Source organism: Pan troglodytes, chromosome 7, assembly GCF_028858775.2.
Source record: "Pan troglodytes isolate AG18354 chromosome 7, NHGRI_mPanTro3-v2.0_pri, whole genome shotgun sequence".
NCBI lineage: Eukaryota > Metazoa > Chordata > Mammalia > Primates > Hominidae > Pan > Pan troglodytes.
The window spans coordinates 149,554,779-149,626,867 of NC_072405.2; positions in this window are offsets into that span (position 1 = coordinate 149,554,779).

Genomic DNA, 72,089 nt, shown 5'->3' on the forward strand with positions numbered 1-72,089 from the left:
ATGGGTCTCGATCTCCTGACCTTGTGATCTGCCCGCTTTGGCCTCCCAAAGTGCTGGGATTACAGGCGCGAGCCACCATGCCTGGCTGAGCACCCATTTCTTAACAGTAGATATTGGATTTTACTCACTCTCTAGCCCCTGGTAGGGCAAACTCATTACAGCAAGCCCAAGAGCACAATGTTCAGGTGCTATTTTAACAGTTGTGTGTGTACCTTCTAGACTTTTCTCTGTGCTCATATAATCATGCTAATCTATAATCAATATATTGTGATACACATTGTTTGATGTACAAGTTGGCTGCTTTCTATCAAGAGAAATAAGCAAGTTGCAATGTAATAAGTAATTACATTCTTCTGAGTTTTTGTCCTGCCACAAAGAATGCTACAAAGACATCATCGTGCATATATTTTTACATGCTGGCAATTTTATTTCCGTAGTATATATTCCCCGAAGTGGATCATTGGTCAAAAGTTAGACGCATTTTTAATTTTCATAGAACAGATTACTTTCTGCAATGACTAGAGTAATTTATAATCCCATCAGCAATATATGAAAAGTCCTTTTATTCTAATCCCTTGCCAGCCATGAATTTTATAAATCCTATTAATTTTCATCAATTGGATGGTAAGAAGTCATATCTCATAGTTAATTATGTTCCTGTGTCCCTGACTCTGAGTGAGGTTGGGCATGTAGCTGACTCCTGCTGCTGAGGCAGCAGCTGGTAAGGTCACCGTGGTAGTGCAGGAGGGAGAAGCCAGTGCCTGTAAGTCAGGAACTTCACGCCCCCACATGCACACCGCGGCTTCCCTTACCATGTCTGTGGCAGATGGCTCCAGTCAATTGTGGCTTCCTCTTCTTTTGTCACTAAAGAAAGCCTCAGAATCCTTCCTTAGCAATATTACACAGGAGAAATGGGAACTCTTGTGCACTGCTAGTGGGAATGCAAAATGGTGCAGTAGCTATGGAAAAACGGTACAGCAGCTCTTCAAAAATAGGAAAAATAGAATTATCAGATGATCCAGCAATCCACACGGAAGCATGAGGGTGGAGGCAACCGAAACACCCAGCCATGAGTAAACAAAAGGCATCATGTCGTGGTCCATCCGTACAATGGAGTGTTATTCTGCCTTAAGAAGGAAGCAAATCCTGTCACACACCACAACATGGAGAACCTTGAGGACATGATGCTGAGTGAAGTAAATCAGCTACAGAAGGTCAGGTGCTGCATAAGTCCCCTCATATGAGGTATCGAAAGTCATGAAATTCGCCGGGCACATTGGCCCACGTCTGTAATCCCAGCACTTTGGGAGGTAGAGGCGGGTGGATCACCTGAGGTCCGGAGTTCGAGACCAGCCTGGCCAACATGGTGAAACCTCGTCTCTACTAAAAATACAAAAATTAGCCAGGTGTGGTGGCGTGTGCCTGTAGTCTCAGCTACTTGGGAGGCTCAGGCAGGAGAACTGCTTGAATCCGGGAGGTGGGGGTTGCAGTGAGCTGAGATCACCCACTGCACTCCAGCCCGAGCGACAGAGTGAGAGTCTGTCTCAAAAAATAAAAATAAAAATAAAATAAAAATAGTCATGAAATTCGTAGAGACGGAAAACAGGATGGTGCTGACCAGGGGCTAGAAGGAGGGGAGCAGAGGGAGTGGTTTAATAGATACAGAATTTCACTTTCACAAGATGAAAATGTTTTGGAGATCTGTCCCACAACAACATGAATATATTTAACACGATTGAACTAAACACTTAAAAATGGTTAGGATGGTAATTTTGTTATGTGCTTTTTGTGATAAAAAAAAATTACATAAAGCTAAAAGGATATATAAACAACTTCATGCCAACCATATCTTTAAAATTAGGCAAAGTAGACAAGTCTTGAAGAAAAATTTTCCATAATTCACCCAAGGAGAAATAGAAATTTTAATTGTGCTATCTGTATTAAGGAAAATCTAATTTATGGTAAAAATCTTCCCTTAAAGAAGGTTCCGAGCTCTGATTATTTTATAAGCAAGTAAAATGAAGCTTTCAAGGAACAACCAATAGACGACAATGTAAATAGGTCAATTATATGTCATATTCAAAGATTATCATTCTTTGCCTAGATATAAAGCTGGGAAAGGGGAAGGTGTGTGAGAGAGTTCATATAGACAAGGTGGCCAGGGCACGGTGGCTCACACCTGTAATCCCAACACTCGAAAGGGGAGGCCCACTGGAGGCCGAGGTGGGTGGATCACTTGAGGTCAGGAGTTCAAGACCACCCTGGCCAACATAGTGAAACCCCATCTCTACTAAAAAATACAAAAATCAGCAGGGCATGGTGGCACACACCTGTAGTCCCAGCTACTCAGGAGGCTGAGGCAGGAGAATCATTTGAACCTAGGAGGGGGAGGCTACAGTGAGCCAAGATCGCACCACTGCACTCCAGCCTGGGCAACAGAGCAAGACTCCATCTCAAAAAAAGAACAACAAATCCTAAGTAGAGGAAGGAGAGTGTTAGGGTAAATAGCTAATGCATGTGGAGCTTAATACCTAGGTGATGAGTGGATAGGTGCAGCAAACCACCATGGCACACATTTACCTATGGAATAAACCTGCATGTCCTGCACATGTATCCTTAAAATAAACCCTAAGTAGAAAAAAAAAGTGAGCAAAAAATATACATGGGCACTTCATAAAACAGGGTATACAAATACAGTCTTGATAGTCATCAGGGAGATGCAGTTGAAGACCACCCACTGTCTTAGTCTGAGATCCAAGATCTGAGAAACCCAATAACACCAAAGCTTGGGAAAGATACGGAGTCACGAAGACTCGTATGCAGCTGGTGGTAACACATTAGTAAACTGCTGCTATGCATCTAGATGTTTGTGGATGTTTGAATATTGAACCCTAGTCCCCAGTGTGATGGTATTAGGAGATGGGGTGTTTGAGAGGTCATTAGTTCATGAGGGTGGGGCCCTTGTGAATCGGATTACTGCCCTCATAAAGAGGCCCCAGAGAGCTGCCTCACCCCTTCCACTGTGTGAGGATGCCACTAGAAGTTGCCATCTATGGCTTTGAAAGGGAGGCCTCACCAGACACTGAATCTGCTGGAGCCTCGATCTTGGACTTTTCAGGCCCCAGAACTTCAAGAAAAGAATTTCTGTGGTTTAGAAGCCACCTAGTTTATGGCATTTTGTTATAGCAGCCCAGATGGACTAAGACCACAGTCTCCAAGGATAAGTTGGCATTATCTTATAAAGGTGACCATGTATCTACAGGGTGATCCAGACATGGTGGCCAAGAGCCATGTCCAGCTCACACACAGGATAAGGCAAGCTCAAGACTGGGCTGATTCAATGGAGGTCAAGTAACAATGGCAGCTTCTAGAGTTAGAGAATGTTATGAGTTGAAACGTGTCCCCCAAAATTTCACACATCGAAGCCCTAATTCCCAGTCCCTTCGAATGTGACCTTATTTGGAACTAGAACCTTGCAGATGTACTTAGTGAACATGAGGTCGTTAGGGTAAGCCCTAATCTCATATAAGTGGTATGCCTATAAAAAGGAAATTTGGACACAGAAAGAATACCATGTGAAGGTTGAAGCGATGCTGCCATAAGCCATGGAATGCCAGAGAGTATCACCAAACCACCAGAAGCTAGAAGAGAGTATCACCAAACCACCAGAAGCTAGGAGAGAGGTGTGGGGCAGACTCTCCCTCACCTCCATCAGAAGGAGCCAAACCCGCTGGCACATTGATGTCAGACTCTGGACTGCCAGCACTAAGAGAAAATAAATTTCTGTTGTTTAAGCCACCTGTGTATGGCACTTTGTTAGGACAGCCCCCACGATGCTAATACAACATATGGTTTGTTACCTATACAGGCGGTGGAAAGGAAAGTACAGCAAGATGCCAGCTCCCCATGGTTCTTGTTCCACACCCTAAGAAGGACGGTGCTGAAACAGAGGCACTGTGTGGCTGCCGTGTGAGCTGGGGGCACCCCGGTGCCGAGGAGCCAATGCTGGACTGCAGCTCTGCAGCTCAGAGGGAGTGGGACAGGAATTCCCAGATCCTGTCAGAACCCAGGAGGCCACGAGAAACTGTCTCGCCACCAGGGAGAGGGGAGGCAAGCGGGAGATGGCCGAAGGGCCACTCCTTCCCGGCTTCCAAGCCTCTGGTTTTCTGGCAGGATCTGAGGCTAAGCCTCAGGCTGGCTGCAGTTTAAGCTTCTGTCTGCCTGGCCTACGGGATACAGGCAAGGTGGCCTGGAAGCCATGGTGGAGTCATTCACCTACAAGCATGGTTTTCAAACCATTTTTGGTTATGTCTGTAGCAAGAAATGCATTTGAAATTGTGGCTGTAACACACATACACATACAAATACAGATGATAGAAACACGGTGAAAGTCTTTATCCTTACTTTGTACTGTGCTGTCTTTTTAAAAATTATTCTTTACTGTTTCATTAAAAAAAAAGCTGGTTGATACTTGATACTTCACTAAATTGACTGCACAAACCACAAATCAAAACAACTGACAATTTGTAAAGCACTGATAATCTCTTGTAGGTGAGCTGAGAAACACACACCTGAATTTCATAGTGGCATTTGTTTGTTGAATACACTCTTACAGAGCGCTATGTGACAAGCACTGTTTGAAGCATTGTAAAAATATGTGTACAACCACAAGTGATCACAGCCCTAAAAAGAATGAGTTCATGTACTTTTCAGGGACATGGATGAAGCTGGAAACTATCATCCTCAGAAAACTAACACAGGAACAGGAAACCAAACACCGCGTGTTCTCACTCGTAAGTGGGAGTTGAATGATGAGAACACATGGACACAGGGAGGGGAGCATCACTGGGTGGGGGGCAAGGGGAGGGACAGCATTAGGAAAAATACCTAATGCATGCGGGACTTAAAACCTAGATGATGGGTTGATGGGTACAGCAAACCACCATGGCACGTTTATACCTATGTAACAAACCTGCATGTTCTTCACATGTATCCAGAACTTGAAGTATAATAAATAAATTTAGGCCAGGTGTGGTGGCTCACGCCTGTAATCCCAGCCCTTTGGGAGGCCGAGGCGGGCAGATCACGAGGTCAGGAGATTGAGACCATCCTGGCTAACACGGTGAAGCCCGATCTTTACTAAAACTACAAAAAATTAGCCGGGGGTGGTGGCGGGCGCCTGTAGTCCCAGCTACTCAGGAGGCTGAGGCAGGAGAATGGTGTAAACCCAGAAGGTGGAGCTAGTAGTGAGCCAACATCACGCCACTGCACTCCAGCCTGGGCGACAGAGTGAGACTCTGTCTCAAAAAAAAAAAAAAAAAAATTAAAAACCACACACACAAGCGATCCTCACAGGAAAGCTATGAGTTAGACACTGTTGTTACTCCCAGGTGACAGATGAAGAAACAAAGGAGTAGGGGGAAGTGTCTGTGAGGTCACACAGCAGGCAGGAAGAGGCACGGTGTGCTTCAAGCCCGGTACACTTTTTTTTTAACTTTTAAGTTCAGGGGTACATGTGCAGGTTTGTTATATAGGTAAACTCACATCACAGAGGTTTGTTGTACAGAATATTTCATCACTCAAGTATTAAGCCTAGTACCCATTAGTTATGTTTCCTGATCCTCTCCCTCCTCCCACCCTCCAGTAGGCCCCAGTGTGTGTTGTTCCCCTCTACGTGTCCAAGTGTTCTCATCATTTAGTCCCTACTTATAAGTGAGAACATGCAGTATTTGGCTTTCTGTTCCTGTGTTATTTTGCTAAGGAGAATGGCTTCCAGTTCCATCCATATTCCTTCACAGGACATGCTCTCATTCTTTTTTATGGCCGCATAGTATTCCTTGGTGTACCAAGGAATACTATGTGTACCAAATTTTCTTTATCCAGTCTAGCACTGATAAGCATTTAGGTTGAAACGATTATCAGAGTAAACAGACAACCTACAGAATGGGAGAAAAATTTTGGAAACTATGCCTCTGACAAAAGTTTAATATCCAGCATCTATAAGAAGCTTAAACAAATTTACAAGAAAAAAGCAACCCCATTATAAAGTGGGCAAAGGACAGGAACAGACACTTTTCAAAAGAAGACATTTATGCAGCCAACAAGCATATGAAAAACTCACCACTGATCATTACGGAAATGCAACTCAAAACCACAATGAGATACCATCTCATGCCAGTCAGAATGGCTGTTATTAAAAAGCCAAAAAATACAGATGCTGGAAAGATTGCAGAGAAAAAGCCCAGTTCTCTTAACCTTCCTGCTAGGGAGCATTTTTCACAGCAGGAAACACACAAACAGACCAGGAAACAATCCATTAGATTTAGATACTTAAAAGTGTACACTTCGCAGCAGAGTACACAAAGCAGTAGAGATTGTGCTATAGCTACACATGACTGGCATGTGAGCATTTTAAAATGCTGAGGAAGTCGCAGTGTAGAACACCATAGAACGCTATATTTCACACAAAAATGATTTGTAAAGCTTAAAAACAAACAATTAACAATGTTACTTAGGGATTCATGTGTTTGGTAAATCTCTTAAAAACAGTATGTTGACATGCAAAATGCAAGGCATGGGGACTTAAGAGTTCTATTCGCAGGTGGATACAACAGTATTGGCAATGTTGTCACTCTTTTTTTGGAGGGTGATAAGTTCTGGCTGTTTGTTTGTTATAGAGTCATGCGTTGCTTGATGACAGGAATACGTTCTAAGAAATGCTTCATTAGGCAATTTCATGATTGTGCAAACATAGAATATACTCACACAAACCTAGGTGGTCTATCTTACTACACACCTAGATGATATAGCCTATTGCTCCTAGGCTACAAACATGTATAGCATACAACTCTGCTGAATACTGCAAGCAATTCTAATACAATGGTTGGTATTTGTATAACTAACCATAGAAAAAATACAGTAAAAATACAGTATTATAATCTTATAGGACCACTGTCATTGACTGAAATATTGTTATGCAGGGAACGTGGCTGTACTCTATAAGTTGCGTGTGTGTGTACATATATATATACATACCTTCTATATCTCTTGTACAATATTTTTAAATTATGGCAAAAACATAAAATTTACTATTTTAATCACATCTAAGTGTACAGTTCAGTGACAGCACATTCATATTGTTGCGCAAGCATCACCACCATCTAGAATTTTTCATCTTCCAAAACCGAAACTCAATACCCACTAAACAATGACTCCTAGTCCTCCCTTCTCCCAGCACCTGGAGAACACCATTCTACTTTCTATCTTTGTGAATTTGACTACTCTAGGTATCTCATGTAAACGGAGTCATATAGCATTTGTTCTCTTTTGACCAGCTTACTTCACTCAGCATAATGTCCTCAAGTTTCATCCATGTTTTGCCTATGTCAGAATTAATTTTTAAGGCTGAACGATTTCCCATTGTGGGTACATACTACATTTTGTTAATTCATCCAACAGTGGACACTTGGGTTGCTTCCACCTCTTGGCTGTTGTGTACAATGCTGCTAGGAACATGGGTGTACAAATATCTCTTTGAGTCCCTGCTTCAACTTCTTTGGTTATATACCCAAACGTGGGATTCCTTGATCATATGTAATTCTATTTTTAATTTTTTCAGGAACCACAATAGTGTTTTCCATAGAAGTTGCACCATTTTACAATTCTACCAACCTTGTGCAATGATTCCAGTATTTCTACCTCCATGCCAACACTTGTTATTTTCTGTTTGTTTTTTTTTTAATAGTAGCCACTCAAATGAGTGTGAGGTGATCTCTCACTGTGGTTTTGATATGCATTCCTTGAATGGTTAGCGATGTTAAATATCATTTCATATGTTTGCTGGCCCTTTGAACAGAGACTCCTTGACTTACAATGAGGTTACATCCTGATAAACCCACCAAAAGTTGAAAACATCTTAAGCAGAAAATGCATTTAATACACCTAACCTACTGAACATCATAGCCTGGCCTGCCTTAAATGTGCTCAGAACACTTACATGAGCCAACAGTTGGGTGAAATCATCCAACACAATGCCTATTTTATAATAAAGTGTTGAATATTTTATGTAACTTATTGAGTACTATACTGAAAGTGAAAAGCAGAATGGTTGTAGGGGTACTGGAAGGACACTTTCTACTGAATGCATAGAGCTTTTGCAATATTGTAAAGTCAAAAAGTAGTGCGTTGAACCATGCTTCTATATTTTCTTCTAAGAGTTGCAGATCATGAGGTCAGGAGATCGAAACCATCCTGGCTAACTCAGTGAAACCCCGTCTCTACTAAAAATACAAAAATTAGCCGGGTGTGGTGGCAGGCGCCTGTAGCCCCAGCTACTGGGGAGACTGAGGCAGGAGAATGGCGTGAACCCGGGAGGCGGAGCTTGCAGTGAGCTGGGATCGCGCCACTGCACTCCAGCCTGGGCGACAGCGCAAGACTCCGTCTCAAAAAAAAAAAAAAAAAAAAAAAAAAAAGTTGTATAGTTTTATCAGAAATGTAAAGGCTTATTTCTGGACTTCTGATGCTATTTTATGGATCTATGTATCTATCCTTATGATAGTATCACATTGTCATGGATTAATAAATTGATGGATAAAATAAGTGATCACAATGGAAATTAAACACACTTCGTCCTGAAAAATAATAAAAATATATATAAAAACTGGCCAGTGAGAAACAATTTCCAAAATGGCAGTGAGAGGAGGTTTTTTCTCTGGGCCATCTCCTGAAGAAATAATCATATTGTATTTATTTTGAGGCTGTTAGGCATAAACAAGTGTGTGATTGTTTGATGTTACTGTTTATCATCATTATCACACAATGGCCATTTTATCCCTGACAATTATTTTTGTCTTAAAATATATTTGCGTGCTATTACTTTGTTTACCAGACATATTCTTGATTATTTTTTGCCTATCATATGCTTTTTATTCTTTTATTTTTAGTACTTCTGCATCTTTAGTTTTTTAGGTGGGTCTTTTGTAACAGCATAAAGCTGGCCATAATCTCATTATAATCCAATCTGACAACCTGTGTCTTGTTTTGTGAAATTAATGCATTTTTCATTTATTGTCATGATTTATATGTATGCATTAATTGTTATAATTTTTATTAGTGTTTTTAAAATTTTTTTCATGCTTTTATGTATGCCTCCTTTTACCTCATTTACTGGCCTTTCCCTTATTTTCGGATTCCCTGTAATGCAGGCTTTGCATCAAAGATTTAGGGGTAAGTAGTTTTGGGAGGAGTTATTCCAAAAAGTCGTGAGGGAGCTAGGAAGGGAGAGAAGCCAACAAAGAGCACGTTAATTATGGGCTGTCGCTAAAGCAGTGGGCTTATTTCCAGTGGATGCTTTCCGAGATGTGTAAAAGACATCTCAGAATTGACCCGCCCCGGGATGAGGAAGGCCAGATATTTGTCTACCAATTTCCTTGCTCGTTGACCGAGGGTGGTTTCTGGGGCATTGGCTCTGCGATACCTGAGGCAGAGAGAAGCACAGAGGCATCAGCCTCTGGGGAAATCGGCAGCTGAACTCCAGAGTAGGCTGAAAAGTTGTGAGTGGGCTCTGGAAGCTTCTGCTAAATCTTTTGGGGTTTTTCTTCCTCTAATTTTATTTGTTTGTTTATTTGTTTTACTTCTTCCAGTTTGACACTTGTTCACGCTTTTTCTATTTACAGGTTGTCCTCGATGTTTTACTATTAAAATTATAAATTCTAAAATTAATCAAAAACGTATCGTTTTTTTTTTTTTTTTTAAGACGGTTTCACTCTGTCACCCAGGCTGGAGTGCAGTGGCACAATCTGGGATCACTGCAACTCCCGCTTCCCAGGTTCGAGTAATTCTCCTGCCTCAGCCTCCCGAGTAGCACGTGGCACGACTCCTGGCTAAATTTTGTATTTTTTTTTTTTTTTTTGAGACGGAGTTTCACTCTTGTTGCATATTTTTAGTAGAGACAGGGTTTCACCGTGTTGGCCAGGCTGGTCTTGAACTCTTGACCTCAGGTCATCCACTGGCCTCGGCCTCCCAAAGTACTGGGATTACAGGTGTGAACCACCATGCCCAGCCCAAAAACGTATCTTCATTTCCTAAATAATATGAGTACATTATAGCAGTTTGATTCTTGTAAACTCCTACTGGCTTACATGCAATTATGTTGGTATTTTATTGCGCCTTCTCTGACTACATATATTTTACTTTTTATTAAAAATAGTGTTTTTTGAGAGTTATCGATATACTTACCCATCTGTTTATTATTTCTTCTTGCATCTTAAACCTTCCTTTGGGGATCACTTTTTCTTCTTTCTAAAGTATACTCTTTGGTAATTTCTGTAGTAAATTTAGTTAGAGATAAACTCAGATTGTCTTTATCCAAAAATGTATATATATTTTATGCTTGTTCTTGAGAGACAGTTTGTTAGTACTCATTCTAAGAGGACAGATTTTTTTCCCTCTCAGCATATTTTAACACTCCTTTGCTTCTCTGATTTTAATTTTAATTTCTTCGTAAATGATATGCCTTGTCTGTATAGGTGTTTGAAACCTCATCTTTGTCATTCTATAGCTTTAATGCAATATGCTTAGTATGAATTTCCTTTTATTTATGATGCTTGGTATAAATTATGTCTTCTGTCTATGTGGATTAGTCTCTTTCAAATGTAGAAGTTTTTCAGTCATTTTATCTTCAGATCACTTTCTGTTACTCTCACTCATGGAAGCTGATTAGCTATGTGTTAGAATTTCTAATTCCACCTTTCATATTCCATAAACTCACCTTGTGTTTTCTTCCTCTTTTCTTGTGTCTGCATTTGAAGCCGTAATCCAAATCACTCAGTCTTTTTCAGCTCATGAGACCTGATTAGAGGTTAATCTGTTAACCTCTAATCTGTTGTTTCATTTCAAAAAGTGTCCTTTCACTTCTAATAATTTAGCTTTCATTATCTTTGTAGTTATTTTTAAAATCAACTTTATTTGCAAAACTGGTATGTAATGCAATAAGTTTTGAAAAATGTCTAAAGTTGTGTAATCACCACAGTCAAGCTATAGAGCATTTCCATCACCCCAAAAATTTCCTGTTTGCCATTTGCCATCAAGCTCTCCTTCCCCCAGCACTAATCAGCTTTCTGTCATGAGTCGGCCTTATCCAGAATCTAGTGTAAATGAAATCATACAATATATGGGCTCTGTGTCTGGATTTGTGCACTTAGTGTAATGCTTTTGAGATTTATCTGTGTTGCTGCATCTAGCAATACTCCATTTCTTTTTATTATTAAGAAGTATTTCATTATATAGATCTATTACAAGTTGTTTATCCATTCCCCAGTTGATGGGCATTTGGGCTATTTTCAATCTTTGACTATTATGAATAAAGTCTTTGTGTGGACATGTTTTCATTTCTTTTGGATAAATACCTAAAAGTGGGATTGCTGGTTCACATGGTATGCATACCTAGAGAGGTATTTACCTATGAAAGAAACAGCTTATTCTGTTTCTCCTTGACTTATCCAAACTGGACTTCTTGTGATTGTACTTCTGTTAATAGCCATAAGCATTTGGCTCTCTCTCTAGCATAAACCTGCCCTTACTTATCTCCATTCTCTTAATATTGTTTTAGCACTATTGTTAGTAAACAATAGTGATTGTTTTATTTATACTGATTACATTATTTATACTAGCAATGCTTCTCACCGCAGAACTAAGCGGTATGCTGGAATGATACTTCCTTACCTAGCTTTTTTTTTTTTTTCCTGAGCTTTCTTTTCTACTTTTTTTCCTGAATTTCTTCCTTCTACTTAACCTCCCTTTTTATGATTCCCCAAAGCCACATCTTTTTGGTTATTTTCCTCAGTCTCCTAAATCAGACTCTCAGGAAAACTCACTCCTGGGTCTCATTCCTTCCAGGGCTGCTGCACAGTTTACCTGGTGGTTTCTCTGACAGTTCCCCTGGATTTGGCCCACTGTTTCCTAAATGTGTTGCCATCTTCTTCATTGTTTTTCCTAGTATCTCTGGATGATAGTCCTTCAGCAACTTCCTATGAAAAGAAAACAAACTATCTGGATACCTACTTTCAATTAACAGATTTGGCTTAAGCTCCAGTCTCCTCACTGGACTTCACCACATCTGTCACCTAATAGCTCAATCCTCTCTGCTTCTCTGAAAGGCTAAATTGCATCCCTTATTAACCAATCTTTCCTTCTATGGCTTTTCTTAGGTTGCTATATTAGCTACCACTCAACTGTCTGACTTCCATCTTCCAGAAATGTCTTGATAAGCCTGCCCAATTTATTTGCCTTCATGGGTTTATAGCATTTTATACCTTTTTCAATGCAAAGTTGCTTAATGTCCAAGCTCATCTCTACAGTTTCCCTTCTTCAACATTCTACATTAGTGGCTATAATGATTTATTTATATTGTATATTTGTATTGCAGGAAATGTAGCCTAATATGACCTCCCAAATGATTTGAAGTGTCTGCCCTGCCCCCAGAGGACTTTGTCATGGCAATTACCAAGTGTCTTTCAAGCTTTTTATTACTTCAATTTTTCTAATCACTTCTTTGTGCTACCACCAGGCTATGCAGAAGAAGTGATGATGGGTAAGCTTTATTCTTATATTTCAAACTTAATGCCTGGCTCATAACAGGCATAAGATAATATTTTTTGAACTAAAGAAAAGCTAAGGCCAGGCACGGTGGCTCACGCCTGTAATCCCAGCACTTTGGGAGGCCGAGGCAGGCAGATCACTTGAGGCCAGGAGTTCGGGACCAGGCTGGCCAATATGGTGAAACCCCAGCTGTACTAAAAAAAAAAAAAAAAAGAAAAAGAAAAATTAGCTGGGCATGGTGGCACATGCCTGTAACCCCAACTATTCAGGAGGCTGAGTTAGGAGAATCGCTTGAACTTGGGAGGCAGAGTTGCAGTGAGCTGAGATCACTGGTAACAGAGCGACACACCATCTCAAGAAAAGCTAAGTATGTCTCCATAATAAATACATACCATTAAGCTTATTAATGTTTTTCTCCTTCCTCATCTGAGTATGATCTTCACTCTTAGATTAGCATTTTCTCTAGAAGGAGCACAAAGCTAAAAAGGGCTAATGATCAGCTTCCACATGGGAGAAAGGGTTATAGTGCCTGACAACAACATCAAAAACCAGACTGTTTTCTTGAGAAAGTAAAGTTCAAAATGTTTATATGGCCTCTTACCATTTTAATAACTAAACATGAAGTGCTTAGCTCTTAAAATTTCTTCTAAATGTTTGAAACATTTTTGTCTCTTTCTGACCATTAAGGCTTGCTCAGAAGAAGAAAGAATATGAGATAAAATTGGTGGAAGATGAGCCTTTCTCCTCTCCAGCCTGGGATAGGATACAAAGATGGGAAGGAGGATGGTTTCTCTGTACTTATTTTTATTTATTTCCTTATATTTTACAAAACTGAAATCATATTGTAGTCATTTTACATCATGATTTTTATCACCTTCCATGATGTCATGAGCATTTTCTGATGTCACTAAGTAATCCTAGCAGACATGATTTTTTTTAGTAGCTGTTGGGCACCTTATTACATGGATACACCATCATTTAGGTAACAGGTATTCAGCTTTCTCATGTCTAAATGGGGAGATGGATGGCTGAGATAATAGAAAAACATGTCTCTCTCGGGGCCTGACCACAGAAACTGTGCAAAACATATGCACAATTTTCTTCCACGTTTATTCTCTTTCCTCTAACATATTTGGATGCACTCCAAAGTTTGAGTATTCTTTCAGAATCTATGTGTCCTGAAGACTGGGGATCCCTGTCTTTAATTGTTGAGAGAATATGAAAACTCCTGTGTCTGAAAAACACCCTCAAATCCTTGTCTGCTGGGTGGAGTTGAAGAGTGACTGTGAACCCAACCATTGTTCTGTCCTCTCTTCATTTCTCCCAGATTAATGAATTTCCTTACAGTTTCGATTACATTTAATGGATTCCCTAGGAACTGGGACAGAAGGTCGGAGCCAATTGACTTCAGCTCCAGACCAAGAACAGCTCCTGACCTGAAGGCAGGCAGAGTCATTTGTGAGGTCTCCAAGGGGTGAAAATAAATTAGGGTGGGTTATGGCTATCTGCATTCATTTCCAGATAGCTCAATAGGTAAATAGCCACTGCATATTGGCTTTGTGGCTTGTAAGTAGAGCAGAAATTTCATAAAGTCAAGGTATGTATGTATGTATAAACATATTTTAGCTACAAAAATTTATGTCAAAAGGAGTAAGGAAGCACACATTTCTTTCATTGTTATCTGAATATAAAATACCACAGTTTTTGTTTGGAGAACAATATCAATTAGACAATAAAATGTGCAATCTTTGACCAAAAAAATCAATTTTGAGGCGGTGTGCTTATTATTTAGAGACATCTGTGTGTATTCATCTAAATAAACATTTAGTGATATGCACAGGTGAATTTATTTTTTCTGCAAATATTTATTTGTATATGCCTCTTTAACATATACCTATATCTCTCTGTTTCAATTATACATTTGTTTCCTTTCACCCCACCCAGCTATGATGTTGTTAAATAATAATTTGCAAAATAATAAAAAATTCTGACTTTCATATAAATATAAATAAACACTATCAAAGATTTAATCAAATAATCAGTTAATGAGGAAACCAGTAAGATGTTAAAACTTTTCAAGAGATGATCTGAAGAGACACATATAACCAGGAATTGGGAATGCTGACATGAATTCCATACTAGATACAACACTAGTCACTACCCACAGTGCTGTTTTTGAAATAGATTCTTCCATTGGGACAGGGTGGGGGGTTAATTGCCCTCACCACCAGACAAAATTCATTTGCATCTCTATGAAAAAATTATATTTTTTACTCTCAAGATTTTCAAATTAACTTACAGCATAGCGATATATCCCCCTTAAAGGCCCTGGAGAGATCAGAGCCCTGTAAAATTAGATAGCCCCACTTTGATAATGCTTGATAATGCCCAGCATTCTAGTGAAAGAACACCTAGTATTTTGTTTCCATTTCCAAGTCTTTCATGGCAAAACAAACTATGAGATGGTCTTTCATAATTTTTCTTGGCAGTATAATTAGAAGCACAGTGATTATGGAGAAAGAAGATTTGAATTCCAGACATGGATTCCCCATTTTATCTACATGAATCTCAGACAAATTACTTCTTTTGGGGGTGTCATACAGAGGTTCACAGGAGAAATGACCTGAGGCTTTAATCTTGGAGGATGAGTAGGAATTTGTTCAAGATGACATGTGGACTGTCCCGCCAGGAGAACGTGCTAAAAGGCACATTTGAGGGGGTCAAGGAATGAAGGACCTCATCCTGGTGTTCCTGACCTTAGAGGAAATAACTTTACATGTGCTCCTCTGTTTCTCACATATGGTAAGTTCTGACCAACATACCCCAAAGAGAACCTGTGAGAATCACATGAGTTCATGTTTGGGAAACTTTTTTTTTTTTTTTTTTGAGACTGAATCTTGCTCTGTTGCCCAGGCTGGAGGGCAGTGACACAATCTCAGCCCATTGCAAGCTCCACCTCCCGGGTTCACACCATTCTCCTGCCTCAGCCTCCCAAGTAGCTGGGACTACAGATGCCCGTCACCACGCCTGGCTAAGTTTTTTGTACTTTTAGTACAGACAGGGTTTCACCGTGTTAGCCAGGATGGTCTCGATCTCCTGACCTCATGATCCGCCTGCCTCAACCTCCCAAAGTGCTGGGGTTACAGGCGTGAGCCACCGCGCCTGGCCCAGGAAAGTATTTTTAGGTCTCCAAAGGAGTGTGCATTTAAGGACTGCTGTACTGTGTGCTTGACACATACTATGTCATTTAATCTTCTCAATCCTATAAGATAGATACCATTATGATCCTGTTCTCTGAACCTTATAGAAATGGGAGTTTCTTGGCCAAGGTAACATAGCTACCAAGCATTAGAGTCTAGGACGAATTCCAGACAGCCTCTTAATATTGCAGCTGAAATTAAAAAGCAGGATATTGACTAATGTATCACTGATGACCTGGAGGGAGGTCTGGTGTAATTCAAGGTTCTATCCTTGGTTCTTTTCCCTTCAAGAGTTTTCATCCATTGAATCATTCATTCACCCATCAACATATTGATTTATTTAATTGCCCTATATTATTTCTGCACTTTTTGTTTTTTTTTTGAGATGGAGTCTCCCTCTGTCGCCCAGACTGGAGTGCAGTGGTATGATCTTGGCTCACTGCAGCCTCTGTCTCCTGGGTTCAAACAATTTCCTGCCTCAGCTTCCTGAGTAGCTGGGACTACAAGCACCAACCATCATGCCCAGCTAATTTTTGTATTTTTAGTGACGATGGGGTTTTGCCATGTTAGCCAGGCTGGTCTCGAACTCCTGACCTCAGGTGATCCACCCGCCTCGGCCTCCCATGGTGCTGAGATTACAGGCGTGAGCCACCACACCCAGCCTGTTTCTGCACTATTTAATAGATGCCCTGCTTAACATAGATTAAACTTCAAAAATCCTATATAGAGTCTATTAGCTTGATTTATCAATAAGGAAATTGAGGCATGAAGATTTCAAGTAACGTTGTGAAGCTCAGAGGGCCAGTATATTTTGAGCTGTGTCTAGAATGCAGGAATCCTATTTACCTTCTGGACCATGATTTATCTGAGTCTATATGCAAACCCAAGCATGACTCATTGGTTACGTGTCTCATCCATTGCATCTTCTTCATACCCACTGCCACTGAGTTACTGGCTTCTCCCCTGAGTTTCCATGGAAGGCATCTGTCTGGACTCACTGCTCTGTTCTCATTGCTCTGCAGTAATGTTTGTTTCCAGGAAACTCAGATTCTCACATAAGCTCCTCCCATTCTCCTGGCCCATGCTTGTTTCTTTAGCCTCGACTTGCTCCACTTTTCTCCTTTCTTTCTGGTCTTGTTCTCTAGCCTCATGGAAGCACTTTCCTAAATATGTACTTGCTCTTTTTTGGAGCCAGAGAATCTTGGCATCAAGAACCATACTTAATGTATGTTAGTTGGTCTCTTTGGGTTCTACTTTTAACATCCCTGAGCTCAGTTTATTCTTCTTTAAGAAGAGGATAGCAAGAGCACCAAAATCCTGGGATTCTTGTGAGGATTAATTACAGTTGGTAAGAAACCTAGATTGTTGTGTGGCTCATGATAAGTACCCCATTCACATTCAGTTGGGTTGATGTTGGTGTTAACATCATGTGCTGCTTTCCCTGCTTGGTGTAGCCTCCCATCCATCTTCCCCACCCAACACACAGGCTGGCCTTTGTTCATCTTGAACACTCAGCTTGTTTCTCTAGGAAGCCTTCTCCGGGTTCCCAGACTGGGCAGCCTCACCCAGGCTCTCATAGCACCTAACGATTCCTGTAGCTGAACACTGATCATCCTGCATTGCAGCTGCTCACTTATTGCTATTCTCCTCCTTTAATCTGTAAGCAACTGGGAGCTATGTCTGTTGGTCTACATGCCCCTGGAATGCAGCTTTTTGCCTGGCACATAATAGGGGATAAATCTGTGTTTTCGGTGAATGAATGAATGAATGAATGAACAATCAAACGTGATGATCACATCTCTCACACCTTCAAGGGATGGCAGAGGTATGGATTTATTTATGCCACTGGGTCATTCTTCCACAGTGTCATTAAAAGCTTGTTTATCTTGGGGATTGTCAATCAGATTCCATCTCTGTTTTGAATGAAGAAGAAGACAAGCAAATCATTAGAATAATGACTGAGGAAATTCAATATATGGCATTTAAAGGGCACTATCAGGAATCTGAGGCCTCAAGTCAATGCCTCTTGCAAGTGACATTAGCAAGTTTGGAGTGTCATACATAGCACCATGGAAACAAATGACCCCATGAAAGTGATTTCATTTAATCTACTCATTCTATAATAGAGGGGACTGAGGCCAAGGGGAGAGGAGATGTGGTGAAAGAAGTTTTAAGAACAACTGCCCTGGAGATTGGATTATTAGCTTTCGCCTAAATGAGAGTATTCTATAATAATCACAGGAATGTGTGCTCCAACCACATGAAGCTCCTAAACACAGCAATGCCTGCCCTCTTTGAAGCTGTGAGCAGTCTAAGATTTCTGTCTTAATCTCCTACCAGTGAAGTTCTCTTACCATTAACCAGGATACATTCTCACCTTGGTCATTATGCAGGAAAGGGTTAACTTGGCAGACCTGGGCTCTTCAAACCCTGCACATTCCCAGGGTATTCAGGACTAGCCCTTGGTCCAGGAAGTCCTTGGAGTATCCTGTCTGACCAGTCTCTTTATATGCTTGAGGCTTTGGGTCATGCCAAGTAGGTCAGGCTAATGATGGGTATTTATTGTGAATGCCATTTGTGTATGCTTGAGGCTTTGGGGCACACTGTTATCAGTCTAACACTGGGGATGGAGGGTGAAGGTCTGAATAGCTGAGGTCAGTCTTAAAGTCACTGCATGCCCGTGTGACTGACTCATAATAAAAACTCTGGACAGCAGGGCTCAGGTGAGGGTCCCTGGTTGACGTCAATCTGCACAGGCTGTCACGCATCATTCCTCAGAGAATTAATCACCACCTGCGAAACTCCACTGGGAGAAGACACCTGAAAGCTTGAGTCTGGTCTCTCCTGAACTCTTCCCTATGTGCCTTTGCTGAGTTTAGTCTGTATCCTTTTGCTGTAATAATCTGTAACCATGAATATGCAGGTTTTCTGAGTTCTGTGAGTCCTTATAGTGAATCATCAAAACTGAAGGTGTCTTGGACACCCAGACACAGCCCTCTGCTCCATGTTATATGCCAGCAGAGGTGCTCTGTCAAGACAGAAAGCACATGGTCTAGACCAGCATACTGATTATATCAGCTAACTTCAACTGTATAATAATCCCAAATGAATGGCCTAAAATAATAACTATTTAGCTCATGATTCTGTATCTTTCCATTTGAGTTGGGCTTTGTCAGGCTGTCTTTCTGCTCCCTGGGCTCCTTCTATTGTCAGAGTGGCTCTGCATTGAGGGTTGGCTGGAATCCAGAAATGGCAAGGGGAGAAACTGGACTATATGCTTCTCTCCCTCCAGCAGGCCAACTCTGGCTTGTCACAGAGCAGGCAGTGGGATTCCAAGGTCAGCAGGGAAGCAAGCTCCACTATGCAGCCCTTTTCAAGCCTCTGCTGGTATTGTGTTTGCTAATATCTCACTGGTCAAACCAAGTTACACGGCTAATTCAGGTTCAAGGAATGGAGAAATACATGGTGCAACATCACATTGTGAGGGTGTGGATACAGAAAAGGGAAGAATTTACAGTCATTTTTACCATCTACCAAACCCTGAAGACAAGGGTAACAGCAGGTTATGAATGGGGTGACTGAAAGCCAGCTGATTTCATCACACTTCTTTTGACAGTCCCTGCCTGGGGCACACTGTCACCAGCAGCTGGATCAGTAAAAAGACAAAAAAAAAACCCCACTACTCACCACAGATTTGCAAGCCAGTTTACTGTTATGGTCTAAAAAATAAATTGAGACAATTATATCAATACTGCTAAACCCCATCAGAAATGCCTCACACTTACTGCTTTGCAAAATTTCTTCCAAATCTGTCATATTCTTGATAGTTAGGAGCTATTATCCCTATCTGATAGATGAGAAAATTAAGGCATGGAGAGATAGTGTAGTTGCCCACCCAGATTCATACTCTTTGTCTAATTCCAACCCCACTCTTCTATCACTGTGCTGTGTTGTCTTTTATTCATTATCACAGGCCCACTTTGAGATGTGTGTTTCTGCTCCCTTTATACAGATAGAGGCAGAGGCTTACAGCAGTTCGCAGTGTAATGGCTGTACCACCCTGAGGGTCACTTCCTCTGTATAACACTCACCAGACACGTATTATTTCATCCTGAGTGATAGTCCATAGCAAAAGCATAGAGAATGCAGCAGTCACACACCCAGAGCCTGCTTTTAAGGAGTTCCAAGCCATTTAAAACATACCTTCACAGTTTTTTGGCATTTCATTTGTTCAGGTTTAAGTAGCATACAAAGATGCATAGATCTGAGCGAGAAAATTTCTTTTCGAGTAGGTGATTCAGAATATGTGCAAACAAAAGGGATAATCTCTCAGTTTGGAGGGAGTAACAGAAAAAGAAAGAGACAAATACAACCAGCTGGTTTGAGGGCGTAATTGCAATGCTTATAACACTGGCCTCTCCCCCACAATTATGCTGGGCTCTGGGGCCATGGAAACAGACATTCAAATACCAGTTTCTGCCTCAAAGAGTCACCAAAACAGTGCACAGAGGATAATAACAGTGTGAGAAGCTGCGATGTGGGGAGCCAGGAGGGTCCTTCCGACTCTCAGAGGCAGGTGTATTGTTATTGCATGACCGGATATTGAGGGAGTTGGACCATTGCCCCTGACTTTCCACCTGTCTCGGTATCAGAAGGATGCAGCCATGCTCTTTGTCACGTGACCTGACCGTCTCACTGACTAGAGGGGGAAGAGTGCTGCCCCCTGCCATGAAATTGGCTGTTGGAATGTGGGGCATGGCAGTCAATCCATTTCAGCACCAGGCATTAAGATGCACTGCAAGGTTCCATTTGCTTCTCTCATGCCCCTGCTTCTATCCTAAAATGCAGACTCAGTGGGCAGCTCCTGGCCTAAGGGCGACAGAGACCCTGGAGCCAAGCTAAGCCTCACCACAGCATGCAGGGGAGCACGCCTGCAGACAGGTAGACCTGTGAGTGAAAAATAGAAATAGTTGCTTCTGGAGGCCACTGAGATTTTGAGGTAGTTTATTAGGTAGAATAGAATAGAATAAAATAAAATAAAATAAAATAAAAAGCTAATAAGAGTGCAGACTCTGCTGGCCAGACCAGAAGACCCCCACTCTGTTCCTTTATGTCAAGACCTGTGTCTCCTTAGACCTGGTTCCTCCAGAGGGCAAGTTTGCTTCTAGGTTTGGGTCCTGGTTCACCCCATTCTGGTGCCAGTAGCTGATCAGTTCTAGGCTTATGGTAGGCCTTGGGGGGCCCAGGTAGTTCCACTCTCACGTTTAATTTGGTGCTGGGGTGAGAGTGGTCTAAAATGTACCTGTCATGTCATCTATTATGTATTGACACTTTACACAATCCATATCATCACCCTTATAACCACCCGGAAGGGTAGGTATTATTAGCAAGTTGCATGATAAAAGCAGACTGTTGTAGGGTGGCGAATTCTTCTCCATGCCCTGTTTTGAACCAAATGAAAATAAAACAGAAATAGATAGCAGATGAAGAGCCACAGCATGGCCTTACAACTGCCAAGGCTGACACTAGAGAAGGTGACTTCTTTCTGTGGGCACCTGGGGGACTTCAGAGTACTGATCCCCAGAAAAAGAAAGAGCTACTCAACCAGCCCAGGCCACTGGAGCTGACAACATCCCCTAACCCTGGCCAGCATGGGGCTGCCGCTGTCTGACAAGGTGGAGGAGCTGCCGGGTGTTTGTAGAGGGTCCATGCTGAGAGGAGCCTGGGTATGTGCCTGAGAGTGGACCTCAGGCTGCTTAGGCAAGGAGACAGAACATAAAGTAGTATAAGGGAAAGTATCAATATCGGTGCCCACCCCTGGGATGCAGGATTTAATACCATAGCAAACTCCCTGGGAGACGCTGCTAAAATGCTGCAGGGATGCCTCTTAAAAAGCAGAGAGAAAGTGATGCCCACACTGAGCAAAATAGAGAAGCCAGCACTGCCTTGGAGATGGAGGGGGAGGGGGAGTTCATGACTAAGGGAGTTGGGAGGAGCCATCAAGAGGCTCTGCTGCATGGAAGGGCTTGCATGGGCCTCAGGTCGGCAAAGCAATCAGGTCCAAACTGCAGGAGTGGCACTCTACAGTCAGGGTGCACCTCCCACGGTGCTCTCTTTGGGCTGCGGCTGATGGGCAGAGATGCTCTCATGGTAGGATCCTGAAATAACAGTCTAGGTGGTAGCCCACAGCTAACAGAAGCATGGTAGGTGCTGGACCCTAGGTCAGGGAGGCAAAGGAGCATGGAACTCTACCCAGCACTAGGGCCAGGACTAGACCAAGGCAAGAGAGGATCTCAGGGTGCAAAATGTAAGGAGGCTCTCACCTCAGGGCCTGACTCTGTCCCCACAGCCCTGGGAGGGAGTTCCTCCTTATGGTTTGTACCCTGGGCCCCTTTTTCTTGCCTTACCCTAGTCTCAGCCCTGGTGGTCAGCAGGGAACGATGGATATGGAAGATAGAGCACAGCATCCTGGGATCAAGATTGGAGCCTTGGGTCCACATGACGGTCTTTCCCCCTTTGTCTGAATGTATAATTGGAATGAACTCATGTGGTACGTGGCACGCACTGCCACTGGGTTCTTGGCCTGTGGGGTAAGAGCTGTCATAGCAGCAGGGGCCAGGTGGAAGCTGCTGAAATGGGTCCCCACCCTGAGCCAAGAAAGCAAACAAAACAAACAACCCAGGGGTTGGCAGAGGTCAGGGCCCCCTTAAAGGATACAGGGAACAGTCCCCATCATATCCCCACTTCATGCACCAGTATTGTTCCAGGAAAAGGTCCAGGAGGGTGAGAGTAAACCATGACATACTCACCTTACTTGCAACTGCTGTGCAGGACACAGAATCTCTATTAGAGTAGATTTACACAGATAAGATGTCACCATTAGACAAATGGTTCCCATTTCATCCCTATGAGAAAGAAGAACCCAAAAGCCTTCAGTTGGAACAGACATTTCCAGGTATGCATTTCCAGTCTTCCCCAGGCCTTGACACCTCCCACTGTCCTAAGATAGTCCAGGGAACATGGTCCACCCAGATATTCTGCAGATCATCATGTTGCTCCACTCCAAGATGAATTGCACTCCATGTGAATTGCATGAGCCGAGCAGGAAGTGGCAAGTACACTAAAGGCCTTGGCAGACACATGTGCTCCAGCAGCAAGGAGATAAACCTCATGAAGATTCAAGGGCCTTACATCAGTGAAGTTGCCTTGGACATGACAGGATTCCCCTCCAAAGTAAAATGCTGGCACCTCCTATTACTAAGAAGGAAGTACAACACCTGAGCGGCTCCCTGTGCCAGCAGCACATTTCACATCTGGGACTAACTGCTTCAATCTATATACCAGGTGACACAGCAGCCAGCCAGCCTGGAGTGGGGTCAGAGCAGGAAGGGGCTCGCCAGCAGATATGGGCTGAAGTGCAGGTGCCATGGGCTACATGAACTGGCAGACCCCGTTGTGATAGAGGCAACTGCAGTGGGGAGAGACACTATGTAGAGTGTGTGGAAAGTCCCTAGAGAAATTACAATAAAGGCCCTTGGGTCCGCAATGGAGTGTCATGCCATCTCTAGTGGAGAACCACATATCTTTCAAAACATAGTCCCTGGCATGAAATTGGGCTTTGGTAGAGACGCCTTATCTATGGGACATGAAGTAATGATACTCCCAGAACAGACCATCATGAAACTCATCAAGTTGTAAAGTTGGGTGGGAGATACTCCATGAGGGAATGGGCATGAGCAGCACTGAAGGCATTAGCCCATAACCCAAGCAGACAGCCCAGCCACCCCCTTGCCCCAACTATCCCCCACTAATGCCTGTTCCTCAGCTCACACATGCAACAACACCCTAGTTCCTTCTGACCAGCTGACAGAGTTGGAAATGGCCAAGCGTGGTTTATGAATGGGTTGGCTTAATATGTGGGTACACATCAATAATGGGGTGATCTGTAAATTGAAAATAGTAATGCCATTTAACTCCTGAGGTGGTTGTGAAGATCTATTATTATAATGTGTGTCAAGTACTGACACATTCATAAATGTGAGATACTGTTATTGATGTTGATGTTGTTAGCATCACCATCATGACAAGGGAAAGCTGGTGGTAAGCAGACGGTGCTACCCACACTCACCTTTCTTGACCCTCTCCCATATCTCAGCTCTGATCTCTGTTTCCTGACCCGCTCCCTCCTGGTTGCCACCTGGAGCGCAGGTGATTTACTGAGCTTGAGCAGCACACTTAGAATATCAGCTCTTGGTAGACACAGCCCTCTCACCTGGTGTCAGCTCCTCCAAATTCTGCCTGAAGCCAACTGAAAGAGTAATTAAGCAGCCATTTGGATACTAATTATGGAGCCTTGGCAAACATAGGGGAGAGTGGAAATCTCTTTGGCTTGGGTTTGTGCACCTGTGTCCAGGAGGAGATGCATACACATGTGCGTACACACACACCTGCTCACAGCATTCCAGAGGGCAAAAACAGAACACACATGAGCTCATCCCCACAGGCAGAGAAGACCAGTGGGGTCCGTGGGAGATTTGCTGGCCTCAAAGCTAACCTGTCTTAGCAGAAGCTCATTTCCTAGCCTCTAGGACAGGAAATACATAGTTCCAGTCAAAAACTGGAAGCCTGGAGATCAAACTGGCCTCGAAGATTAGGACTCACGTGTCCTGGATATTAAAAAATAAATTGATTTAGTGGCCAATATTCAATGATGAAAAGACTTCTCATAAGAATCCAGATTTCAAGGTTGTCTTCAGAAGCAAGGCACTCTGGCAGCACTCTCTGTATCTTCCCACTGGCCCACCCTAGGCTGCAGCCACTGCCCTTTGTGGAAGGGGCACTCTTCATTTGTCATAGCCCCCCCAAACCATGAGTGTCACTTGGTATTTAAGGCCTCTATTCAGGGCTGCTTCTCTCACATTTATGAAGCAACTAACACTTCTATATATTTGAACTTGTAACTTGTGCTTGAAAACAATTCCCTTTCTTAATAGGTAAGGAAATCAAAGCTCAGAAATCGGAAGTGAGCTGGGAGTAGGCATGCATGACCCGCAGGCATGGAAAATTCCCTTTTCACAAATTCTTCTTTTCCTTCAAGATCCATTTCCATGTCTACACGATGCCTCCAAAACCATTTCATTGTACAACATTCTTTTCCTCATCTAAACGTTAAAACCACCGTGGCCTCTATTCACATTTGCTAATGACTCATCTGCTGGCTTTAGTATTTCTGTGAGTGCTGATGTCTGCATGTGTGACACTGAGTTGGCCTAGGAAGAGAGAATGATATAAATTAAATGTTGTCCAATTCTTAAAGCAGGTGGGCTGTTGTAATAGAAAGAATTCAGTCTTTAGCATGGGACCTGGCTTCAAATCCTGACTTCATCACTAACTGGCCTTGGGACATTGAGAAAGTTACTTAATGTCTCCTAACTTCCATTTTCTCGCATTTAAAGGGGAGGCCATAATTTCCATTCAGCATGGTCCTTGCCAAAGTAAATGAAAGAAAATTTGGGAAAATGATCTATACAGTCTCTGCTATGCGAAAAGGTACATTCCCTCCCTTGTGATAATTCAGAGAGTGGTGAAGAAGAAAATCTAGAGAACAAATGATAAAGGTGCAAGGGAGGGAACAGCCAAGGCCTGAAGAGAAAATCCACAAAATTCGTCATGATTTATGGAGCACCTGATATGTGCAAAGCATCAGAAAGGTTTTGATACATGTGATCTCGCTTAACATCCTGGCTACCCCTGGCCTGGCTAAGGTTTTGCTGTATCCATTTTTCAAATGAGACGACTGAGGATCCCAGAAGTTAAGGGAGTTGCCCAACATCAAGAATTCCCAAGTAGGAGAATCAGGTTTGACCGCATATCTGGGTGCCCTACCTGGGAGCCTTCCCATAGTACCTCACTGCCTCCATGGAGACATGTGGGGATGCTGAAGGCTGATCCATCGCCCAGGAGACCCAAAATTCCTAGAGCTGGCAGTGGCTCTGAGTCGCCATGGGCTGAGGGCACAGAAATTGTAAGTCCAGGCCAGGACTCTGTAGAGACCTTGTGATGTTCCCCAGAAGGTCAGGGCAGGCGATCTTGCATTCTTCCAACTCATCCTCGACCTGGGTCTCACTTCTCCAGTGTGGTCTCTCAGGTTGCAGCACGTCCATAAGAAGAGAGGACCTTGAAGCTCTGAGATCAAAGCTCACTTCCCACTGAAGGCCACGCCCTGGGGCCGCTGAGGTTAGGAAGGCTGAAGAGCAGAAGATGGGATCAGGGTCAGGATTCAGAGGCCTGTGGGCAACTGTCCTCCAGCCAGGAAGATTGAGGGGCTTCTTGGGGCATCTTTCCCATCCTTTAGTCACCCTCTCACTGTGAGATCTCTCTCTTTCTCTTCTTTTTCATCTTCAGGAAAGCGATCCCTCAACATGCTTGGAATCCAAAGCACCTTCCTTTCTGTGCCCATCCCACAAGGGGTGATAGGGAATCAGGAAGACTCTGACACTATCCCTGACCTCAAGTGTCTCCTCTTTCAGAGTATAAGACAGGCAGGTAAGCAGGTGAGTGGTGAACTTTACTGATGGTGTTGGGCCACTGGAAGCATGTGGCCTCAAGTGGGCCCATAGGTGAGAGGTCAGTGTTGAACGAATGGAGAGAACAAGGCCAATAGAGCTTCACAGAGATGTTGTGAAGATAAAGAGATGGCCCAAGTGGACTTAACATCCAACACAGAGTGCTCAAGAAGAGGTAGAGAATGATGATGATGATGATGATGGACCCAGGTTACTAAATTGATTGGAAAAATGGAGCTCGTGGAAATAAAGAGTAGGGAAATAACCACTATGATGTGAGGAACGGGATTGTCCGTAACTACAATAGCACACGATGCTTACTCTGTTGCCTGGACCATGGTGTGGCTAGGACCCTAGGCCCTCATCCAGGTGGGAGAGGCTGCACTAGGCTCAGCTTCTCAGAGGACTATTGGTTTTGCCAAGCTCCTCATGCCCTCAGGCCTGCAGCAGTCGGCAGCTGGTATTCCTTGGCAACTCTGAAAACATGTGCCACCCAAAGCCAGACTCCCTGGCACCAAAGCAGGTTTTTGACCATTCACTGATAGAGCAGCTCTTGCTCTTGTCCTGTCAGAAGTCAGAATGTCAAGGCCAGGTCCCTCCATGGATGCACTGATGCTGACCCTGGTGCATAGTGTGTGGCCCACCAAGTCTGGGCCCACATCTTATTAGAAGATAAGTTTAGGGCCATGAGGACACAAAGGCATAATAATGATGCCATGAACTTTGGGGACACTGGGGGAAGCAGGGATGGGGGTGAGGGATAAAAGACTATGTGTTGGATACAGTGTACACTGCTCAGAAAATGGGTGCACCAAAATCTCAGAAATTACCACTACATAACTTATCCATGTAACAAAAACCACCTGTTCCCCAAAAACTATTAAAATAAAAAATTTTTAATAATAAAAGAAGATAAGCTTAGGCACATTACATTTTTAATGCATTTATTTCAGCATTCAGTGACTCATGAATCTGGTAGTACCAGATCACAAATGGTTCAGCATCCCATCAAGGGGGTTACAGGGAAGAACTTTTATAAGGTGTTAATGGAAGCAAGACAAAGAAAATATGTGATTGGTTACTGTAGAAAGCCCTTAGTTAGAGGTTAGTTGGCAGGTTCTGATGGGTAAAGTCTCTAGTTACAGGTTGGTTGGTGATTTCTGATTGGTTAAGTTGAGGTTTACAACTGAGTTGAGTTTCGTTTGCTTGTGTGGGAAGACACCAGGGCCATCTCAGCTTACTGGACCCTGCAGTTCATCATTTTAACTGGCTGACAGGAGGATGGAGGGGTCCCTGCCTTCTCCATACTTACTAACTCTTGCTATTTGTCTCTCTACTTCCAAATGAAGCCTGTTCCTTCACCTAAACCATGTGATGTTGTAGAATTTGTCTCAAGCCCTGCTATGTGAGTAGTGATCACCCTAGGAGAGCAACATGGCATGAAACCATCTTCTTACCTCTATCCTTGAGGCTGAATGGGCTACAAAGCAATTCACTCTCTCATTCAACAAGTTGAATTCATACCACCACCCCAGGAGAGGTAGGTTCTATAATAATGCCTACACCATGGAAGAGGAAGCAGGGGCAAAGCCTACACGCCCAAGCTCACCTGGCAGATCAGAGGTGAGGACACTGAAAAAAGAGGAAGGAACAAGACAGACATGGCTCCTGCCCTCTAGTGCTGACTGGAGGCTCCTGGAGGGGATAGACATCAAACATACGTAAATCCCTATGTCCCTGTAAAGGATCTTTGTGCCAAGAGGAAGCAGATGTGGATGTGACCAGAGGGAATAATGGGGCAGGCGTTTTGGGGTTAGGTGAGCATGGCAAGATGTCTTCCATGAAGTGAGATTGGAGTGAGGCCTGAAATTTGAGCAGAAGTCAGGATTTCAAAGGGTCCAGCCAGAGTCATCCAAGCAGAAGGACTGACATGGGCCAAGTCCTGAATGCAGGGCTGGAGCCCAGGTGGGAGAAGAATGTACAGGAGATGAGGAGAATGGGGTGAGAAGTAGGAACAGGAAGTAGAACAGGTCAGCCCTGGCTTCCGGCACCTACTAGGACTTTTGGGTTGAGAGACTGATGAGGAGGAATTTGGAGAAGCTGGGCTCTCGTCACAGATCAGAGGCTACAAAAGTGCAGTGCACCAGTGCTTGAAAGAGCAGAATCCTTCAGCTGGGGCCAGGGCAGGCAGGAGTTCAGGAGGGGAGAGTCACTGCTATATCTAAGCATATGTCCCTGGGGCTCTAGAGGCTTTCTCTGCAGATGTGCAAACTCTAGGGGATGGCACAGAAGAGAATAAGAATACCCTTCTTTTCTTTCCCCTTCTCCCTGTGGAATTTATGGGGTTTGAAACACTGTCCTAGCAGGGATACAGGAGAAGCCGTGAGAAATCTGATGCCACTAATCTAATTATGGCATGATTGATTTGACAGCTATGTCCCAACTCAGCTGGGGTCCCTGTTCCTCTTCTTTAGAAGACAATAAATTCCTCTGAAGTAAATCTGTTTCCCTGGGGAGACCCTGGGGTAACAACAGTGTTAGACAGGAGTCTTTGCTAAGCCAAAATTCAGAGGAAGACTGAGACTCCTTTTCATTTCAGGTTTGAAAAATAAATGATTCTTATTTATTTCTGCCAGGCCACTGGGGGAGAACTTGGAAAATGTATACATACAGACAATAGGCTTGGTATCAAAGGGGGACTTCTGTGCCCAGCTGTGAAAAACAACTGGAGAATTCCAGATGCTGGGCTCTGTTTATCCTTTCATCGTGATGGATAATCACTGTTTCCCTAAGAAAGTCTGTGTGTCATAATCAGATTTGACTTTGCAAATGTTGCATTTTCCCTGAGAGAACATGCAAATGGTTGCCTTTTTGTGGGAAAGATTAACCCCAATTCTGCTTCCTGCAAAAAGTACGTGAAATTTCACTGGAGACATTGAAACCTTAGGACAGAATTCCAGAGAGCAAGAGGCATAGGGACTTTAACCTCCACCCTCCAGAGTCCCTTTCTCAACTCCTACCTGCTCAGTGCTAGGGCCTTCTTCAGGCACATTCCACAGGGGATGGATGATCACTACTCTTCCTCTAGGACCACTGTCTTCCTGAACAACTGCACCTGCCAGAGATTGTCTTTTGTGAGCGGATAGCTGCTCATCCCAGTTCCACCCCATGCCCTTCTCCTCACCTCCAAAGGGCTGCCTGCTTACACACTTCTAGGGACAGCCCTTTTGTGTACAGCAAGGGACCCTCCAACTCTCACTACTCTCCCTAGGGAAAATAACATAGGTTGTGACTACCTTGGGCAAATCACTTATCCTCTCCGAGTTTCAATTTCCCCATCAAGAAAATTGTCAAAATAGTAATACTTGTGATTATTTTATATGGTGGTTGTGAAAATTCCATTACATAATATACTCCTGACATACAATGACTTCGCCATTGCTGTTAGCTAATGATGTCATCATCATCAATGCCTTCATGCTTATCATCATCATGAACATCTTTGTTGTCTTCATCATCATCATTATTGTCATTACCTATTTCTTATAAATAGTAATAAACAACCCTAATCTCTCTACATGTTCTCATATGCTTTGGCATATGAAGGTTTTATTATCTTGGGTCCTTTTGGTGAAAATACTCCTTGGACCCATCACTCCTGACCCTTGGTTCCCCCATTTTTTTTTTTTTTTTGAGACGGAGCCTTACTCTGTCACCCAGGCTGGAGTGTGACGGTGCAATCTCAGCTCACTGCAACCTCTGCCTCCCAGGTTCAAGTGATTCTCTCCACTCAACCTCCTGAGTAGCTGGGATTGCAGGCACCCACCATCATGCCCAGCTAATTTTTGTATTTTTGTAGAGATGGGGTTTCACCATGTTGGCCAGGCTGGTCTTGAACTCCTGACCTCAGTTGATACACCCACCTCAGCCTCCCAAAGTGCTGCTGGGATTACAGATGTGAGCCACCATGCTCACCCAGTTCCCCCATTTCTAAAAGGGCAAACCAATGTGTGACACCTTGTGCATCAGCTGACGTAGAGGTTATGACACTAGCAATCTCTCTATGGGTCCAGGCCTCTCCTCTGGGGGCACGCTTCTTTGGTCTTCACGTAGTAACAGTTTTGGTGATGTCAGGGTAGCTGGGACTGCTGCCATTAAAGAAGTAAGAAAATGAGAGGACAAAAGGTGAACTGGTGATCTCAAGGCCTCTCTTTAAAGCAGAGATCCCCCTTCCATTCTCAGCCAGGCAGTCTTCCACAGGACGGCAGGTTTCAGGATGACACCCTTCACCACCCTTTGACTTCATCCAGTTGTTCAGAATCACATGGACCTTCTTTCAAAATCTACCTAAATTACAGATATTTATTTAATGTCTTTAAGCCTCAATTTCCTCATCTTGTTAAATAGGGCCATAATAGTGTCTACATCATGGAGCTGTGAGTATTGAATGGGATAACCCATCTCAAGGGCTAGCACAGTACATCTTAGTAGTAAATACTCAATAAACTGGTCATTTTTCATCTTAAAGTAGGGTTAACACTCACATCACAGCTCTTGTGAGGGGAGTTTTACGAGCTTGGCTTGCAGCCTGGCAGGCTCAGTAGCTGCTGGGAAATATCATCATCTTTACTATTATTTTGTTCCAAAGCTCCAGCCCTTCGGCCCACCACATCTGGGCCACCCGCAGTCATTGCATGTGTCCAGTCTGATTGGCAGAATTGGCAGCCACACCAGCCATCCCTGACTCTGATGCTTCCAAAAACGTTTGCAAGCCAAATTCCAGACAGCAGCTCCAGCCTAGCTGCAAGGGGACCCAAAGCTCACACCAGCTGCTCGGGCCCCAAAGCCTCCCTGGCTGGCCGCCTGGCGCCCTGTGCACCAAAGCCTGGGGCTGAAGACTGCTCAGGTGGTGGATAATTATCCCCGCACTGCCAATGCCTGCATTTAGATGAGGCATTATTCAAATCCACCCCTCTCCAAAGAGCTTTGTCATCTTCCTGGGCCCCAGGACACGTAGCCACAGAGCCACCACCCTGGGCAGCCCTGCAAGTGGTCTGTCAGGAAGCACTGCAGAGTTAATGATGTTTATTTTCTGTGGTTTGTCAACCCTTGGAGCTATTGCTACTGCCCAGCCTTCTTACCATGATCTCTAAACTTCTTGTGGGTGTCTTTCAAAAAAGGGAGGGAGGGAGAAAGAGAGGGAGGGAGAAAAAGGAAGAATGAGAGAAAGAGAGGAAGAGAGGAAGAAACTAAAGAATTTCCTGAGTGCAGACAGATTTCTGTCTGCTCTTGTTGCCTCCAGACATTCTTACCTTCCCTCTCAAATGCTTCAAAAGGGCCCTACAGCTCTAAGAGCTCGTGACAAAACTTTTCTACAGCTCTAAGAGCTCGTGACAAAACTTTTCTCTCTTTCTATAAACACTCACTGCATCACCAGCAAACTCTGCCTCAGAGGAGCTCAGTAAGATTCCAGCCTGAATGTACAGAACCCACACATCATGCATACCTCATATGGACTCCAGGTACCTTGATGAGTGATGACATGTAATTTTTTTGGCAAGAAAAATATGTAATTCAAGTAAACCATTGTGGCAACATGGAGATGCACCCCCAGACGTCTTCAAGGCAAGACTTCCTGCTTAGCACCAGGGAGTGTGATCAGCAGGCAGCCTGTAGCTCTCAGCTCCCTTGGGGTCCACCCCAGCTGCAGAGAGCCACCTTGTCTAAGGCCATGTCCTTCTGAGGACAGTGCATACTCAATGACTGAATGAGGCAGGAGCATAAAGGTCCTGACATCCCTGCCCACCATGGGAGACTTCAATGGGCAACACTCCAGTTGCCCCGCTCTACTCCCTATGTCAGCCAAAGTCTCCCTCACTCCCTTTTTTGAAAGGAACCCACAGGAAGATTAGAGATCATGGGGAGAAGGCTGGGCAGTAGCAACAGCTCCAAGGGTTGACAAGGAACACTGTCGGGTGTTCATTGCAGTGTGACCTTTCCCTTCCCAATCCTGCTTCCTACACCTCCTTTCACACATGGGGGTCCCTGATACACATTCTTGAACCCCACACTCTGTCTTGGCATCTTCTTCTGTAAAATCAACATGTACTAGTTGTCACTGGGAGTGTATTGAGAAAATCCAGAGAGGGTGTTCAGGTGGAAGGAAATATCCTAGCTCATGGGATATGTCAGTCATTTGAGACTATAAAGAACCTATAAGAATAGGTACATGGGCCGGGCACGGTGGCTCACGCCTGTAATCCCAGCACTTTGGGAGGCCGAGGCAGGCAGATCATGAGGTCAGGAGATCGAGACCATCCTGGCCAACATGGTGAAACCCTGTCTCTACTAAAAAAAAAATACAAAAAATGAGCCAGGAGTGGTAGCGGGCGCCTGTAGTCCCAGCTACTCAGGAGGCTGAGGCAGGAGAATGGCGTGAACCTGGGAGGCAGAGCTCGCAGTGAGCAGAGATCGCGCCACTGCACTCCAGCCTGGGTGACAGAGCAAGACTCCGTTTAAAAATAAAATAAAATAAAATAAGAATAGGCATACGGAATGGCTGTTGCTGGGTGCCACTGATGTTCTGCAGCAAGATAACAAATAGCTGGAAACAGAAATGGGCAGCTGAAAGCCAGGTGTGGAAGCCAGAAAGCCTCTTTCAGAAGCAAAGAAACTCTCATCTTCTGCAGCAGGAGTGTAGAGAAAGCCAAGGACCAAGTTCAAGACTTAATAGTCAGAGGCAGCTGAACTTCAAAGACTGTTCAAGGCTCCAGCAAGCTAGGTTTGTAAGGATAACTGGGAGAACCTGGGTCCCTGGCCCCTGGTCCCTGGTCCCTTTGGTTCCTTAAAGATTTGGACTTTTCAAACTGCTCTGAATCTTCTGAGGTTGCAGACATGGGCCACCCCTCCCTATTGTAAGACAACACACCCCATGCTGGAGGACAGTGCAGAGACCTCTGCCCTTAAGGCAACACGTTACCCCTCAGGGGCCACCCCTATCTCCCTTCCTGGCCACTAGGCTCATAACTAGGGTTAAGGCACAGCATAAGCCAGCAAGGATGGCTCTGAGACACCTGGAGAACATGACAACCCCCACTAAACAACACTGCAATGTCAGGATGCTAATGGCTGACCGTGGAGGGAAAGGGTGAAAGGTTCAGTAAGCAGGTGCATGCTGGAGTGTATACATGGTGTACAGACAGAAAACCCACCAGAAGACAATACTCCGAGAGCAGGCCTACAGGAGACACAGCACTTCCTAAGGCAATAAGGCATGTGATAGTAGCAGGGGCACCATGTTCCAAAAATGCCAATAGTGCTTCTCCCCTATAACATGGAAGGAGAGGCTGTTATAGAACTTGGCTCACTGATAGCAACAGTGATAATGGAACCTCTGAAATATTTGGGGTCATGTGACAGCACTTGACCACCATAAAGCAGGGGGTCACAATCATCACAATAACTGGCAAGGCTGAGGTGGCTCTTAATGGGGTTGGACCCTCAGAGAACTGTGGAGATGGTTGACAGAGCATGGCATTCCTAGTGGCAAAATAGATCAGCAGCCAACTAGGGGTCCAGCCAGCTTGTACCAGCAGAACAAACTAAGGATATATGACCAGGAGGCTGAATCACAACACCTTGCCCAATTTCTGGACTTGGCATCCCAACTTTGCTCAGCATGGGCCATTGCAGAGGCCCAACAGATGAATGAAAGAGAGATGGTAAGGGTCTTCTTATGGGCTGAATTATGTCTCCCCAAAATTCACATGTTGAAGCCGTAACCCCCAGGACCTCAGAATATGACTGTACGTGGAGATAGGGCCTTCGAAGAGGTGATTGAGGCAGTTAAGGTGGGCCCTAATGCAGTCTAAGTGGTGTTCTGATAAAAGAGGAGTTTAGGACACACAGACAGGTATAGAGGGAAGACTGGGTGAAGGACAGGGAAAACATGGCCACCTGAAACCATGGAGATGGGCCTCAGAAGGAATCAACCCTATTGGTACCTTGATCTTGGACATCCAGCCTCTAGAAGTGTGAGAAAAATAAATATCTGCTGTATAAGCCACACAGTCTGTGGGATTTGGTTACATGGCACCCCCAGCTGAGGATTACCCATCCCCATGCCTGCACCCATTGCCCCACTGCATTGAGGAGGCTGCATTGGGCTTGTATTGCTGTCCACCTTCTACTTCTATCTAATTCTTCTCTTAACACTTCCTTTCACAGGTGTGATTCCTTATAAACGTCTCACTTCAAAACTTGATCTCAGTGTCAGCCTCTGACTGACTCAACCCATGGCAATCGTGCATCATATACAGAGCTGTACAAGCCCTAAGTGTTAGCTCAATAATTGTCACAAGGGGAATTCACCTGTGTAACCTCTACCTTGTAGCCCAAAAGCTTTCCTCATGCTCACTCAAGATAATGGCTGTGGCCAGGCGCGGTGGCTCACGACCGTAATCCCAGAACTTTGAGAGGCCAAAGCAGGCAGATCATCTGAGGTCAGGAGTTTAAGCCCAGCCTGGCCAACATGGTGAAACCCCGTTTCTACTAAATATACAAACATTAGCCAAGCATAGTGGCATACTCCTGTAGTCCCAGCTACTCAGGAGGCTGAGGCAGGAGAATCGCTTGAACCTGGGAGGCGGAGGTTGCAGTGAGCCGAGATCACGCCATTGCTCTCCAGCCTGGGTGACAAGAGGGAAACTCGGTAACAAAAAAAAAAAAAAAAAAGAAGATACTGGCTGTGAAATTCTTCATAAGGTTCCTGGTAAGAGAAGTCTGTTCTTCTGGTAATGACTATACAGTTTCCCAACATATAAATATACCACAATTAATTTCCTTCATTCTATTAGACATCTCCATTGCTTCCATTTAATCTATTGTAAATCAAGATACTATGAACATTTGTGTAAATTTCTTCTTATATGGACATATGTATTTATTTTTCTTGGGTATATACCTAGTAGTAATAGTCTTAGGTCATAGAATAGGTATGTGCTTAGATTTAATAGATAATGCCAAACTATTGTCTAAAATCGTTTTAACTTGTATTTCCCTGAAAAATAATGGTGTTTGACACCTTTATCATATTATTAGCCATTTGCATATCCTGCTTTGTGAGGTACTAATTCAAATCTTTATCCATTTTTTTTACTGTTGTCTATTTTCATATTAATTTGTAGGTCTTAGTCATATATTTGGAATATTTCCCTGTCAGATATATGTACTATAAATCTTCTGTTCATCTGCGGCTTGTCTTTTTTTTTTTCTCATTTACTTATGTCTTTGAGCAGAGCACTTCATATATGTGTGTTTGTATGTGTGTGTGTGTGTGTACAGACATGCACCACATATTTTGCTCAACAATGGACCACATATATGATGGTGGTCCCATTAGATTATAATACCATATTTTTGCTGTACCTTTTCCATTTTTAGGTGCTTTTAGATACACAAATAGTTACCATTGTGTTATAATTGCCTGTAGTTTCAGCACAGTAACATGCTGTACACGTTTGTAGCCCAGGAGCAATGGGCTACCCCATATAACCTAGGAGAATAGTAGGCTCTACGATCTACGTTTGTGTAAGTGCACTCTACCATATTCATACAATGACAAGATCACCTAATGATGCGTTTCTCAGAACGGATGTCCACCATTAAGCGATGTATGACTGTATATATACACACACATAAGTTAAATCATGTATATATAAATGATTATATATGTATTTTTTCATTTTTGGTTAATGCTTTATTGTGTTCTGTTCAAGAAACCCAAAGTTATGAACATATTCTCTTTTGTTTTATTCTAAAAGCTTTATATTTTACATCTTACATGAAAGTTTAGGATGTATTTATTTCAAGTTATCTTCATGTATGGTGTGAGGTAGGAATCAAGGTTTGTTGCTTTACTTATAGATAGCCAGTTGTTCCAGCATCATTTATTGAAAAAAAATCTCTTGTTCAGTGAAATGCTGAGATACTTTCATGGGTATGAATAATATTTACAACTTAATATGCAAATAAGCAACAATAAAAAATGGACATAGATTTGAATTAGTATTTCACAAAGCAGATAATATGGCCAATAATATTATAAGCCTATGGGGACAATATATGTGTGGGTCTATTTCTGGACACTCTTCTTTTCCATTTGTGTATTATCCTTATACCAATATCATGCTGTCTTAACTACTCTAGGTTTAAAATAAGTCTGACAATAATGTACAATAAGTCCTCCAACTTTATTTTTCAAGTTTGTCTAGGTTTATTCTAGGTCCTTTGCATTTCCACATAAATTATGACTTTTTGAGATTGCATTGAATCTCCAGATAATTTGGGGATTGACCATACTGAGTTTTCCAATTATGAATTTGGTATATCTCACAAATATTTAGATCTTAAATTCTCTCACTTAGGTTTCATTGTTAAAAGTACAAGGGCGGCTGGGCGCGGTGACTCACGCCTGTAATCCCAGCACTTTGGGAGGCCGAGGCAGGCGGATTACAAGGTCAGGAGATTGAGCCCATCCTGGCCAACATGGTGAAATCCCATCTCTACCAAAAATACAAAAATTAGCTGGGCGTGGTGGCACGTGCCTATAATCTCAGCTACTTGGGAGGCTGAGACAGGAGAATCGCTTGAACCAGGAAGTCAAAGTTTGCAGTGAGCTGAGATTGCGCCACTGCACTCCAGCCTGGACAACAGAGCGAGACTCCATCTCAAAAAAAGAAAAAAGCACAAGGGCCAGTTTGTCTTCCATTACTGTAGCTGAGGCAGGAAGAGGTTCATACTGCAGCATAGTTATAAGAAAAATTAGGCCAGGCAACACACGCTCTCCAGCCAGCATTACCCATCGGAGGAGTGGCGCCTCTTGCAGGAATGCACCTGCAGTGGAATTCCTGCAACCCTCACTAATGAGCTGGGAGAAGCTCATAGGAAATGTGGTCTCAGTAAAAAAGCTGTGGTTGGATTCAGGATGCAACAACTGGGGAAATTAGTAAGTGGTGAAGCCAGGATTTAACCCAAGCAACCACGTCCCAACATCAACTCTCTTCATTACTACACTACCTAATCTCATAAGGCTGAAATAAGAATTAAAAAATAATAGTAATGTGTGAAGTATTGTACACCTGGAACATAGCCTACACTCATCAACTGTAAGTTACTATTGTTCTAGGTATACCTTTGCATTGCTTTGTGGCAGGTTTAGTTGTAATGCCAAGCAAAAGTCACTTCAGCCCAATTCACCTCTACTTTTCCACCAATACTCAAATCAGGACCAGACTTTGTAATGTGATCTGTTTGAAGCTTCAATTAACAAAAACAAAAGAATCATTTTTGTCCTTCTAAGACTGTCTTATTTCACTTAGCATAATGCCCTCGGGCTTCATCCACATTGTTGCAAATAATAGGATTTCCTTCTTTTTTAAGGCTGAATAATTGTCTTAGTTCATTTTCTGTTGCTTATAATAGAATACCTAAAACTGAGTAATTTATAAAGAAAAGGAACTTATTCCTTATAGTTTTGAAGGCTGGGAAGCCCAAGGTCAAGGGGCCACCCCTGGGGAGGGTCTTCTTTCTGCTGGGGACTCTCTGAGGTGTCTTGAGGCAGGAAGGGCATCATGTGGTGAGTCAGCTGAGCATACTGTATAATATGCTAGCTCATGTTTTTCTGTCCTTGTAAAGTCACCGGTTGTCTCCCCATGATAGCTCATTAATCCATGAATGGATTAATCCATTCATGCCCTCATGATCCAATCTCTCTTCAAGGCTCCACCTCTCAACATTGCCACTTTGAGAATTAAGTTTCACTGTGAGTTTTGGTATTGAATATATAGCAATATGAGTTTGCTATTGAAACCATAGCAAATATATTCCATTATATGTATATACCACATTTTCTTTATCTGTCATCTGTTGATGGACATTTGGGTTGTTTTCCTATCTTGACTATTGTGAATGATGCTGCAATGAACATGGACATGCAAATTTCTGTTCCAGATTCCTATTTTCAATTCTTTTGTATAGATACCCAGAAGTAAAAATGTTGGATCCTATGGGAATTCTATTTTTAATTTTTTGAGGAACCTCCATACTGTTTCCAATAGTGGCTATACCATTTTACATTCCCACCAACAGTGTCCAAAGGTTAAAATTTCTCCACATCCTTACCAACACTTGTTACCTTTTGCTTTTTTTTTTAAATAATAGCTATTCTAACAGGTATGAGGTGATATCTCATTGTAGCTTTGATTTGCATTTCCCTGATAACTAGTGATAGTGAGCTCGTTGTCATATATTAATATGTGGTAGCTATTTGTATGTGTTCTTTGGAGAAATGTCTATTGAAGTCCTTTGCCCATTTTAAAATCAGTTTATTTGGGTTCTTGTTTTGCTTTTGCTATTGAGTTATAGAAATTTTTTAATATATTTTGGATATTAACTTCTTACCAGATAAATGGTTTGCAAATATTTTCTCCCATTCTATAGATTTTCAGTTTACTCTTGTTTCTTTGGCTATGCAGCTTTTTAGTTTGATGTAGTCCCACTTATCTATTTTTGATTTTATTGCCTTTGCTTTGGGTATTATATTTAGAAATCATTGCCAAGACTAATGTCAAGAAGGCTTTCCACTTATATAAAGTATTCAGAATAGTCAATATACAGAAGCAGAGAACAGGATGGTGGCTTCCAGGAGCTAGAAGGCAGGGAGGGGAAATAAGGAGTTGTTCAATGAATACAAAGTTTCATTTATGCAAAGTGAGTAAGTTCTAGAGAGCTGCTGTACAACACAGTGCTTGTATTAACAACATGGTATTGTGCACTAAAAATTTGTTGGGAGAGTAGTTAAGCATTCTTACCCCCCCTGCCCAACACACACACACACACACACACACACACACATACATACATATCTATATAGGGACAACAGGAAACTTTTGGAGGTGATGGATATGTGTGGTATCTTGATTGTAACGATAGTATCACACAGGTGCATGCATATGTCCAAACTCATCAAATCATATGCATTAAGCATGTACTGTTTTTTTGCATGTCAATTTTACCTCAGTACAGCCGGTTAAAGATAGAAAAATAAAATTAAACAAAAATGTACAAATCAACAATAATGTTAAACTTCTTTTTCCATCATCCAACCTTTCTCCAAGAACTAGGCTTCCTCCTACTTCCCAACCAAATCTCCCATCTACTCTCTGGGGTAAATACTTGGCTCCAGCCAAACTAGTTCCTGCACTATTCCAACAATACCCCACTGGACTTACTTGCTTCATGTTAGTTAACTGTCTGAAGTTGTTTTCCCTTGAGGTTCCCTTCCAACTCCTCCTCATCCTATGTAGTTCAGTGTCCCAACCCCTCTAGGGAATCTTCCTTGAGCAGCCCAGCCCACACAGATTTCTCATTGCTCTGAACTTGAACATTGTCTGTATCAGTCACATGGCAATTAATCATGCTGCATGAAACCTTTTCTATTGTGGCATTGAAACATAAATTTGTAATTTTATTTTGAGGGTTTACATATTGTTTCCTAAACCAAAGAGAAAGCTCATTCAGGGACCATGTCAATTCAAGAAAGCTGTTCAATTCATCAAAATTCTTCCTATGCTTTTTTAAGCCACAAGAAAATTTATAAAAACAAGTTGGACTTGTCTTTTCCTTCAAGGAATGAACATGTGACTACAGAAAGAGCACTGGACTAGAACACCGATGATGAGAGTTCAAGTTTAAATTCTGCCACTCAAACCATATGACCTTGGATACGTTATTTAGCCTCTGTGAACTATTTGTCAAGAGGAAACCACTCTTCCACAAGATTTGCTTTTGATATGGGGTGAGAGGATTCCAAGCAGAGGCAACAGACTGTGAAGATCTTCGGAGAGGAAAAAAAAAGAGCTTGATGTGTTCAGGAAAAGGAAAGGAAGCCAGGCTGGTTATATTAATTGAGTATTTACTATGAACTGACATTTTCTTAGCATGTAGTATCTCACTTTAGTCATCATAATAACTCTGAGAGTTAATCTCACAACAGGGTAAACTGAGATACAGAGACGTAAAGTAAGTCGGCTACACAGTTAATGCATGGGAGAGCTGGAATTCCAAGTCAGCCAATGTATTCCAGAGCCTGACCTCTTCTGCTGCCTTCATTATTCCGAGTCAGGCTGGGCCGAGCCCTGCAAAGCAGTAGAGACCTGACCAGTGGGTTTACCTATGTTATTAAGTATAATAAAACCACTGCAAGGAGTAAAGCAGGAGAGTGCACGATAACTTTATGCAGTAAGAAGGTCACACTCACATAAAGAAAACATTAGCAGAATCTAAAAAATGCCTCATGCCCCCTTCTAATCACTATTCATCCCCCAAGTGTACTCACATTGCTCATTTCAAACACCATCGATGAGTTTTGCATATTTTTTAACTTTGTGCACGTGGAATCACAGAGTATGTTTTCATTTTTGTATGGGTTTTTTTTCTCCTCAAAGTTATTTGTGAAATTTATCCATGATGTTGTCTATAGTTATAGCTCATTCATTCTCATTTTAGTACAAAATCTATTTAATAAGCCTATCACCTTATTTATCCATTCTAGTGCAGATGCTCATTTGAGTTGTAAATGTCCAGTTTGGGGCAATTACAAAAAGTAGCTGCTTTGAAAATGATTGTTATTATGATTTGACATATATATGTGTGTGTGTCAAATATATGTGAATATATATTGTAAGTGTGTGTGTGAGTATATATGTATGATGTGTATATATATGACATATATACACACACATAATTCAGGAACATACGTTAGACTAGAACAGCTGAATCATAAAGTATGTCAATGTGTGGAATGGTTGAACCAGCTTATGCTCCCACAGTAACGTATGAGAGTTCCAGTTGGTCTACATCGGTATCAACAATTGGTAATGCCAGTATTAATCATTTTAGCCTTTCCTGGTGTGTATGTGGTGTTATAGTGTCTTTAATTTTTATTTCCTTGATGAGTAACAAAGTTAACTGTCTTTTCTTATGTTTGCTAGTCATTTATGAAGTCTCTGTCAAAGTCTTTTGCTCACATTTCTATAGAGCTTACTTTCTACTTTTATTGATTTTAGGAGAGTATTTTTTAATCTGCTCGATATGAGCTCTTTGTTAGATACAGGCTTTATAATTTTCTCCCAGCCTGTGGGTTGCCTTTTCCTGCCCTTAGTGGTACTTCAGGTGCATGGCATGTGGCCCTTCGTTTTGGTTTTCTCTGTCCTATAAGGGATGACAGCTAAAACCTGTTCTGAATCATCTGAGAAGGACACCTGCCTATAATTACAGCAAGACAGCCTTGCACAGGGCTAAAACATTACAATCTGAAGGGACCCATACTACCTGTACATTCCACAGGACATCACATTAACTCAATCCATCAATGACATCTTGCTAATTGGATAGCAAGATATAGCAAGAATGGTGAAGATCTATGTAAGAAATGTGCTCTAAAGAGCAGAAAATAAACCATGTTAAGATTTAAGGGTCTGCCATATCAGTGACATTTTTAGGGGGTCAAGCGGTCTGGGGTATTCTGGGACTTTCCCATTAAAGAAAATGCTGAATTATTGCATCTGGACTTCCTACCACTACAAGCATAATGTCCAGTAGTCTTCATCGGGTTCTAGAGGAAGTGCATATCATGCACTTCAGAGTACCCTTCCAGCCTATCTACCATGTGACACAGAAGGCTGCCAGCTTTGAGTGGCACAAGACCAGGAAAGTGCTCTGAAGCCGGTCCAGGCTGCTGTACCAGTGCCCTGCCGCTTGGGCCCTATAAATTGGAAGACCCTAAGGTACTAAAGGTATCCTTGGCAGGAAAAGATGCCATGTGAGGCTATGGCAAGTCCTAGTAGGAGAATCACAGGTCACATAAGAGTAGACATTGTGTGTGGAGCAAGACCATGCCAATAAACAGATCCTGGGATAGAATTTGGCCCTGATAGAAAAGAAATACCTGATCACAGGGCAGCAACAAACTCTGTGGCCAAAGTTTCCCTTAGATACATGGATTGCACCAGGCCCTCCAAGTCATGGTAGGCAGGCCCAAAGCACTGATGGAAGTTGCTCATACAGGATTGTGTCCTCTAGCAGGGCTAGAGGATACAAGTAAAGCCCGCTAAACAATGGTCCATGTCATCCAGCCTGGGTGCATGTTACCCAGGGCCCCTCTCTCAGCTCACACATATGGCCACTTTTAAGGTGTTCCTTTATGACCAGAGGAGAAGAAAGGCCAGGACTTATTTACCACTGTCAGAAGGCTCATGGATTATTTGATCCTCCTCGCCTGGAGAGAGCTGCCTACCCCAAGGCACAAGCCCTTCCCAGCACCAGTCTCTAATACCTAGTGGACATGGGGGTACAAAGGCCCGGACCCCATGCCTTGTAGTGAGGGGCCATCACTTGCTACAGATCTTTTCGCAGGGCCAGTTGAGGCCTCTCATGCAACTACATTGTGGTTCAACACCTCACTTTGCCTCTTCTGGCTTCCCTCACACTCTTAGAGGTGTTATTCCTGCCAGAAGTCTTGAGTAAACTTCCTGAGTGCAAACATTCTTCTCAGCCTCTTCTGGAAACCATCACCAAAGACAGGTATTCTCCACTCTTGTGAAAGACCCAAAGGGTGGGAGGAAGCCATCTGTATTAGTCCATTCTGAGGCTGCTAAAAGGACATCCCCGAGACTGGGTAATTTATAATGAAAAAGAGGTTTAATGGACTCACAGCTTCACATGGCTCGGGGGGTGGTCTCACAATCACGGTGGAAGGCGAAGGAGGAGCAAAGGCACATCTTACATCGCTGCAGGCAAGAGAGCATATGCAGGAGAACTGCCCTTTATAAAACCATCAGATCTCATGAGAACTCACTTGCATGAGAACAGCATGAAGGTAACTGCGACCATCTCTGTGGACTTTGGGTGTTTACAGTGGAGGATATAGCAGATAGAGGGGACAGAACCAGCCCTGAAGTGGCAGTAGGTTCAGCTAGCTCTGGGAACAAGGAGCGGGCCAGGGTAGCTAGAGCTAAATGAGCAAGGATAGAATGGTAGTTAGAGGGGGAAAGTTAAAGAAATGGATGATAACTTGAGGGAAAGTACATTAGTAGATGTAAGAAGCCACTGGAGGAGTATGAACAGAGGCATTACATGATATAAGACTTACGTTTTATAGAAATCACTGGCTCCTGGGTTGAAGCCAACTGCTGGGACCAGGGTGCAAGCAGGGAGACCAGTCAAGAGGCTTACAAAAATTCAAAAGATGATCCTGAAAAGATGATGGTCTCCCACCACCTATGGGGCCACTTACAACATCTCCCCCTGTTTTATAGAGAAGGGAAACATGGAGTTAGGCAACTTTAAGAATCATCAGTAAGAATGGCTATAAGACAGAATCCTACCAGGCTCACCTGCTTTTGACCACTTTTCAGTGTAAATCAGCATCAGTCAGCGACTCCTCTCCTCGCACTCCCTACACACTAGGGGCCAGGCTCTGGGCACTCAATAGACTATAGCAAGTGGCACATCTGCAAGTTGATTCTGCCCATAGTGTGAGCACCTTGAGAGCTGGGACCCCGTCTCATTTTCTTTGCACCTTCATTGCTTGGGGAAAGGAGGCACCAAAGGAACATTTTTGGAATAGGTGAACAAACTACTAAATTACTTTATTAATCCCTAAAACACTCTCTGAACTAAGTTTCCTAATTCCCCCATTTTACAGAGGTGAAGACAGAAGTTCAAAGAGGTCAAGAGTCTTGCAGAGCTGTGTAAAAACACAATATGAATCCAGATCTGTCTAAATCCAGATACCAAACTTGGATTTGAATCATAGCTAGATGGAAAATAAGTATAAAAATATGTGGGAAAAACACTGTTAAAAGTGTTATTTTAAACCAAATTTATGCGTATATATACCCTCCATACGCACACACACACACACACAAAGTAACTCTTCCTTATAGGCAAGGCACATGTGTCTGAATAGATGTACACATGTATCCATGTGTACTTACACACATATATACCATAGATGTGGATAAATATAGCCATGATTTTTAATTGAATATTTAGTAGGTGCCAGTTTCTATGCTAATGTTTCATGTGCAGCATTTCATAAAATTCTAACAAATCTATGATTGGCATCACCACTTTAAAAATAAGGACAGTGGGTTTTGGAGAAGGTAAACATTTTAGTCCAGCCTCTAGGGTCACAGAGTTGCTAGTTGTCTGATGCTGAAGACAGGTCTGCCTGCTTTTGACTGTTTTGGTTCTTCCCATGTATTTGTAGAGTGTTTCTACACACTGTGTTCTCTAAGATACGATATACCCATGTGTATTTTATGCTCAAAGCAGGTATGCTATGAATGACATCGTTACATATGAGAGTAGAGATGGCATGCTGCCATGTAAGGCCTATGTTTCTATATCTGTTTACTGTAAATGGATCTACATGATATATACGTATGCCCGTAGGAAGATAACTTCTTCAGGCTTAAGAGTAGAGGCATTTTTGTAGCCTTTTAATGTGTTTTTTCATTGCTTACCTGGCATGACATTAATCTTGGCAACTTTAATATGACTTTAAATTCAATTTTCTTTCCTCCTGGATGCCAGCCACACAACCCTGTTTACAGGGATCACTAAACAAAAGTGAAGGAAGAAGGAAAACAGGTTCCATCCATTTTCCTTCTTGCTAATTGGGGATTTATTACTGGTTCACTTGCTCACAATGGCAGGGAGCAGATACACCCTTCGGTTTCTGGTCCCCAGGCTGGTAATTGGAATGCATGTAGTGTTATGAGTTTGCTCTCTATGGCTGCCTCATATGGGAGCAGAAGGATGAAGACAAAATGATATTTGTGTGCATTTATTATTGTTCTTGCAGCACAGGAAGGGCTTCCTAGAGGGTGGTGGGCTTACCCTTCAGCCTGCTGAGCTGCAACTGATGGGGGTTATGCCCCCTTAGAGTTGTGCTCATTCATTGATTCATTGGCTCTCACACTCATAGTGTGATAAACTTTTACTGAACCTGTACTAAGTGTGCACCTGTGCTGGGCCCTGTGGCGTACAGATGCCTCCAGCCTTCAGGGAGCTGACAGTGTAGGGAGAGACACAGGCGGTGAACAGAAAAGGACCCTAGAGCCTCATGTGTGGTTCTCTGCAGATGACAACAGGGGCCACAGAGGGGCTGGGAGAGAACAAAACAATCATCCTGGGATTCAGAGGATAAGTGGCCAGGTGTTGAAGGTTGAGTAAAAGTTCAGAGAGTAAAGAAGGGGCAGGGACATTCCAGGGGAGAGCCTGGAAGCCCAGGGGTGCCATGTTGGGGGACAGTGAGTTTCTGATGAGAATGACTGTGAGTGAATGGACCTGGATGGAGAAGCAGAGTTCAGAGAGTTCATATCTGGCACCCAGAGGAAACCCTAAAGGGGAGTTTTAACGACATTGCCTGTGGGCTGGAGGAGAAAAGAGTGATGTAGCCAAGTATTTGAAAGAAGGAGAAGCAGGGCCAAGCAGTCAGAGGGATGCCGGGTAGGGAGCAGGAGAGAAGGAGCTGAACGTTACCTCCTCTCCGGATTGCTGAAGTCTGGCCCCTAGAGAGGTTGGGTGGGCATCACCAATAGTGCACTTCTGCCTCCAAGGAGATTTATGACCCTGGTGCTTATTTACTAGCAACTGGAATATAAAATGGCCAAGCAAACCATTAAAAGACAAACTTAGGCACATTAACATTTCAACGAGTTTATTTCAGCACTCAGTGATTCATGAACCAGGCAGCGCCAGACCACAAGCAGTTCAGGGCTCCTCCAGAGGGAAAAAGGGTCGGTTTTTACAAGGTATTCACAGAAGCACATCAAAGAAAATATGCAATTGGTTAAGGTGTAAAGACCTTGGTTAGAGGCTAGCTGGCGGTTTGAGATTGGCGAAGCTTTAGTTTTATTTTGCTGTTTACATTGAGCTGGGTTTGTTTGCTTATGTAGGAATGCAAGGCACGGCAGAGGTCTCAGCCTAATGGCCTTCCAATTAATTATTTTAACACCACTGTACCTTAAAGGTTATAGAACACATTTCCACTCTGAACCCCATTTGAGCTTCTCAACACCCCTCAGGCATAACCACTAGATACCTGCATTGTACAGATAAAAACACAAAGATTGTGCCTTTGATTTGTCTGAACCCACCTTCCGGAAGCTCTGCACCCAGCTTCCTCCCACGTGTCTACCAGGGCTCCCAACTTCAGGAGGCGCTTGCTGGATACCCAAGGTCACCCTCTGCTGTGTGTGCTCCCAGCTTCAACTCCTGCGTGATCTGCCCTGCCCGTCCCCGCTGCCCCCCACTTCCTGATTGATTTGCTTCATTCCTATTGTAGCACGAACACTCCGACCTGTTTTCCAAGTCCTTTATCTTCCTGCTTCAGGGTGTCTCTGTCTACTGTTCCCACTGCCTGGACCAATCGATAATCTACCAGCCAGCTTACTCCTACACAGAGGTCAGATCTTCCACAGCTGAAACATCACTCAGTCTAAAGTGCTTTTGGCTTTGTAATTTAAATCAAATTCAGATATTAGACATCTATTTGTGTGATCTTTGTTTAAGTCTCTGACCCTCAGAGAACATAGCACAAAGTTTGGCCCACAGTAACTGATCAAAAAATATTTTAAATAAAAACATGTATTTACAAAGGTTACAAAGAGGCCAGGTGCAGTGGCTCACACCTGTACTTCCAGCACTTTGGGAGGCCGAGGCGGGTGGATCACTTGAGGTCAGGAGACCAGTCTGGCCAACATGGAGAAACCCCATCTCTTCTAAAAATACAAAAATTAGCCTGGTGTAGTGGTGCACACCTGTTGTCTCCACCCAGGAGGCAGAGGTTGCAGTGAGCCGAGATTGTGCCACTGCACTCCACCCTAGGCAACAGAGTGAGACTCTTGTCTCAAAAAATAAAAGGAAGAAGAAGAAAAGAAAGGTTACAAGGAATTGAGGTATGGTTAAAACCTAAAAATATGTTTCTGGCTCCAACCATGTGCCCTTGTGACAACACTGCACTGCCTTTATGTGGCATTGAGTAAGTCACCCCACTATCTCTGGTCTAAATCTGCCCACCACAGGAAGGCTTTGCATGTGACCTGCCCCCAGGTCTTTTTCCCCCACCATGTGGCATCCAACAGCCTGTGAAAGGCCGCCCCCTGGCGGCACCAACACTGCATAAGCTACAAAGTCAAGATCAATAAGCCACACAGAACAGATGATTTCCCACAGTACACAGGCTTTTCTGACAATAAACTGTCAGCCTGCTGGCCAGAGCTATTAACTCCATCATTTTCTTTAGGCTTCTCTGGTTAGGAAAGCTCATCCCTTCATAAATGGATTCTAGACGTAAGAGCTGGAAGGAATGGCAGCAATGAGATCATCTAGGTCAGGAACAGCCAACACCTGGCACTCATACCACTCCTCCTCTGCTGCACACTGACAGGCATCACTAATAGATCACAGCACTCTTTCAGAACACACCACTGTAGGCAGCCATGAGCAATCAATCTGAGTTGACGTGTCAGATGAAAGCTGAAGGAGTCAAGATGCCTGGTGGGAAACAGATGTCTCACCCAGTTGGAATGTTTGAAAAGGCTTTGAATGAAGGTGCTCTTTACACAAGGGCTCCTAACCCTGTGATCAGGGTCAGGAGAACCAACACAGACTGCCCAGTCACCAGAGACTAGCAGCACCGGGGTTGGGGGAATCTACCCCTAGAGAAGAAGGGGGTGGAGCATCAGCCTGAAGATTGGGTTTAAAGCTGGAGCCATGAAGAGGGCCACCTGATAAGACAGACACAGGCATGGTCCCAACTGGGCAACCAATGCAGGGCAGGAGCAGAGGAACACACACCCCAACCTCTGTCTCCTCTACCCTCTAGCCTCCAGCCCACCTGGAAGCCAGGAGGCAGTAGACAGCTGGTGACATATTTCCCTGGGGCCAGTCAGACCCCTCCCCACCCAGGACACAGGGCAGGACACAGGAGGTCTGAGCATGGAGTCTCCAGAACACAGCATGAGGAAAAGGTCCAGGTTTGCAGCTGTCTCAGGTCGAGTTCGTTAACAGCAGGGATGTGCAATGACGTGGCTTCTTCTCATGATGTTCAGCAAAGGAAGCGGGGGATGCAGGATGGAAGGGAGAGCTGAGCCAGATCCTCGGGTTAGGGGAGGCCTCGGCAGATCTGCTCCACTTTCCCTTTAGGCAAGGGGGCTGGCCCCGTGAGCTCCATTGCCAGCCTGTACTTGGCTGCAGGCTGTTCCCTGGGGAGGGGGCATTCTCTCTCTCTCTCTGGCAAGGATACCTCTCGGGAGGAGAGGACATCAGGAGCCCTCTGCTGACAAAAGTCACAGCTGATAGGGATCTGAGCTGAGCATCAATACTATCCATGGCAGAGTCAGGCATCCGTGTGCAAATCCAGTCTCTGCCACTTATTAGCTGAGTGACTACAGGAAAATGTTTAACTTCTTTGAGCTTCAATCGGCCATAACCTTCAGTGTCAGTGTGAGGAGTATGTTAACTAAGGTACGTAGAGCCCCTGGGACCGTGTAGGCCGGGGCTTTCTTCTTTCCTCCCTAGCCGATGCTCTTTCATCTCTGATAGCTGAAAATGTGGGGTCATAGAGACCTGACTCTTGCAAAGTCAGGGGCATGGGGGCAAGGGAAGGAGGGCAGGAAAGAAGGGAGGGTAATGGGCAGCTCTAGGTTGCTCTTTCAGCAGCCAGGAAAGTTCAGTGGTTAGCACCAAGACCCCAGTCCCTTAGAGGAACAGGCTGTTGGTAGCAAAGATTGAACCCTAGTGGATGGAAGCTGGGAATCTATGGACGAGGTGGAAGTATTATTCCAGAAGAAACAAGACAGGGTTATGAGTCCTGAATCATAGGATCAGCACTGATCCTAGGCAGCTTGAACTGATGTTAAGTGTCCCTAGACATGCTCTCTGAGTAGATGCTCTTACTGTAGCATTCAGCAAGGTGTCTTGAAAATAGAAGGCACTAAATAGATGGCATTAGTAATCACATAAGGATTAAAACAAGTGGCACTCAAGTTGCTCCAGCTAATTGCTGGGGTACAAGTGCTGCCACAAAACCTCTATGAGTGCTGTCAACTGAATTGTGCCCCCGCCCAAAATTCATATGTTGAAGCTCTGATATATTAACGTTAAGGTAATTACAGTTAAAGGAGGTGATAAGGGTGGCACTCTAATTCCATAGGACTTTGGCCTTATAAGAGCAGGAAGAGAGAGGGACAAGAGATCTGCCTGTCTCTCTCCACCATATAGGGAAAAGAAGGCAGCCATTTGCAAGCCAAGAAGAGAACTCACACCAGAACCCAACCATGCTGGCACCCTGGTCTCAGACTTCCAGCCTCCAGAGCTGTGAGGAATAAATGTCTGTTGTTGAAGCCACTGTCTGTGACATTTTGTTATGGCAGCCAGAGCTGATGAACACAGTGAAGAAGGCAAAAGAGAGCAATCATGTTCCTGCTCTCATTGTAGGAAGGCCAGGGCTGTGCGCACTCATCTCTGCAGCAGGGTTGGGGAGAGGGAGGAAAGAGTGGAACCTTTGCCTCTGGGTAGCAGGGAGGGTGTGGAGGAGGGGATATCTGAGTTGGCCCTGAAAGATTCATGGGTTCACTGCGAGAGATGGTGTAGAAAGACCTCCCTGGAGAAAGAAAAACATAAATAACCGTGAGTTAAAACAGGAGAGTTTTCACCTATGGCTGTTCTTTTAAGACTGGCTCATCTTTCATGCATTCAGAAGATATTTGATATTTCCTGCGTGCCAGGCCCCTGCAAGGGACAGAAGAAACTGAAATAGGTAGAGTCAGTTTATCAGGAGAATCATAATTGGGTTCTAACTTCACAGGGAGGAGGGTTGGGGTGGGGGTTCAGAGGGCATGGGGTGCAGGGACATTACCATTCCTTGGTGAGACAGAGATCACATAAAAATACGCCATAATCCTTATTATCTCCTGGTCTTGCTTTCACTCTCCCACCTCCTAATTCAGAAACTGAAGTTCTCATCCATCGTCATCTTGAATGTATTTAAGAGTTTCCTCCGGAAGATGTCTAGCAGGTGGGGCCTTCGGGGTGAGCTCTCCTCTAGCAAGATAATGGGAGAGAAAATGGATAAATAAAATATAGAAATACATGATCCTAAGAATGGGTGACCCTTGCAGGGGATGCTGTTGAAGGAGAGGAAGGCCAACAACCCTTTATGACCACCTCACTCATAGCTAACCTGGACGAGGAGCTTGGGAAAGGGCCCTAGACCAGACACGTCCGAGTTTCAACTTGGGCAGTCATTTAGTGGCTGGGTGAGTGGAGGTCAAGGGGGAAACGTATTTGGTGGAAGGAACGAAAAGCAAAGGTGTGAGTGGACAGTACCCCTGCATTGGGGGAATGAGGTCAGCAGTGAGAGGGGATGAGGCTGGTGAGGGGTCGGGGCAGATCAGGGCACGTCAGCATAGAAGTCTGGACTTTACACTGGTTAAAACAAGGAGAAGCCTGAGAAATGATTCACAGGCCAGAACTGCTTTTTTTTATTTTATTTTATTTTATTTTTTTTTTTTTTTTTTTGAGACAGAGTCTCGCTCTGTCGCCCAGGCTGGAGTGCAGTGCTGCGATCTTGGCTCACTGCAAGCTCCGCCTCCCAGGTTCATGCCATTCTCCTGCCTCAGCCTCCTGAGTAGCTGGGACTACAGGCGCCCGCCACCACGCCCTGCTAATTTTTTTTTTTTTTTTTTTTTTTTTTTTTTTTAGTAGAGACAGGGTTTCACCGTGTTAGCCAGGCTGGTCTCGATCTCCTGACCTTGTGATCCGCCTGCCTCGGCCTCCCAAAGTGCTGGGATTACAGGTGTGAGCCACCACGTCCATTTTTGAAACCTCACTTTCCAGCACTGGAGATAGTGGCGGATAAACAGAAGGCGCTCACTTGTACATGAAGCGCAAGGCTCCTGGTGCCTGCTGAAACAAGGTCAGCTTCCCTGATCTACGTTCCTGACTTCTCCGCAGCTGAAAGTACAGCTAAGTCCCCACCTCCCCAGATATCTTTCCTTCCTGCTGGCTGCTTTTTCAACTGAATGTGGGAAGTTTGATTCATTTGCTTCAATATCAGCAAACAAAGAGGAGGCAAGACTGAAGGCAAGAATCCAAAGTGGTGCTGTCTACCCTTACAGAACTGGTGGGCTTGGATGTGTGCAAGGTTTTTGCTGAAAATGAATCTCTGCAGGGCCTCTGCGCTGGCTTAGAGAGCTCAGAAACAAAGCAATTAGCCGTGGACTTTGACTTAACAAATCCAAGCGGCTCTTGGTTCTAAAACTCTGTTAAGCCTGCTCCTCCACCAATATCCCCAGCCCAGTAAATGACATCTACTCTAGTAGAAAAGTAGCCCAAATCCCTGTCTGCTCACTGTCGCCACCCTTGGCTCTAATTCAATCCACCTATCATCCATTCTCTGGCTTCTACACTCGGCCTCAGGACCTTTAAGGACGTTTAAACCCATGACCTTTAAGGACCTCTAAAATCTTGCCTCTGCTTGTGGGTGCATCTTGTCTTCTGCAACTATCTGTCCCTACGATGCCCACACACCCACTCCCCTACACACGTGCACACATACACACACACACGCACATGTGCACACACACACACACACACAGGCACACATGATGTCCCAGAAATACATGACTGATTTCACTTCTCCACATAAACCATACTTTTTCATTTTTCTGTTCCTTTGCAGTTTCTTTCCCTGCTATCCAGAAAGCCTTAATCTCCACCTATCTGAATAATAACAAAATGTTATTATTTCTCCTGATTTGTCCTTGAATGAGGCATGGAGGAAACATTCACTCCCCAAACCTGAATTGAGTAGCTGCAGAGGGATAGAGAGAGGACTAAGACAGGGGCCTGTCCCTTTCAGGAAGTATTCAAGTTGGTGGATGGGCAGAAAGAGGATGTGGCCAAACACCAACCCCACCTGACAAATACCTATAAATTCTCTGAACCCTGCTCAGGTGTTAACCTCTTCTTTGACACCTTCTCTGACAACTGAACCCCTCTGGAGTTACGTAGCACACACATGACATCCACGGGTCCGCGTTTACCTAGACAGCAAGATTGTGAGCTCCTTGAGGTCAGGAGACTCAGAGGCTTCTCCACATATCCCAGGGCCCAGAACCTAGGAGGAGATAATCAAATATTTATTGGATTGAGATAAACTAGTCAGGGCTTACACATCAGCCACAGCCCAAGCACGCTCACAGCAGAATCAATCCCAACCCCCAGGAAAGGGGAGACGAATGGTGAAGGGACCTTTCCAAATCGCACCGCAAGTTAATAGCTGACTCTCGCTGAGAACCCAGAAATGGACTCCCAGCCCAGGGCTTGCTTCTAGAATTCCATGCTTGCTGGAGACCTGGAGATGTTGGACATGGACTTAAAGGCCAGCAGCACTGACTAGGCACAAGAATGTGCATGTAGAATGGAAAATCACATATCAGTTAAGTGACTATTAGTGATTGAAATTTGTGAGGAGTAGAGACCACCCCCCACCCCCAGGAGGCGTTAGAGAAAGGCCGGCACTGTTGAGGGCTGTGAGGCTCCCATTTTCTCTCTGTCTTTGTTTGTCTCATCTCCTGGAAAGAGAGATGAGTAGAAATGCCTTGTTTTCTTTTGTCAACAGTCCTCAAAGACTTGGTGTGTCTGGGATGTGAGTATGCAGTGTGCATCCGGAGGGTCACCTCCACTTTTTTGTACCCCTCAAATCCCTGCACAGTTAATTAAAAGTAATGGCATTCTCTCTGCCACAACATGGCATGATCCCACCTCCATAATCTGTCATCCTAATTAGCAAGGAGAGAAGGGATTTGGCTGCTTTCAATTTGTATGTTCTAAAGCTACAGAGAAATTCATAGGAAATGGTCCTGGCTGAATCCAGCATGAACATCTGCTTAGAAAATTGTAAATTTTGAAATATGATCTTGGGGTGGTTTAGTTCCAGGTACCCTGTATTATTTCAACTGATAAATAACAATAATATCACAGTGTTAACTACGACAATAATACTAAGGGAAGTTATTGCTTTTAGTGCCTATCAAGGGTTTTGTATTTTTAAAGTGTGCTCCAAGAACACTAGTCCTTCAAGATACTCCTTGGTAAATGCTTGTAATGCCCAGGTCCACAGGGCATGTGTGACTCACTATAGTCTCCTCTTGGATGCTTATAACATCCAGTAGACTATGAGAAGCACTGAGAAATTATGTCATTTTAAAAAGTCATTTAAGTTGAAACCTATTCAAAACTGGAAATCATTTGTGGAATATTTAATATAACTTTTGTTCAATACAATATTTTAAATTCTAAAAACTGAGTAGGTAGCTTCCACGTCACAGATAAGAAAAATGAGGTCGTCAGCAATTGCTCTGAGGTCTATGAGCAAATCCCTAAAAACTGAATCCATATTCCAAAGTCTGTGCTCCCCAGTCTCCACAGGCCCCCGCCAGTAGCATGGTAGGGTCTGCGCCTGCACAGATAGGTCAAGTTCATGCCTCACCCTCACTATGTGGAGGCTGCTTTCCAGGCCCACACACCCAAAAACACTAGGTGGGGAAGGGAAAAGGGACAGAAAAGAAAGTAAGCACTTACTGAGCATCCCTGGGCACGAGACGCTGTGCTTGACTCAGAAAACACAGAGATGCAAATATCCTAGTCCCTACTCTTAGAAGGCTCACCACCGGGTAGGAGAAAGACATGAATGACCAGCTTGTCACAAAAGCACAGGCTTTGGATCCAGACAGTCCTGAATCTTGTTAAATGCCTGTTATGTGCTGGGTGGTGTTCTGAGCACAATCATTCCCTCTCTGTGCCACTTTGGGCAAGTTACTTAGCATCTCTTGTTCCCTTTCTATATAATGAGCATCACCCGCTATGTAGGGTTTCCATAGGAACTAGCGAGTCTCAATGTTCTAATGCAGTACTGGTGCCAAGCAGTTTCCTTTAACATCTACAACCATCTAATAGGGAATTTAGTGAGTTCGGTGGGGAAATCAACTCTGACAGAGTTATAGAAAGGCATCAGGGATGAGGTCATATTGGGCACAAGTTCTGAAAGATAAGTTCAACAGCATAGACAGTGACAGGAAGAAACACTCAAACTGGGTCCAAGCAAAAATAGCCTCACTCCGACAAGCTCTATCTCTCAGCTCCATCTCCTATGCTGGCGTCAGCCAGGCAGGCTCTTCCCATACCACAGTGAGATGGCATACGAAGCCTCAGCTTACACATGCTATCCACTCAACAACCCCAGCAGAGAGAAAATGCCCTTTTAGGACCAGTTCCAACAAGTGTCACCAACTGTGTACCTTCATTTGTCCCCAGATAACTACTTTCCCACCCAGGAACCTTAAAACTTTTTTCGAGATCCATGGAACTTGACCACCGTGTTTGCTTCCTTCTTTGATATCCCCGAATCCTTGAATCACTGTGCCTGGTATAGTACCTGGCTTAACAGTCCCTTAATAAATCCTGGGTGAACAGATAAAGAAATGAATGACACATTCTTCTAGAGTTCCTACCTGAGTTAATTTTCTTAAAGAGTAGTAAGATTCCAGTGGTGTGGAGCAAATCGGGCAGATGGAACGGGTTACTTTGCTGAAAAACGTCTGAAAATCAATTTATTCTTTTGGACTTTTGGACAATTGAAAAATTACTGTCAATTCTTATGCAAAGAATAAGGCTTGGAAAAAGCGTGCAGTGGCCATGAACAAGTGTGTAGTTCTGCTCATCTGGAAATAAGGAATTTGGAATAAAGATGGAAGGCTTTGACTCTTCCCTCATTGACCTTTCCAGAAGTCCCTCCAGACTTTCCGCTTCTTTCTCGTGTAGGAAATCCTTAAAGCAATGACCCGGCCGGTTGGTTGAGGCTGTTCTTCCTACCTGGTATGACAAGCTGGATTCTTGTCCTTGACACTTTGCGTTTGCCTCCTTTGCATCCAAATTGCCCTTTGACCTGACGCTGGTCACTAGGCCTGGTTCACTATATTTGACCTAGCACAGGTGCCCCATTTATCTAGAGTAATTGTTCATTAGCACTCTAAATATAACTGTTGGTGATTTTGAGCATTGCTCCAGATGTTGCCTTAAATGTCATTTTAAAAATAATCAGCCCCAATGCGATGAATCAACCCCAATCCAAACTTCCATTTGATATCTGAGAAGGCTATTGGGATGGCAAGGAACTTACAAAATAGATAGTAATTTACACAATGAACAATAATTTGACAAATTATATACAATAGTGTCCCCAAAGCTTGGAAGAATAAATGCAGTTTGAGAAGTTTCTCAAAGAATTAACCCACTCTGCCAAACTGATTCGGACTAAATCATTGGGATTTCTTTTTGCTCCTTAATGAAAAGAAAAGTCACGTAAGAACAATAGAGTAAGTTTTATTCCTTTATCTGTTACTTCATCTCACATTTATCAAGTGTCTATTTAAATTCAGGTATAGGACTAGGCATAGGAGACTCAAAGATTCTGGACTATCGATAAACAAAAGGAACTAGAAAGCTGGACCCCGTGGTCCCCTAGGGTGTTCTCCAGTCATTCTTTGGAAGACTAGGAGGAAGCTGTGCAGCTGGTAACGACGTTAGAACTGCTCCCGGAAAGGCACTGTCGTTCTCCTGAGGTTGCTGAGTGGATGGGATGTGAAAGATGCAGTTTCCTGTTGGCCATCTTGCCATTATATGGGAAGAGTCTGCCTAAATAGAACCGATGCAGAGAAAACAGAGCCAAGAGACAGAGGTCTTGTCCTGAAGCAGCACCCCCTGGATGTTCCAATTATATGTATTACTGCAGGGGACACCTCTTGTGTTCCATTTCAAAGCCCTTGGCCTCACATGTTGTTCCACATGAAGCTATGGCACAAGTTTCCACCATCTTCATTGCCACTTGGCCTGGCAGCACCCCAGGACCCATGTGGGCTATATGTCACCCCTCTGGCTTCTGGCCCCAGGGCTTCACCGATTCAGTGAAGGGGGTGAGGACAGTCAATGCTTCCTACTCATACTTTCAGAATCCAGGACTCTGGAGGAGCTGACATAACTCTGGGGGACTCTGTGACAAGTGGAGCATGGAAACCAATGGATCAGTGCTTCCGAGGCTCATTCCTCAGGCAGATGGACCTGAGATGCCCTTCACAGGATGCTTGACAGGTAGAGGATGTAGTCAACCTTCCTGGGATCTTCTGTCAACTCTTTCTCCTTTCCTGCTATCCCTCAGTCATGCACAAGATGATCAAAATCCCAAATAAAACATTTGCTCATCATCTTTTGTTTCTGATTCTATTTTTTATGGAAATCAGGCTAAGGCTTTCCTAGAAAGGAGTGGATTTAAACACAAACTCTCAGGATAGGATTTTTGACCTGGGCATCTCACCACCCAGATGGCAACAGGACCCCATTGCTGGTGGTAAGTGGGTGGCTGGTAACCCTCCAGCATACAGTACAATGACAGTTGCAAAGGTATTCCTGTTATTGGGATGAGGTGTGGATACAGGGAATACAGCATTAGAACATGTAACAGCTGGGACATTTGAATGACAGGAAGGCAGCGGTGACTATAAAGTTTGTGGAGTGGACTCACTTTGTTAACTGCTTTGGAAGCCTTGTAAAGAAAATGACAGACTTGGGTCAACCAAACATGAGTTCAAGACTCCAGGCTACAAATTAAGACGATTCTTATTTCAGGAGATGCAAGCCATAGTGTACTAAAAATCAAGCCTAGGGTCCAGTGGTAAGAATAACAGTGGATATAAAGGTCCCTGAATGCACAGCCTCTACATATCTCCCATGTCAAAGTTAGGACTCATATAAGAAGAGAAACTAAGACAACAAATGGGACAGTTCAAGGATGTGCATATGAAACTTGAACCCCAGATTTTCCTGAATCTTCCAAGCCTGTAGAAGCTCTTTCCACTTGCTACAGGAGAGAAGCTCCCCCTAGCACAGACCCTTAAAAAGATCTCAATTGAGCCAGGTGCAGTGGCGTACGCCTGTAATCTAAGTGCTTTGGGAGGCTGAGATGGGAGGATTGCTTGAGTCCAAGAGTTCAAGACTAGCCTGGGAAACACGAGACCCCGTCTTTACAGAAATTTTAAAAATTAGCCAGGTGCAGTGATGCATGTCTATAGTCCGAGATACTTGGGAGGCTGAGGCAGGAGGATCACTTGAGCCCAAGAGATTGAAGCTGCAGTGAGCTATGATCATGCCACTCCACTCCAGCCTGGACAACAGAGTGAGACCCTGTCTCTAAAAAAAAAAAAATTCAACTGAGGCATGTATCTTACAAGATATCTTTTTTCAGAGACTTTTTTCCCTATCAAGCCCTGCACCCATATCTCCTCATTGCCTCCAGGAAAATAACTGAAGTTATATTTTAGAATGGGCTGTATGGGGAATTAAAGCCTCTACCCTAGGAGGAAATATCTTACATCCAGAAGTATTAATAGTTGCAGGATTAATTTAAAATGTGGCAGTGGAAATGAGGATTGGGATGGTTGAGTGGAGCTATGTGAGATTGGATATTGAGAGTGTTAAGTAGGATATAAGAATCATACTTCCAAGCCATTGTAGAGCTGTGGACAAAATTAAATCTACAAATTCTAAACTCTAGAGGAATGAACCCACGATCAAGAGACAGAGGATAGTTTTACATCTGGGGTCAGCTTCTGAGATTTGGGGTAGTATGGGCAGAGATAGGACCTACCAGAGAAGGACTTTTTTTTTGCTCAAGAAAGAAAACAACCAAATTTTGACAAACCTGGGGACTGGCATGTCTGATTTGAATCTGGAAGATGCCTGAACACAAATATAATTCTTCAAATAATTATCTTACATAGGCATTTTGCTGAATAAGGAATTGTGTTAAAAAGCAGAAAGAGAGCTTGCCAGCTCAGAGACTCTTGAACTTGTCATCTCATAATCTCACAATTCGAAGTCTATTGATCTTGATGCGTTAGTCTTATGATCTTTTAGTCTTATGATCCCATGGTCCTGAGGCCCCATGTTCCTTAGTCTGTAATGTCACAGTCTCATGGTATCCTATTCCTGAAATCTCATAAGTCTGGCAAGCGATAGTCTCAAAATCTCAAAGACCCATGCTTTGAAATCTTGTAATCTCAATGTCTTGGATTCTCCTGCCCACAGGATCTTTCAGATTTAAATATCGAGGAGTCTCACAGCCTAGCAGTTTTGAGGTAGAGCAAATAGGAGCCCTCCCAATTCCAAGGAATTTCAGTCCTACAATGTTTGATTCCAAAGACTTACCAGAGAAAGAGGTCTGAACTCACTTTAAAATTGTTTTAAGCCAGAAGTAAACTACATTTAATTAAAGACCAATCAAATTCAACCCAATTAAACTTCTAAGGAAATAAAAAATACCAGTTTCCTGGTGGTACAGGAATCGGTTGGGGTAAAAAAAATAACAAATAAGCTCCTTATATTTCTTGTGCTTGAATTCAAACCCTTTCTGGAGGAAATAAAGACAAAACCATGACCTAAAATGGCTAAACTTCCATTTACATCAAATGATCAGTTCTCCCCCCATGTAATCTGCCCATTATTATTGTTCTTTTAAATACAATGTAAGAAAATAAAAAGTTACAAAATTAAAAAACAAGCATAGAATTACCAAGAGAAAAATCAAGTCAATGGAAACATACCTAAAAATGATCAACATGTTGAAATTAGCTTACATAATTCTAAAATAAGTATAATTAATATGTTAATAAATCTACATAAATATATATAAAAACACAATATATATATTTATACATATATATTTATATAGTACAAAAATATGGATAATTTCACAAGAGATTTTCTTAACTGTAAAAAAGAACAAAATTTAAAATCTAGAACTAAAAATATATCTGAACCCAAAGTTGTAATGATGAGATGAACAGCACTTTGGAAATAATAAAATAAAGGATCAGTGAACTTGAAGGGAGATGAATAAAAATCATCCAAACTGGGCCAGGCGCAGTGACCCATGCCTGTAATCCCAACACTTTGGGAAGCTGAAGGGGGTGGATTACCTGAGGTCAGGAGTTCGAGACCAGTCTGACCAACATGGCGAAACCCCATCTCCACTAAAAACACAAAAATTGGCTAGGTGTGGTGGCACACGTCAATAATCCCAGCTACTTGGGAGGCAGAGACAGGAGAATCGCTTGAACCCAGGAGGTGCACATTGCAGTGAGTCGTGATTGCACCACTGCACTCCAGCCTGGGTGACACAGCGAGGCCTCTTCTCAAAAAGAAAAAAAATAATCATCCAAACTGAAGCTCAAGAAGAAAAAAAACTCACTGAAAAAATAATTAAAGAGACTTAATGACTTGTAAAACAGCATAAAGTACACTAATCTAGGGGTAACTGAAATTACAGAAGAGGAGAGGAAAGTAGGGCAAGAAAAATATTTGAAGAACTATTGACTGACTGTTGTCCAAATGTGATAAAACAAATAGTATCCAACTGGTCCAGAAAGATCAGTGAATCCCCAGCAGTATGTATACAAGACAATAACAACTAAAGAAAACATAGTAAAACTCCTAAAAATCAAAGATAAAAGAAAAATTTTTTGAAGTACATGTGTAAAAAAGAAAGAGATGTAATATACAGGGAAACTATAAACTAGACAGTTAACTTATTATCAGAAATGATGAAGGTCAGAAGATAATGGACACAATCTATAAAGAGCTAAATAAAAATTTATTAATTTAGAATTTATATCCAGCAATACTACTTAAAAATAAATGAAGAAGTAATGAAGACATTCTCATATAAAATAAATAAATTTACGGGCAACAGATCCAACCATAAGAAATGGTTTAAAAAGTTTTTAAGGTGAAGGAAAACAAGACCAAAGGGAAATCTGGGTCTAAAAACTAGAAGACACTGGAAATATTAAGAATACAATAAATATTTTAAAAATTTGTTAATTTTTAAAAACAGGATTGATCACTTAAAGTAAAAATTATAACAAGGGATGGAGAGTATGTATGTGTAAGTAAAATATCTGACCACGGTAGCACCAGGTATAAGAGAATAGAAATAGATTTATACTTTTGTGAGAATCTCACATTATACCTGAAGTTGTATCATAGGAATTCCAGGTGAATTATTATGTAATCATGCATATTGTAATCCATAGAGCAAGCTTTTTTTTTAAGTGTGAAGAGACATAGCTTAAAGTGAAAGAAAGAAGAGAGAAAGAGATGTTTAAAATAATCAATTGACCCCCAAAAACGCAGGGGAAAATGAAAGAAATAGAACAGAAACAAACAGAAAATATTTAAAATAATTGTAGAGATATTAGTAAGTCCAAACATACAATTAATAACATTAAATGCAAACATATTAGGCACTCTAATTAAAAGGAAGGCGTTTTCAGTTTGGATAGAAAAGCATGACCCACTACATGCTGTTTACAAGAGACATACTTAAAAATAACTATTCAAATACGATGAAATTAAAAGGATAGATAAAGCAGGCAAACAGTAAGCATAAGAAAGCTGGTATCGCTATACGAAAATTAGATAAAATTGTCTTTAAACAAGTAGTATTACCAAAGGTAAAAAGGGTCAATTAATGATGATTAATGGCCAATTTCTCAAGAGGCTGTTATCATCTTAAATGTATATTCACATAGCACCAGAGCTACAAAATATAGGAAGCAAAATTCGACAGAACCAAAGAGAGGAAAAGATAAATGTGCAATCATAGTATGAGATGTTAACACCACTCTCTCAGTAACTGGCATAAAATAGGCACAAATTAGTGAGAAGAAGCTTCTGCTATCAACATTTTGAAAATAGAAAACTACACATAATAGGTAAAGTCAGTTTTCAGACTTTGGACAACAGTGATCACTTAGGGGAAACAAATGAGGTGGGCCCTGTGATCATCCAGACTTTCTGCCTAAAGGCACGAGTTCGAGGAGGGAGATCTCAAGCAGAACACAGTGGCCTCTGAGTCAAGGAGACAGAGATCCCAATTGGAGAGGACTGAAGCAGCTGGTATCTGGGGGACAGAGTGTGGAAAAGATGGAGCTACACAGAGAAAAAAATCCTCCAAACCTTCATAGATGTCTCCTTGAATTGGTTGCTGAATATTAACTGTTTGCTATGGCTGCCATTAAAAAAAAAAACTCACAGACAGGTAGAGTCATTGAGTTAACGATGGCATCAGAGGCTTCCATGTGCTGCTAGCTCTGTTTTCTTCTCGGTAAAATGGGTAGAGGCCTGAGTTTCCACAGGATTCAGATGATTCTGAAAAATTCCAAGCCCTGGCCTCATAGAAAAAGTACCTGTGAGTCCTCAGGATGTTAGCACTAATCCACAGTGCAGAAGGGTTTCATGCCAGGTGTCCCAGGAACCCTTGGAGTTTTGCCAGAGCTGCCTGGCCACCTCTTCCTGTTTAAGGAGAAGGAAACATTTTCTGCTGATTTGCAGCCAGCAACAGGACAGGCCACCTGCTTACTTTCAGGAAAGAACAGAGGGGAAATTCTAGGGAGGGCCTCAGGTGACAGCCGGGCCCAGGGAAGGAAATCATACCTCATCCACAGGGAGCTGCAGCTCAGTGTTCAGGCTCTGGTGATCTCTGTGAGCACAGGCAAGGCCATGTGCCACCATATTAGTCAGGGCTGTCACTTTAATGGAAGTAGTGAAGTTAATACTTTATTCACTGATTAATTCATTCACACTTTCCTCCCTTTTACTTTTGTGTCCATTTAACTTTTCCTTTTTCTTTACACCATGAGGGTGACAGTGCCTATCTCGATGGGTCCTTGTGATGATCCTTGCCAAGGTACATGGTGGCCTGCCCCAAGTTCTGGCCCAGAAAGCGTGTAGTAGACTTGGCATTATTGGATATCTTTTCTGTAAATGCTCTAATGGTAAGTCTCGCAGTCTTTTTCTCCAGCTATCAGTAACCAAACTGAGTTTTCCTAAGACTCTACCCTTTTGGCTGGAGAAACTTATCAGGAAAATCATTCTAGATTGCCCCATATGGGGCCCCCAATAGCCCAGTTTGCCCAGGACAGAGCCCATCTCAGGCTGTGAGACTTTCTGTACTGACACAGGAGCAATATCAGGCAAACTGGGACAAGTTAGTCCCATATCCCATCATCAAATGGGCTGGGAGAGAACCAGTAACAGAAACCAAGAATCTGTTCGAACTCTTGTCTCTGTGTGAGAATACAACTCATTTTTCTTGATTTACACAAGTGTAGATCTCTCTACCCCCATCAAGCAGAACATGAGAGGCAGGAAGGGGTAGAGTTAAGGCCCTGACTTTGGAGTCCTGCCCTGGTTTGATCACCTGTACTCCATGAGCTCTTGGACAAATTACTAAACTTTTCTCACTTCCTTACTTCCTCATCTAGATTTAGTTTACTAATATCTTATTTAGTGTTTTTGCATCTATATTCATGAGGAATTTGATCTGAATTTTTCCTTCCTGTGGTGTCCTTATCTGGTTTAGGTATCAAGATGACAGACATCTCACAAACGTACTGTGGGAATAAGTGCCAATCTATGGAAGCACTTGTATAAAATTGGAATTATATATTCCTTGGTCTTTGGTAGATTCCGGCTGTGGAGACATTTGAGTCCTATATTTCTAGGAAATGTTTTGTCGTGTCTATTTTTTATTTATTAGCATACTGCATTCTTATTATACTATTACTAATATCTTAGCATTTGTTTGTTGATCAATTGTATCAGATGTCCAAATTATTCGTATCTCAAAGAAACAAATATTGTCTTCTATTTATTTCCTACATCATTATTTTTCAGTCTTATATTTATATTTTTCTTATGTATTGGGCAGGGGAAGAGTTACTTTCTTATCTTTTTTTTAGACTTCTTGATGCTTTAACTCACCAACAGTAAAGTCTTCCTTTTTCCCAACATCAAATATTACCTTTCATATGTAAAACTTTCATTATTAGCAATTTATAAAATATTCACAATTTACTATTGCCATTTCTTCTTTAAACCATGAGTTACTTAGAACTTGACTTAATTTCAGTTTCTTCTGGGGATGTGACGGTTATCAGCTGTCTGCCCCTTCAGGTCTATGCGCCATCCTTCCTTCACCCTGTTCTCTGCCCAGGAAACTGAGAGATGAGAACTATGCCAACTGGCTCTGTGACCCCCAGGCTGCTAGTTGAAAGGAGGTAAGAGGGTGGAAGGAGAGTGAAGTCAGGTGTCTATTTGCTGGACTCCCTTTTCTTTCCTTTATTTCATTCGGAGCACACGCCACACCCTGAAATCATGCTGTTTACCTTAGCATAACTACTCTTGTGTTTTCCGTCCCCACATTAAAAAGGTAAACTCCACTGCAGCAAAATCTCCAGCTTCCACCCCAGGGCCTGGCTCCTGAAGGTAAGAGGTGAAAGAACCTTTATAGATCACAGAGACCAGCTCCTTCCCAGTGCATCTAAGGAAACTGAAGTTAACAGGCAAGGAGACTTGCCAAAGATCAAATGTTTCATTAGAGGCAGAGCCACCTATACCCTGACCCTGGATTTCTTCTATAGCATGAGACCTCCCAAAATAAGGTGAGAAGAAGAAAGAGGGGGAGTCCCTGCCTGGACACAGTGTGAAGGAACTGGCTGCATTGTAATTCTCTGAGTAAAGGAGGGCAAATACCCACAAAGCTGAATCACTGATTGCTTTGCCTCTCCCAAGTTTCACAAGTAGCCTCTGATCTCTGTGCCTCCTATGTCAAGCCTGCACAGACGGTTGGTTAATTAAATGAGGCCACAACAGCCAAATGGCCTAGGAAGGTGTCTGTTTCCACTGCCAGACCTCTGACCTCTTTATGGTGGAGAATGGAATAAACAAAGTTTCCCAAGAAGCTGAGAAAAACCTCTCTTCCTGAGTTCCTATCACATAAGAAATGATTGTTGTGAACAGATGTCCAAGTCCTGATCTTGGAGCAGCCAGGGCCCAAAGCTGGGATGCCAATTTTCATTTTATCTTCCTCTTCCACTAATCCTGCAGGGCCCAGAACCAAAGCACAAGATGAAATATATCAACACTTTGGAATAAACCACTATGGGCCATAGGAGGGAGGAGACCCATCAAAATTATTGAAAAGTTTGATTGAAGGTGACTTTAAAAATATTGATGATTTTCCAAGGAGAAAATTTCTTCTAAGCAGATTTTTTTTAATGCATAATTTGTTTAAAAGTGCTTATTTACGCCATGGAATACAATGCAGCCATAAAAAAGAATGAGTTCATGTCCCTTGCAGGAACATGGAAGAAGCTGGAAACCATCATTCTCAGCAAACTAACACAGGAACAGAAAATCAAACACGTGTTTGTTCTCACTCATAAGTGGGAGTTGAACAATGAGAACACATGGACACAGGGAGGGGAATACCACACACCAGGGCCTGTCAGGGGGTGGGGGGCAAAGGGAGGGAGAGCATTAGGACAAATACCTAGGGCATGTGGGGCTTAAAACCTAGATGATGGGTTGATAGGTGTAGCAAACCACCATGGCACACATATACCTATATAACAAACCTGCACGTTCTCCACATGTATCCCAGAACTTAAACTAAAATTTTTAAAAATATGGTTATTTATAAAAGACTTGAAGCACTTGACCTTGGATCAGAGGTATGTTCAAATCTTTATTTCCATACACCATGAACTTGACTAGCAGAGGTATGTTCAAATCTTCATTTCCATGAGCCATGAACTTGACTATCAGAGGTATGTTCAAATCTTTATTTCCATACGCCATGAACTTGACTATCAGAGGTATGTTCAAATCTTTATTTCCATACGCCATGAACTTGACTATCAGAGGTATGTTCAAATCTTCATTTCCATACACCATGAACTTGACTCTAAACTGGGCATTCCTGGCCAGGTGGGCACATTTATGCCTGCTTTGCATCCCTAATTCTCAAAAGTGAAGCCTCAAGGAAAGTCCCAATCCCAGGAAGCACCTTAAGGTTTACAAAACCCTCTCGTGAGTTTATGTCCCATCATCTCCTTACACGAGTGTAAGAACTGAGGCTCATGGAGGTTTAATCAACCTGCCAAAGTCTGTCCAGCTACTGATTGACAGCTGCAGAATCTGAACCTCACCTGTCCTGTATGTTATGCTGGGGCACCTCATGCTGTGTTTGTCGTTAGCTAAGTGTGTGTTTGTCTCCCCAGGTGACTGAGTTTCTTGAAATAATGTCTCGTTTACTTGCCTATTGGCCACATCTATCTTGCTGGATGGCACATAACAGATCTCTCCTGGTCCTATGTTTAAAATGTCTACATTCTGGTTCGAATGAATGAATGGAAATGCCCCTCAACAGGAAGGCCTGAAAAATGTGACCTTATCTTGGCTTTGCTTCATGACTTGGGACACCTCACTTCCTCTTTCTGTTCCTTGTGTTGCTACTGGAATACGAGTTCTTTAAATCCCATCATTTCTCATTCTCCTCTTCAGGCCAAAGGTCTTTGTGTGATGCCACGTAGCAAATTCGAAAGTGAGATCTCTTCCCACACCCTTAAAACCAAACCAAAGACATATTGAGAGAAAGAAGAGAGAGAGATTTTTGTCATGAGTGACTGGATAGCAGGACTGGCTACATAGTGGGGGTGGTCGGTGGGGGGGTTGGGTGGTCCAGGGTGAAATTGTTAAAATTCTTTAAAGAATTTCAAACTGGCAATGGCAGAACCTTAATCCAGTGCAGGTCCTTTTAGGCATGGGGTCCTTTGCAACTGAGCAGATTATATGCTATGAAGCTGGCCGTGCAAACAGCAATTATGGCTTAAACATGCAGCCCTTTCTATGACCACTGGTGGAAGCATTTCCCTTTTAGGAGCCAAATCCTCTAAATGCACAGAGCCCAGGGTGATGGGAATGGGAGTGATGGAAAGCAGAACTAGACATCTTCCCCCATTGGTTTCCAGACACTCAGCCTCCCCATTGGGTCACAGAACCATATAATGGTACTTGATTTCAGGCGATAGTTTTCAACCATAAATGGATATCTAGGGGAGGTGGTGCTACTACTCATATAAAGTGTGTGGAGGCCAGGGATGCTGTTAAACATTCTACAATGCACAGAGCAGCTCCTCATGACAAATAATTATCTGGCCCTAAATGTGAATAGTCCCAAGAGTAACAAACCTCCATTGAGGGTATATACTGCACTTGAAACTTGACTATTATGGCAGGCTCTTCCATCTTCACTGACCGAACCTTCACCATATGGAGTGCATTTATCTTACTGATGTCTGAAACACACTTACTTACTGCTTCTTGCTCAACCAATCTGATTGGTCTGATGTCATCAATATATAGTCAAGAAGGTCACATTGTGTGGGATTTCCAAATGATCTAGATCCCTTCAGACTGTATGTTGGAAGGAGATGTAAGATTCACATGGCTTTGGGTGAGAATGTAAATGCATACTGCTATCTGTCCTACATGAATGCAGACTGCCATGAGCCCACTTTCTCATTAGGAGTTTTTTTTAAAAAAGACCAAGTTCACCATAGCAATGGCCTCCTCAAGGATACATATGAAACTCAAGAAGTTTTTTAGTGCAGTGGGGAAGGGAATGGGATGTGAATTATGAATAAATGGGGATGGATGAATGAACAATCTACACATGCATACATCCATGCAGGAAAATCAGGGAAGAGTTCTTGTAGAAGCCAGTGATGGAGATGATGATGGTATTCCGTGAATTCGGGAATATGATCATCATGTCCCTCTAAAAAAATAGGGAGAGATCTCACTTTTGATTTTGCTATGCTGCATCAACAAAGACCTTTAGCTTGAAGAGGAAAATGAGAAATCATGGAATTTAAAGAACTCATTCCAGGTAGAAAAACAAAGACCAGAAAAAAAGGTGTCCCAAGTCATGAAGCAGACCCCCACCCACTCCTGCACACTCAAGGAAAGGTAAGACACAGAGAGCATGTCTAGGGAAAGGATACTAATTGGTTAGTTCCACATCTTGCACACCCAGGTGCAGGTGCTCCATAGGTAGAACTAGAGATGGTAAGACAGATGGAGGTAGAATCCAGCTCCCATGGAGAACTGAAGCCCTGAGGACAAGTGAGATCCTCAGGACAGCTGCAGAGAATGGCTGAGTGCAGTGGGCTCAAGATAGAGCCCTGGAGAACCCCGATGTTTAAAGGAACAAAGGGGAAGATGAACCCATCCAAGAAACTGAGAAGAAATGTTCAAAATTATGAGAATCATCAGAGGAATGTGGAATGAAGGAAGCTAGGGTAGAAGAGAATTTCAAAGGCCTGAGTAAATGGCCATTTCAAAGGCAGTAAGAGATGCTGGAAGATAAAGGCTGAAAACTTTTTAAAAAGTTGGACTATAATTTTTGCTTTTATCGTTACGATGAAGAGCATTGAATTGAGGTGAATGGGTTTGCGAGAGTGTGGAACAGGAAAGCGGCTCAGAAAGCAAATCGGTAATCCCTCTAACATCATCCCTGCTCTACCATGGACCTTGTCTATTGCCACAAGTGAACATCTGGCCCCCAGTATTGTCCTAGATGGAATAGAGATACGATTGTGTGATGTGCAATGTTTTGTGATGCTCAAGTGAGAGATAAAATGTAAAAGTGCTTTTTAAACTATTTGTTGGTTCTTTTAACACATTAGCTAAAGCTAACAAGAGAGATTTGGAATATGAACCATTGCACACCTTCCAGACAAAGATCTCAAACTTTTTATGGGAGCTTGCTTTCCTCCTCTCCAGTATGGACATCATAAAATGCAAGCCTATGGCATTGTCCAAGTCGAGGATAGGGGCCTTTGAAATGTGTAAAAATGCTGATGAGATCATTTTTGAGAGCTATTGCCAGTCACTGCTTTTGATTGAACTCCACCCTGAGCAGCAGGGCCCCTGAATTTACTTATCCCTTCCTCTCTCTCTCGGGGACCTGCCACCCTCCAGAGACAAGACACAACCTCACTCATTACCTTTCCCAGTGACAAGCACAATGCCCAGCAACAAGAAAGAGCACCCCAAAACATGTGATGAATGACTGGATACTAGGAGGAGGAAGAAAATGTGTGCTAGAAAAAAAAATGAAATAAAGAATAAGCAAAGGAGAGGTGCATTTGACCTGAAGGAACTGGGAAAGCTTCCTGGTAAAGAAAGCAGTTAACCAAAACTTTGAAAGAAGGAAGGACTGGACAAGTAGACAGTAGAGAGGATATTTCAAGTCTAGAGGAAAATGTGAACAAAAGCACAGAATAAAGAAAATGCAGGAATGTTGGCAGCTACATCCATGTTCTTTCCAACAGATCTTGAAAGTCCCATGCATTGAGTGCTTGCTATGTGCCAGGCACTTGCAAGACTTTTTTCCTCCTCTTTGAAGAGGAAAGAAAGGACATGAACACTGGAGACAGCCATGGGGAAGGGATGAGGTAGGCAAGGGTCAGACCCATATGTGTTCTAATCCCAGCTCCACCACCACAGAAGTGTGAGTTTCCGGCAACCTAATGAATTCCTTATAAGCCTCTTGCTCCTCATCTGCCCAGGGGAGGCAATGGTGCTTACTCAGGGAGTGTGTGATGATTAAATGATATAATGAATCATACACATGCCCAGCATTGAACACCGTTGGTTCTCAACCAGCATTTGCCCCTGTCCCTTCCACCAGAGCCCAGTGATCCTGGACAGCTTTCAGGCATCTTGAGTTCTCAAGGGCTTCCTTTGGTTCTCTTTGTACAGTAAGGACTGTGGGGATGCAAGATGCCACTCCTGTGCCAAGAATGTGAGGAGCACTATTTTCCTCCCAAGTCAGGTCTTTATGGTAACCTTAAAATGGTGCAAAATTCCAGCATCTCAACTCCCTTTCCCTGCCGTTATTTTTATCTCTTCTCACTCTGTCATGTTCATAGGATGCTGCCTCTTGCTGTGGCAACAGACACGAGGCTGGGTTGGGAGCAATCAGAGACAGATGGGAAAGACCTGCTGGAAGAATCCCGGAACATAGAAGCTGGAATCCATGTCCGCTCCCTCCACTGCTTCCCACAACCTCCTCCAAAGCCCTGAGAGAGAAGTGCAGGGGGAGGTCACACCCTCCCCTGCATCTGGGTTGGGGGACCTAAGAGGACCACCAAGAAAAGTAAATTATTTTTAAGCAGAGTATGCTGTTATTTGAAAAACACATACATATTTGATATTTCACTCAAAATATATCAACCTTCATTTGGCATATCCAGGTAATATTTTTAAATCACTTAATTTTTTTTCACCAAAATCTACACATAAAATTGACGCTCACGTATAAATCCACACTGGGTATTTGTTCTGTTAGTGTCAAGCGCTGCTGAGAACACGACCCTATTTCCCAGTGAAATGTGGACTTCAGGATGGGAAACCTGAGTAGATCCCAACTTCAGATGACGGAAGTAAAGCCCAGAGGTTGCAAATCAATCTTTTCTCTTCTTTTAACTTTATTTTCCACTTACTTCATAAACATTCTTCCGTTTAATCCTCACAAGAAACCTACAAGGAAAGGAGGAAGAACAGTGTTGTTACTGTCTCCACTTCGTAGGTGACATCCAGCAAGGTGACGGGATTTGGCTGCTGCCTCCCAGGTTGCCATGGTGAATTCCAGCCCAGAAAACAAGATAACATACAGAGCCAAGAGTGAGAACACCATGGGACGTGGTGACAGAGGGAGATGGCAGCTTTGATGGGAGCACTGAGGGGGCAGGTAATGCAGCCTAGAGATTTATGGAAGACCTGCGCTTCACTTCAATGGCAGGCAATAGTGACACACCAAAAAGAATTTGCTTGTTGCAAATTCAAGTCCAAATGGAGCAGCCTAACACAGGGCCAGCTATGTAAATGGGATGACAACTAGACCGCCCAAAGATGATCTAGTTGGCAAGATGAAGGCTCAGAAAGAAAAAAAAAAAGAATCAAAATAGATAATAAAGAAGCTCTTTCCACCCTTCTCAAAAGAAGTAAGACAGCAGAATGCTGCTGCCCTCTATTTGATGCAAACGTCACATGGATGAGTGCTAAAATGACTCAAAAAGCAGCATTCATGAGCGGAAATCCTCTGAACTCCAGCGGCTTCCAGGTAAGCTTGTGAGGATCCCAACATTTATCCCCCTCTCCAACTCCACACCAGCCTGGAAGGCTCCCCAGCCCTCACACCCATTAAGTGGGACCATTAAGTGGGCACTGCACTGAATGGTCCTATTTATTCGTGAGTGGCTGTCTCCCTTCATCAGTCCGAATGCACTCTGGAGCTTAGAGGGGAGCTTTTCTAATCCTGAGGACACCTTGGGGACAGGGTAGACAGGGCCATGCCTCAGCTAGAACCTCCCTTCTGAGTAGCGGGCCCTGTCTCACCTGAGTGTGAGTGGATATGCTTCAGGATAAATGGCCAAACTGGACATTGATGAGGGGCCAAAAACTCTAAAGGAACTAGAGCAAAGTTAATGCCAGTCCTCCTGTCTTCCAGGCCTGAGAGAGCCTCCCTTGGGCTTGGATTTCTCATTTGCAAATAAATATGGCTCACTATCCTATGGGAACAAAGGAGCCTGCAGCCAGAATCACTATAGGAAGAGATGGCCCAGCTTAGCAGTCACATGGCCCCTGTGGGTGAGCTCCTGGCCCTGCCACCTGCCACGAGAGCACCTGAGCCTACTTCACAGGCAGATGGTCCTGTGAGCTTAACAGGCAGCGCCAACCCCATGGCGAAGTCTTCCTGCAGGAGCTCAGTGTTTCAGCAGGTTCCCTTAACTCACACTGCGGACCCTGTCTTTTGTCTGCCCAATAACCATGCCCCTATTTATTTAGGAAAGTTCTATGATATTTGGGTAGGGAATGAGGACAGACTCCTTATAGCAAGAGTGACCATGTGACTTTGTTCTGGCCAATTAAAGTTGAGAAGTCCCTAATCTGACTGGACCTTCTCTGAGAAAATGGATAAAGCCACACTAGAAGAAACACTTCCTCCTTCTCTCTGACCCTTTCTAACTACCAGAATGGCAGCAGCCATCCTGCAACTGTAAGAATAAAAGCTAAAAGGAAGGAAATATTCTGGGCCCTTGATGGCTAGTGACCCTTGCTCTGGACAGGCTACCTCCAAGTAAAAATAAGCCTGTGTTTGTCTAGTCACCTCTATTCGTTTGCTAGAGCTGTCTTAACAAATTATCACAGACTGGGTGGCTTCAACAACAGAAATTTATCTTCTCACGATTCTGGAGGCTAGAAGCTTGAGATCAAGGTGTTGGCAGGGGCGCTCCTTCCAAAGGCAGTGAGGGAAGGATCTGTTCCAGGCCTCGTTCCTTGGCCTGTAGACTGCCGTCTTCTCCCTGGGTCCTCACATGCTCATCCCTCTGTATCTGTGTGTCTGTGTAGACGGCCGTCTTCTCTCTGTGTCCTCACATGCTTGTCCCTCGTTCCTTGGCCTGTAGACGGCCGTCTTCTCCCTGTGTCCTCACATACTCGTCCCTCTGTATCTGTGTGTCTGGGTCCCAGTCTCCTCTTCTTAGAAGGTCACCAGTCATACTGAACTAGGGCCCACCATAAAGACCTCATTTTAATGTAATGACCTCTTTAAAGACCCTATCTCCAA